Consider the following 71,443-nt stretch of genomic DNA (forward strand, 5'->3'; position numbering starts at 1 on the left):
GAAAATTTCTGAGAAAAAGTTTGCCACCGTGCAAGGCAAAAATTCAATGAAGTGATGATTTGTGAGTATTTCCTCCTGCCAATCCACACGGGCTCCTCGTGCCATCCATAGGGACACGTTTGATAGGTTGGGCGGATTATTGCTCGGGCTTAGAGCATGTCTAACAGGCCCCGTATTTTTTCGCCCTGTATAACACGAGTAAAGGGCCCTGTATCCGGTTTTCGCCGGCCAAAAACTCGGACGAGCATTCTGTTTTACGGGGTGGGGATACGGGCTCTGCTAGCTCGTCCGAGTTTCCGGCCCCTCAAAACAGGGTTTTAGACAGCAATTTGCACAACAATTTCACATCAAACATAGCACATCCAAAATATATGATGCATAATTCATAGTTTCAACATCACAACACGATCATAGGCAATGTTCAAGCCACGGAATTCCCAAATGTGATCAACCATCAACGGATCCATCACCACCGGCGCCACCGCTCGCCGGAGACTCACCTTGATCACGAGCTTGACGCGCAGCCTTCTTCCTCGCAATGATGTCCGCCTTGGTCTCCTTCCACCACGCCGGCTGACCCTCGTCCATGCCGTCGGTGCGCATCATCATGATTTCCCTCTCCTCGGCCAAGAGCTCCTTCATGGCCTTGGCTTCTTTGGCTGCGATCATCTTCATGTCAAGCTCCTTCCTTGCTTGCACCTTGGCAAGCTTCACCACACTCTTCTTGTCGGTGATCATGCGCTTGGTCTCCAACGTCTTCATCGTCAATGCCTCCTTGGACTTCATGAGTTGATCCAACTTCTCCCGGAAGCTAGCTGCTTCAAGTTCTACCTTGACCCCCTCCTTGGCCTTCTTGTTGCCCTCGGATTTGCCGGTGTTTCTCCCACTCATGTCCTCCGCTTCATCATCCATGGTGAGAAGTGCCTCCTTCTTGCACTTTGGCTCGTTGTCCCGCAACTTCCACTTAGGAAGATGTTGAAGGATGGAAAAGCAATGTTGAAATTGAAATTCCTTGTTCTTAGAGCCGGCCATGTCCTTGTATCGTGCTTGAGCATACTTGGGCTGCACAACAATAGTATGAGGAGATGTTTCCACATCATCAACACATAATATGGATAGCACATCATCAACACAAGGAAAACTTACATAGTCCTCCGGCACGCATCCACTAGGGGGTTGTCGGCCACTTGATCCATGGCAGCACTCCAACGAGAACAAGCCGGCTTGATGATGTTCCATCGGCCTTCAAGGGAGCGGTAGGATCTGTCCGCCATGCTCTTCGTGCGAGGCTTCAGCTGGTGGTACAGATCCTCAATGCGCTGCCAATATCGCTTGCCGCCTTGGTCCACTCCGGTGCACGCATCCATCCCCACCTTGCTCCAAGCACGGACCAAGATGGCGTCTTCGATCTCGCTGTAGTTCACCGTGCGTGGCTTCGGCGTCGACGAAGAACCGGCAGCAGCCGGATCAACCTCAACCACCTCCTCCTCGTCCCCCTCATCCTCCTCCTCCTCATCAATCTCTTCAACGTTGCACTCGGCATCGAATGCATCAATACCAGCGTCCAAATTCACCGCGGAACCATTGAGCATGTCCAAGTAGGATGTTGTGGACTCAACATCGAACACCTTGTCTACGTCCATGGTGGATGGCAGCGGCGCGGGCGGCGCATCGGACGGAACGGAGGGAGGAGAGGGCGTGGCCTTGGAGGGCGGTGGAGGCGCGAGGCCGATGCGGCTGATTGCCTTTGTCCGCACCTTGGCCGGCGCGACGCCCCTCGGCCCGGCCGCCTTCGTCTTCACCCTGCCCCCCTTCTTGGCATTCGGCGGGGCTATGGCCGGCGAAGCTGCGGCCGGCGCTGCTGCGGACGCCGCCGGTGCAGGTGCTTCGAAGAATTGCTTCCGGATCCTCTTCCTCTTCGACGGGATAGTGGCGGAGATCATGGCCGACACCGCGCCGGCGTTCGGCGCAGCTCCGACGGCGATATCGACCACCGCGGCCGGAGGAGATGCATCGCCGGCGGTAGGCGGCTCTTGCGGACGGTCCATGGCAGCGGGATCCGGCCGGGAAGGGCGCGAGGGAGGAGATCGGTCGGCGGCAGCGGCAGTTGGCTTCAGCGAAATGCTTCGCGCGCAGTGGAGTGGGCGATGCTGTTTTCGCCCACTATCCCCGCTCCCACCCCGCACAAGTAGGGGGCGACGACCCGCCCCGTAGTCGGAAACAGCAAAAAACGATGCGGGGGCCGTTTTTACGGGGCGTGCTAGACGGCCGGGTAGACGCGAAACCCTCAAATTGGCGGTTATTATACGGGTTTGCCCCTTTTACGGGGTCTGTTAGACCTGCTCTTACATGCTTCGTGGATGTTGGGACCATTCGAAACAATTCAGGATTATAAGGTAGAATTTTTTTTGGTAACTTGGAAGCTTTTTTTGTCCTAATAAATACGCAAGGCACGGTCTGGTTAATTGCATTAGAGGCTAGTTTTAGCCACAATACTCACATGTTGACCTATTATAATGAGCCTCACAGAATCGTACCATAGCTAGGCACCATGTCGGCGCGGGGAAAGACCACCATGATGTTGTCGCTCGCGGTTGCCAAGACGGTTACATGCAAGACTAGACTGAATATGGTAAGTTGAATATGGTAAGTTGAAGCTTTCAGCATAGCACAACAAGATCTGCAACGACAGTGGCTGGATCAACACAGTTACCACCATGCTGCGTCCTCAGTGGCCATGATGGTTATCGCCTTTCCCCCGCCGAAGATGGTGGCCACAACAGTTACCGCCATGGATTACAACCTCTCCCCTACTAGAACCATCACCACCCCGTCATCCACGAAGATTGGCACAAGGCCTACCGCGACGGCACACAGAACTACCACCATGATGTCGCCATCGATGTGGCTAGCTATCACCATGGATTACCACATCTCAGCTCTCACTTACCATCACCAAGCCGCCGTTCACGAAGCTAGGAACAATAATCAACCATGACGCACACGCGATGGTAGATGGTAGTGAGTTTATAGTTAGTGTAGCAAGGGAAATTTTGTTGGCTCATTATTTTTGTTGGTTTAGGCGAAATTATGCCATTGGTTTCTCCTTCATTATTTTGCATGAACTAATTCAGGCAAAATTCATGCAATTGGTTGCTCCTTGATGGTTCTGTACTAAAAAACAATTCATGAGATTGTGCAGACGATTTATTTTTAGAAAGAAATATTCCAGTTGTTGCCTCTAATACAGGCCTAGGCTAATTTATTTCTGAATATGCTCTCGATTTAGTGACTGCATCACCTTTTCTGGAACTGCTAAACTCTACTTCATTCTCGACTGAAACATCGCCCCTATGTTACTTTGATATTCCATCCTTGGTTGCACTGCTAGCGGAACTGACAACTTTGGAATAATCTAAACGCCCTCGAGCGGGCTCGCGTGGGCTGCTTCAGCGCCACCACCAACCCTAACAAAAGTGGGCCCCGATCTACTCCCTCCGGCCGCTGCTATCGCCGGCGCGGAGGTGGCGGCCGCTGAAAGTGCATAGACCCCCCATGTGTGGTTTTGGTAATTAATGGCAATCCCTATGAACTAATGGTTGCATTGAGTTATATGTCTAGGAGTTGTCCATAAGGCAATGCTTGAGCGATTAGTTGACGTCAAGATTGCAATACGAAGAAATGAGGTGCAAGTTCAAGATAAGTCAACTCGAAAAGCTCACATGCTTGAAGCTTTCCATTCATATGTGCTCATGGATATGTGAAGATGCACCGAAGAAGAAGCTCTCCTATAGTGGATTATGGGGGATCAATCCGCAAGACATCAAGCAAGCACAATCGGCGTTCCATCCTTGTTGCGGTCAAGATCTTCATCATCGAGCTCAAGTGGAATGCGCAAGGTGAAGGTTTGATCTTGATAGGGTTTCTTTCTTACCGGTCTCGTGATTTAGTTGGGAGACAGGTTTATAGGATAATGATCGTACTATCAAGGGACTCTCGAGTGAGTAACTCGGTCGTATCGCTCGAAGTAAGTTCAAACCTTTGCATCCTTGCATCATCTTTCTTGGTTGTTATTTGGATCTTATCCATGTGGTGTTTTGAGCTTGTGGTTATTTCCATGACAAGCTCGAGTGCATCGAAAATGGATTTTGCATAGATCACTTGTTGCGTTTTCGAGTTCGGTGATTTTCTCAATTTCTCGTATTGAGGTGTTGCACCTCTAAATTTAATAGAAATCAACCCCCGCTAGTTTCCATATTTTCCAACAAAATTGGTTTCGTCTCATTTGGATTTTCCAAACTCAAGTTATTTGCATTTCAATATTTGTGTTTAAAAAAAAGAAAAGTAAATGGAGCGGAGGAACCAGTGGCCGGAGCCTCCGGGCGTGGTACCGCCCGCGGTACCGCCCAGGTGGCTTTGCTCTCAGTAAGTATCCAGGGGATTGGCGCGTCCCGGCAGTACCCAGGCCGGTACCGCGGCCGGAGCCTCTGGCCTCCACCCTCGCGTGGCCTGCTTCTCCTGGTCGCACAGCAAAGCCCACCCGCGCTGGCCCGCTCGCCCAGCTTTCGCTCGCCCGATCTCCTCGCATGCTCGCGTCCCCGCTCGAGTCCCTGCTCGCCACGCGTCCCCGCATGTCGTCTGCCGCTCGCTCGCGCGCGTGAGACGCCTGCTCTGCGCGTGAGACGCAACACTTGCTTTGTCCACTACACGCTCGCTCGCCGCGGCCCAGGCTCTTGCTCGCTCGACCACGCGCCCCCAGCTAGTCCAGCTTCCAGTATCCTTCCTCTTGTTGCTGTTTTTAGACGTATTTTATCAGGCCAATGGGCAGATTTTTGGTAACCATATAAAAAACCTTTTTCTCTCTCTTTGGTAGCACTTCTTCTTCAACATCTTGCTCTCCACCATTGTTTCATCTTGAGAGCTCTTCCTCTCCCCCAGTCCCTCTATGATTCTTGCTCAAATTTGAGGAAAAGAGAGAGGAGGTCTAGATCTATATTTGCGCCAATCAAATCCCCCTCTCTGTGAGGGAATCTCTAGATCTAAATCTTGGAGAGAAATTTTGTGTTTCTCTTCTTATTTTGTTCTTCCTCTCTTATTCCCCCAATAGGTTCAGTAGCTTTGTTGGAATTTGAGAATGAAGGATTTGGGCATCTTTGTGGTGTTCTTGCCATTGTATTTGGTGCATCGGTTTGATACGTGGAGGTGAAAGTTCGGGAGATATTCACTTCGGGAGCTTGTTCCTCTTGGGTCTTTGGACCCTAGACGACTTAGTGGTCTTTGTGGTGTTCTTGGGGACTCCAATTAAGTTGTGGAGATTCATCAAGGTCAAGGCCTTCGTGGCAATTTATTGGAAGCCTCCAATTAAGTTGTGGAGATAGCTCAAGCTTTATGCGGGTTTGGTGACCACCCTAAGGTTCCATAGTGGATCGAGGACATCCCTTTTGGTGGGAATTCTCGAGGAGAATACGGTGGCCTTCGAGCATTTGGAGTGACTTATCCTCCACACCGCTCCAACGGAGAGTAGCACTCGCAAGAGTGTGAACTTCGGAATACATCGTTGTCTCCGCATCACTTCGGTTATTCCTATACCCGAGCTCTTTACTTATGCACTTTACTTTGTGATAGCCTTCGTGCTTGATGTTATATATCTTGCTACCACATAGTTGCTTGAATTTCTTAGCATAAGTTGTTGGTGCACATAGCTGAACTCTAGTTATATAGGCTTTGTGCTTGATAAATTAAACGCTAGTTTTATTCCGCATTTGTTAAGCCATATTCGTAAAAGTTTTAAACCGCCTATTCACCCTCCCCTCTAGGCGGCATCCGTGTCCTTTCAGTCGCGCTCCGCCGACTAAGGCGGCGGGCAGGGTCGGCGCGCCCTCGACGGGTTCCTCTTGCGCGGGAGGAGACGTCTACTGGGCGGCGCGAGTGGCTTGGGTGTGTGGAGTGGAGGAGCTCGCCGGAGCTTGGCGGGGAGGTGCGGAGGAGAGGCGTGCTTGATAGTGGAGGCAGCGGAGCGGGAGCGCGGTGGTCTCGTGGTCTCGTCAGCGCGGGTTGGAGCGACGGCGCGGGCCTGCGTTGGAGGTGGCAGCCCCGAAGTGAGGAGTTCCCAGGTGCAGCAGCCAGCTGAAGTGCGACACGGCCGGGCGGCGGAGCTTCTCTCCGGCGTTGGCAACGGAGTGGGTACTGGAGGTGTGGGCCTAATCTGGGTCCTTCTGGGCTCGATCTTGGTACTTCTGGGCCCGATCTAGGTTCCAGGGGTTGGGTGCCTCGCTCGGCCTTTGGCCAGGAGCGGCCTGACGTAGTGCGGGTCGGCCTAGTCCCTGCAGTTGGTGGTTCGGAGGCTACGATCTGTCGGGGATGCAGGTAGGAGATGAGGGCGTCCTTTCGGCCATGCTCGGCGTTGGTGGACCGCGAGGTTGCAGCTCCGGTGGCGGCGGTGAGTTCGACAAGTTTGGTTGCCCCAATCTAGTGGGTAGTGTGGGTACGGTGTTGTGCGGCTACACAGATGAAAGTCTAGCCTGCCTTGTCGGTGCCAGCGGCGGCGCCTGTGGGCGTCGTTCCCCTCCCTGGAGGCATCGTTGAGGTGTGTCGGCACCCCACGCTCCCGCGGTGGTTTGGTGGTGTCTCTGGGCGAAAGCCTAGGTTCGGTTGAATCGGCGCAATGGCAGCATCTCGATGTCGTTCCTCTGTTCGGAGCCTTGCGTTTGGAGGCACGACAGTTTGTGACCTATCGCGATCCTCCAGTGCTTGTTGCTTTCCAAGATGATCGGTCCGAGGCACTATGCACGACACCGTCGGAGAGTCCAAGGCGATGCCTTTGTCGGAACCGACCAAATCCCGATGTCTTCTCCTTTGATGGTGCGTTGACAAGGAGAGTTCTAATTTGAGGTTTCATCTTCTGAGGTGACCGGCGTAGATCGAGACGTGGCTCGGTGTTCTTCTTAGGATAGGCTCTCTTGTGTTGGAGTTGAAGTTTCAGTGGTGGCTGTCTTCGGACTAGCATGGAGTGGAATATGAACTGCGCTCGTTGTTTGCAGCGAGTTGTAGTTGTCTTGTATTCAAATTCTGCATTCTATGAAGATAAGTTATACCCGGGTACTCTAAGAAGAAAAAAAATTCATCCTCAAAGTGTACTGCTATTCGTGTAGTACCAGATACAAGGACACGGTTGGCATATAAAACCGTACCACATCTTTCATCATAGTTACTCCAATCCAATTATAATTTGGGCATCATTACTGTTTTGCGCCATGCCTTGTGTTCCCACAGCTTGCTACATTTTCTGTCAGTAAATGTGGTTTTCGTGCACGAGCCTGGTTTATTTAATCACCGTAAGATTGATGCAAGGCATAAGATTTCCACGATTACAGTTTCCAAGTTTAGAATAAAAAAAAGTAGAGCTTTTAATTCAAAAAACAAATCTATAGAGATTGTTAAAAAAAAGCAAATCTATAGAGATTGTTCAATTTGAAATATTACGAGCCTTTGGAAATTTAAAGGGTTTGTATTTTTACGTATTTTATTTTTAAACACGCATGCCATGTGGATAAAATAAAATATTGGTCAATTTTATTTTGGAGATTGTTATGTCACATGCACAAAATATTGGTCAATTTTTATTTTGGAGATTGTTAGGTCACTTATGCGCAACAAGTCAAGTATTTTTGAACCGCGCAATAACGTTGCATATCGGAAAATATTGACTAAATAGTGGGAGAAGATCGAACGCAGATTTCGTGCTCCCGGGCTCCAGTGCTCCTGTTTAGTTCAAAAAATTCAAAACCATATCTGTGAGTCTTAAAAAAATTGAAAAAAAAATATTCGGATGTAGTTCATGAATTATCCCACAAACGTGTAAAATATCAATTCCAAATACTTTGTATTCTAAGCTGTAAAAAAATAACAAAAATGTAGATCTGTAGAAGTATGTTTCAAATCCCCAAATTTTATCAGATTTGTCATTTTTGTGTAGCCCACAATACAAAGAATTTCAAGTCACGATTTTACATGCTTGTGGGATACAACACTAACTATGTGCAGAATTATTTTCAGATTTTTTTAAAACTTGTAAACCATGATTTTAAATTTATTTGAACGACGAGAGCACTGGTGCTCAGGAGCAAATGATACTTTCCGGAGAAGATCTGTAAACTAAAATTATTTCACATTCAACTTCCACAATAAAGAGGATGCGAAGGCCACTGTGCTGGTTATCATCAAAATGTGATTCGCTAGAGAAGAAAAAGGAAACTTCCAACATGGATAGAGAACAAATGTGGCGGTGAAGTGCGCATTACCTTCGGGCTCATACTGAATTTACATGGACGCCATGATTATTGTAGATTCGTGGACCGACTGCCTTATCGAACGGGACCTAGGCACCCAGCAGCACCATGAGCCAGGATTTCCTCCGGAACGGGGGCAGAAGCAGCGTTTCTTCCGGAATCCGAGGCATACAGGGGAGTAGTACTGTCAGAGTCTCCCGTGTCTCCTTGCTGTTGAGTTGCTCCGGCGGCTAGACCATGATGATTTAGCTCCATAGCTCCGCTGTCATTGTTCCCAGGCTCTCCTCGCCGCCCTCCTGAAGTTTTGAAGAGCCTGAGCCATGCGCGCAGCCAATGCAGCGCTCCCACCGCAACTTCCGAGTCGGCTCTGGGCTTGCCGGAGACGAAACTGGCGAGGTGAACCAGGAGCACGAGGCATGAAACGACGGCGTTGGTGAGAAACAGCCCACCGAGTCGCCACAGCCCGAGCCGGCCATCTACACCCTTGCTCCTGCGCAGGCACGCCCCCAAGGGGCTGAACCACTTATTCTCGATGGATATAAGCCCGTCCCTCATCTTGAGCTCCGTAATGGCGCGCGACACGTCTGCCACAAGTGGAGATCCTATCGGGAAGACCTGAAATCAACCGAACTGATCATCGATCCTTGTTTCGTGTTATATTTGATCCGGAGGATCGGAGTGTCAAACTCTGTAGAAAATAATTTGGGATGGAAAAACAGACGTACAAATCCAAACCCGCCGCCCTTGTAGATCGGACCCACCATGGAATAGCCTTCGCAGTAACGCGAGAGGAAGAGCTTTAGGTAGGGTACCTCGTCGAAGATCGCGTTGACGCCTCCGTTGTCCGACCCCTTGTTGAGGGCATCGGCGTATTGATCAATGGTGGTGTACCTCCTGACATTTGCCTCGGAGAAGCCTATCTCCTGGAGGATGTCCTCAACGAAGGAACCTTCCTGAACTCCGACGTAGTCGTTCTGTGTAAAGTCATTCATCGCCGGCTGGAGCTGCCGTACCGTCAACATGGAAGTCAGGTTCGCGGTGTAGCTTGTTGTGAGGATGAGCACGACAAAAACCCACATGATAACCACGATCTTTGAAAGGTTGCTCTCTAACTTTTCCTCTACAAATTAAGTAAGTCAAGTGTCAACCATTACTAGTTCGCATGATCTTTGTGTAGATTCTCATGTAGCTAGGGATGGGAGAAATTTCTTACTGTGGGAGAAAACCATGGTCGAGAATGCAAAGTAGAGGAGTGTGCCGAATTGCTTCCACGGCGTGCCGCGGAATCGCGGGTTGATCCTGTGCTCAATCTCCCACACAAGGAAACCGGTGAATAGGAAGAAGGCGAGGCTAGTGAGCCAGAGCTCGGGTGTCAGCGGCTTCACAAAGATCCACATGCTGTTGCTGATGTCCTCCTCAGCCACGAGCATTGCGTAACCGGTCTCGGCGAACGGCATCGTGAAGGAAACCAGCTTCATCCTGCTCGGGGTGATCGCAACGTCTCCAGCCACGGCGTCGACTTTCTGCATATACCACGATAAAATTAAGGCAACTTCAATCAAGGCTCAACCAGTTGATTTAACCGGACAAGTGAAAGAAAAATAGTATCATATGGGAGGATTTCTGTCTGGGCTGCGTACTGACCTTGTCGTGCACCAGGTTCACAAGTGTTTCTTCGTATGCCTTCATGGTAGCGTTGACTGGAACATAGCGATACGCAACTGAATAGTTCAGTCTCGCCATGACCGCATCGAAAACATCTATGTAGAAGCCTGACAGCATGTCCATGCCCCTGCTTGGATCGCCGGAAATCGCCCCCGATTGGCTGAATCCGCGATTGGCCGAGACGGCGACGCGAAGCGGCTGTCCAGTCGGTGTCAAGGTCCATCCGATCGGGACAACTGCCGTCTCGCCGGGCCAGAGAATCTGCTTCAGTTCTTTCCCTGCACTCTTGGGGTATAAGCTCGTCGAGATCCCAGACTCCGGTGTCCAGAAACCTACTGTCCTTACGCCTTTGCCGATGATATTCATGATCTCGTATGCCGAGACCTGCAAATGCCCACCAACGAGTCTGAATCTTCCGGTCAGGCCGTCGAACTTGGTGACAAGCAGAGCATCGAGGAATGTCGTTGGTGGTGCCGTTCGGAAGGAGACCTCAGCTGCTACTGCGGATGCCCATGCCGTGTCATACAACCAGAGCAGCCACATCGGCACATCGGGGTCTTCGTTCTCGAGAGCTGAGTTCTCCAGCCGAAACCTCACCCGAAACCGTCTCCTGAAGCTCAGCAGTTCTTCAGTTGCGTGCACGTATGGCAGCAGGCTTACAACCCCCTGCATGTTATTTATGTCACCGTGGTCGGGGAAGCTTCCAGCCGCGTTGCCAACGCCGGCGGTGGCAATCCAAACATACCCCTCCGATATCATGCCGGCGACCATGGCCCGACGGAAGAGACGCGCGGCCAGAGCGGGAAGCATGTGCACGATGTACACCCTTGTCGGCATGGTCTTGACCGCAAGGAGCGCCGCGTCAAGCCGGCTGTCTGTCGCATCGCCGGGCACAGCCACGCTATCCGTTAGGCTGCGTGATCCCTTGAACGCGTGCGTGGACCAACGACGATAGGATGCCGATGCCATAGGGCGAGTCCTCGTGCAGCAGGACGGCGGCGCGCCAAGCGAACGCGTCGAGAATGGCTGCAATCGGTGGCGCCTGGGAGTCGATACTGGGTGCGGTGCGCACGAAGAAACGTGATTGCGCCCAGCTGGATGCCGGCGAGGCGGCGGCGGAAGAAATGATCGGGATGTTGCTGCGTTCCGCGGTGCCTGCAAACCAAGGTTTTAAATAGCGCGCTATTTCTCCGCTAATACCACGCAATAGCATATTTGGAGGATCTACGCTAAATTTTAGTAATTTTGCTCGCTATGGCGCTATTTGTGAAATAACATGATATATGTGCTAAAACTTCATAGCGTTAGCGCGCTATTTTTTCAACCTAAGTTGCTTTCACTTTTTCGTGATGATGAACTACAATATGTTGGTTCCTTTTCTAGACTAGAACTTAATATTGCTAATGCTGATGATTCTTAAAAAAGAATTTATATTATGTTGTTGCCTTGTGGAATACTGATGTTAGCCTTCTGAAAAATTAGAGATCTATTTGTTGTATGTGGTTATGTATGTATGATTCAGTCATTTTTTGGACTAAATATCCAACCTTTTTAGCGAAATCCTTTATTTTAAGACTATATTTAATATTTTTTTCAAAACGCTATTTAAAATATAGCACGAAATTAGCACGATATAGCGTCCATAGCGTTTGAAGGAGACCGACGCTATTTCATTTAGCACGCTATTTTAAACCTTGCTGCAAACAGCTCGGTTTCAGGTGATGTCTGAGGCGAGATGATGGCATGCACCTGGGCATTCCTGTCCATGAGCTCCTCGGCTGCAGAAACATTCATGAGACGAAGGTAAAAACCATCAAATCAACATCAAATTCATAATCAAACGCAGCATGATAGAAATCGTGCCGCACTTAGGCCTCGTTCGGTTGCTCCCCACCCGGCCGGTTTTGGGCCCATATCCACGTGGTTATACTGGGGTTGGGCCCCCGGGTGTTAAATACCGGCCCGCGTCGGAAACGCGTTCGGTTAAACCGCCCCGGTTTTCTACCCCGCCCGGTTTAGCGCAAAACCCCCTGTTTTGGCCGGTTTTTAGAAACACTAGGGTAGACTCGTGTATTGCATCCCGAGCGACGCGAGAAACACTCCCTTTCGCTCTCTCTCGCGACAGCGGCGGCGACTGGCCGGAGGGGGCGGCGGCGGCGGCTTGACCGGAGGGGACGGTGGCCGGCTGGACGAGAGCAACTCCACCACAGTTGACGCTTCCCTTCCTCGACGCTGAAGCCGAGGCCGACCGAAGACCTAGCGGATCTCCGGCATCTCCTTCTTCCCCGCCTCCGGCATCTCCATCTTCCCTGCCTCCGGCGCCGGCCTGCAGAAGGTAATATTATCTCCTCCTCGTCCTCCCCTTCCCCTCTCTGTGTAACGTTAGGGATTGCTCGTGTTGGAAGGTGATAGGTTGTGGTAGGATCAGATCTTGTAGTATTGTTTCGATTACTTGAGTAGAGGTTGTGCCGCGCGTTAGCCAAGAAGCGATCTGCTGATACTCGTCGGGATGCCAAATTATGGTAGTTGATGCTCAACGCATCGTTTTATCATCCATGGTGTATTTAATCGATCTGGTGCCTTGAAGGCATTATCGGTACTGGTTTTGATGTCAGTCACCTGCATGCTTCGGTGTTGTGTTTGGTGAACCAGACCCTGTTCGGAAGAACGGTAGCATGGAGTATCTTTCTCATTTTTCTGCTGCATTCTATGAGAATGTTAGGGCATTTTCTTCTGTCCATAAATAGACGATTTTTGTCTAAAATCTGTAACTTTTCTGTTAGTTTTCTTGACAAACTGTTAAAACATTTAAAATAATAACATTGCAAAAAATGTTTCTAAAGAAAATAAGACTACGGTAGTAGTAATAAGACTACTCTGTGAATCTAACAAGATATGGAGTTAACAATCACTGTGGACTGATTCTTGTGCCTGAGAAAATATGAAAGTTTTTAAAACTTGTAGTACCAAAATTGAGGAATGGGGATTTTTATTAGTACAACTTGTGGTATTTAAACCTGCACTTTGTTCCTACTTAGTATCTCGAATTTGTTGTGGTATTTAAAACTGCAATCAAACTACTGCAACTATCCTAGATAGAGCAAGCAAACTATTGCAACCTGCTCTATATAGGATAGTATGTATAACATCAGTACTTATAAGTTTTTAATTAAAAGCAAATTCTGTTCATTAAATAACTAGTGCCCTTTTTATCTTTAGTTTTTGAATGGCTTTGAGAATTACGGATCGGATTAGGAAGAGAGAGGAGGAGGAAGAGGAGGAAGAGGAGGAGGATGATGATATGATTCTATTTCTTTTACCAATGCTGCATCTGCTGGGTGAACCAAGGGAAAAAAAGCCCCGCCATACATCGACGATAAGAGGCGAGGAGGTTGTAAGGGACTTGCTGGAAGGGCACGTACAAAATTGTCGGGTAGCATTTAGGATGGAGGCCCACATCTTCAGGGCTTTGGCTAGTTTCCTTCGACGCGAGAGATTGGTACGTGATACCAGACTTAGCGTCGAAGAGAAACTTGCAGCCTTTCTGTGGATGCTGTCCCATAATTCCTCATACCAGGATCTCCAAGTACAGTTCAAGCATAGTAATGACACTTTCCATAACATCATGAATAACTTCTTCAACATCGTTCCTGCACTATCCAAGCACTTTCTGAAGCCTCCCAATCCAGCTCAAGTACACCCAAAGATCCGGAACAACCCAAGATTCTTTCCTTATTTTCAGGTTTTTGCTCAACTACTTCGATCTAAATCATATAACCATGGAAATATATTCTTTTTCACATAGCAAATGATACCTTGTTGGTGTTCTTTGCGGAATTGTCTTGGAGCTATTGATGGGACTCATGTTCCCATGAACATTAATGGTGACATAGCCACACCATTTAGAAATAGGAAGGGAACACTCAGCCAGAACGTGATGGTGGTGTGTGACTTTGACCTGAACTTCACATTCATTTCTTGTGGTTGGGAGGGCTCGCGACCGATGCTAGGGTTCTTAGGTCAGCAATTCGCAAAGGGTTTAGAGTACTCGAGGGCAAGTTCTATCTTGTGGACGGTGGGTACGCGAATACTAAATTCTTTCTTGCTCCGTATCGTGGTGTTCGATACCATTTGAAGGAGTTTGGCCGTGGTCACCGAGCACCCCAAAACTACCAAGAACTGTTCAATCATCGACATGCCGTGATACGGAATCATATTGAACGGGATTTGGGAATCTTAAAGAAGCGCTTCCCCATTCTCAAGGTTGGAACACATCACACAATACAAAACCAAGTCAAGCTACCGGCTCGTCGCTGCAGATGTTGCATAACATCATCCGTATGCACAAGGGGGATGAGAGTTGGTTAGATAACCAAAGAGAACTCATACCTGCAGCAAACTATGTTGACCTACCCGATGGTGACCCCCACAAAATCATCAAGTCAACCATGAAGGCGACCACCTTAGAGATACCATTGCGCAACAAATGTGGGCAGATTACCGACGTTAAGTAGTGATGTAATAAAGTAGTGACATCTGAACTTATTTGATGTAATAGGGTACCAGACTTTAACTTCTTCGGTTTTGCATCTTGTTTGATGTAATAAAGTACCAGACTTGAACTTCTTTTGTTTTGCATCTTGTTTGATGTAATAAAGTACCAGACTTGTTTGATGTGAGATTTTTAAATTCTTATATGGTGAATAAATGTCTGGCTGCTTGTATCAATAATATTTGCAGGGATCGCCATGTCTACCATGATGAATGTAAGACGATCTCCAAGGACGGGAACGCAAGGCAGTGGTGGGGTAACAAAAAAGAGGGGAACATCATCTAAAGGTGAGTGCATGTGTTCCTTTAATGTGATTGATGCTACTTGACTTCTTTATAATGTGTAGCTTACTGTGAACTTGACTTTTTCCTCAAACAGCTAGGGCGTCTTGGAATGCAGACCTAGAGAAGGCTCTTGTGGATTTGCTCCATGAGCACAATACTCCACAATATCGTGGGCAGAATGGATGGTCCACCGATGTTTGGAACAGGATTACTAAGAAATTCCATGATAACCATCCATACAAGAATTACACAAAGGGTCAGATCCAAGACAAGGAGAAGGAGTTGAAGAGAGAGTACAAGATGCTCAAGGAGGCTAGACAGCAGAGTGGGGTTTCGTGGAATGAGAAACGGTGTATGATTGAAGCTGATCCAGAGTTGTGGGACAACCTCATCATTGTAAGATAGTTTGTATTGCTCCTTTCATGCTTATATTCATTCCTTCTAACAATATGCATCACTCATGTGTTCCTTTATATTGTGCAGTCATTTCCTAAGATCGGGAAGTTCCGTAGCAACAAGGCTTTTCCCCTCTTTGATGCCTTGGGAGAGCTATATGATGGACATCTTGCCGAGGGAAACTACAACTTCACTTCCACCGAACCAACACAGCACACACAAGTGGAGGTCAATCCCGAGGTCGGTTCCGTAGAGGCGACACATTCCCATCATGATATTGCGAGAGACCGTGGTGGATGATACACAAGGAGGGATGCAAGAGGCTAGTATGATGGAGAACTTTGTTGGGAACGGGGAGGCTCAGCCCACGGTGCCCGCTGCACCATCAACAAGTACCGAAAATGAACCCAAGAAGCGCCGGTCAAATGGAGATATTGCTGCTATGATGGAGAAGTACATTGAGATGAAGATGAAGCAGGTCGAGAGCAAGCAAATCGCGAACATGGATGAGTACTCAATCAAGAACTGTGTGGCTCGGCTAAACACAATGGGATTATCACAAGAGGATAAGGTCAAAGCCCTAAAAGTCTTTACGAATGCTGACAATCGCGAGCTCTTCCTTTGCGTTGATATGGATACAGCTCTCATGTGGCTGCAAGGCGAAATGGCTTAGGAAAGGTAAACTCTCTTCTTGTCTGCATTCTTAAAGATATATCTAGGTATATCTAGTAACTTATGATCACAATGGCATGATGAATGATATTGTCCAGTTGCTAATTTTATATAATGGTTTTCCAGTAGCTAATTTTATGTAATAGCATGATGAATTGTTGTCCAGTAGCTAATATCAAATATCATTTGTCAAGAACCAGACATTGATCTGGTAGATGTTGTCTGATCCCGCAGTTCTTTCCCGCAGTTCTGCCTGTCCGCTTCTGCAAATAGATGTTGCATTTGATCAGAACAATATGTTTAATAGCTGCCGACACAGACAATACATTCACATTGGACCAGTAGATATTATAGCTGAAACTTGACATATGTAAGTTCATACAGGTGTCTATCAGCTGATCAACATACATAGATTTATCCATCAGTAGGATCTAAGGACATTCATGAAGCAATGATGAACCCCATTCTTAAAATATGACTTGGACAGAGATGATAAATTAGCTAAGGTGATTATGTTGTGGAAGCTTTACTTTTCCAACCTTGTTACCCTGTATTTTTTGGTACTGTAGTCCTGTAGTTCTTCGGTAGAAAAGCCATGTTCTGTTTTTGGGTCACTACTGATTTAGTTTGATACAGTACTGCACGATGTATGTGTGGGTTTTAGATCAAAGAATTGCTCTTGAATTAGCATATTTTACAGCTTTAAGGCTAACACCAGCTTATTCATATGGTTGATATGTTAAAACACTTGATTGGTTTAAACACTCTGTAGTTGCCTGTTATTTTATACCTAGTTCCGTCTGTCGCCTCAGATTTTTAGAGAAATCTGTCGCCTCAGTTCTTCGAGCGCGTGAGTTAAATTATTTGCCCCTATTCTCATCTTATGTTTTTCGCTTCCACGAAATGATATACTTGCATATTACTGATCTACTTAAACTGAGTTGGCCTTTAAGGTCTAAGTCACATAAGCAACTAAACTGAGTTGCTCTTACCTTGGACTTTAGCTCATATTAAAGCTTTTCTACACTGATATGCTAGCTTATATTTGTTACTGTGATAACAATACCTAATCTGAGCCAGATAGAGGACCTTCGCCTAGTGATGCATTGAGGCTGTACATGTACGCTGGTGCACAACATGCCATGATCATCTTATGCATCCTCCAGGGCAACTGTGATTGCTTGTATTTTTATAGGGTATTGTGCATTTTGCTTATACTTCTCTCTGAAATTGTAGGTACATGATAGAGGGAGAAGAGCTAGAGTTCTGCATGGCCAGGTGCTCGATGAACTGAAACTGTAGAAGCAAAGTCTAATTCAGTTTTTTAACAGCCTAATTCAGTTTAAAAGTCTCATCCGGATGCTTTCTCATTGCTATACATGGCCAGGTGCAAAGGTTGAAGAAGCTCCAGAAGAAGAAAGGCACCAATTCATGTGTGCTTTACAGCAGAAAGACTGAATATATTAATTAGCTGAGTCTTATTGTGTCAGTATGTTTATGGAAATGAATCACCTGTAGCTTGAAATATAATTATTCAGATAATTATTTTCCATCTAGCTTTCTGAGTATGTTTGATTTCATCTTTCCGCCATGTTCAAAATGATGTTTAAAATACAAATTATGCTGAGTCAAAGTTGATGTTTTTATTTTGGTTGATGCTTTGTGAGATTGTTGTTTGTGCGCATGCTTACCCCCGTGCGCTGCATGTTGCTGCTGCTGCTGCTTATCGTTTGTGTTGCTTGCTGCTGCTTCCCGTCAGGGGATTAACCGAACAGCAATTAGCAGTAGGGGTACGGGGAGAGGAATTACTGGGGGTTGGGGTGGCGATTCGGGATCACCCAAATCCCGCCCGGGTCAGTCCCACGTGGGTTTTGAGGGAGTCAGAACCGAACGAGGCCTTACTAGCATGTGCCGCCGTGACGAGGTCTCCACGCGAATCCCTCACGCGCACCTCCACACGCGTGGCGTAGCTCGGGTGCTTCAGGTAGAAGTCGTCAAGGGCCATGGAAATGCAGGTGAGGCTCTTCGTCCCCAATTCACTCGTCAGGTCCAGCACCACGCCCACTCGCACTGGCGCCGGTGACGACTCAACGGCGGTGCAAAGCACGAGAAGACACAAGAGACGACCTGCAGGAGCTGCAGCGGTGAGTAAGCGCCTCGTTGACAGCTCCATACAGTTCAATATTTTTGACTTGGGTGTATTTCTACTTGCTAAGTTGGTGTACCCGGCTGATGGTATATGTAATCTAACTCAACTGGCCACTTGCACACTAAATTGGTAGAGAAATGGCAAACGAAGACTTCGACGCTCCTCGCACCTTCTTTGAAGAAGAGCGTGAAAAAGTTGTTACTTCCACGCACCTTCGTCCCCTGCATTTCCAATTTCTCATGGCCCTTACGACTGCCACCAAGGCTCACTATGTCTTCAAACCATCGAACGGATCCTATGTAATCAGTGGCGGATCTAGAACAATTTCTTAGGGTGGGACAACCATGCTAATCTCATGTATATATGAGCTAGATTTTTTTATTTTTCTTTTTCTCACTGAAATATGTGGTGGGGCGTGCACCCTAACACCTGCTGGCTCGGCCATTATATGTAGCAGTCTTATTCCTAAGGATGACGTAAGCAGTGTTAAGTATAGGACAATTTCTTTGATGCACTGCACTCCTAAGATTATCACCAAGCTCTTGGCAACCATACTGCAACTAATCATCATGGATTTGATTCATATCAGTCAGGCTGGCTTTATTAAATCAAGGAATATTCAAAGATTGCCTAGGCCGGTCATTTGACTAACTCTTTCAACGCCATAAATCAAAAAATCCAATTGTCATCCTTAAATTGGACTTTAAAAAACTTTTGAGAAGGCTGAGCATGCACGTATTTTAGAGATCCACAGAACAAAAAAAGTTTTAGCGAAAAATGGTGTCAATCGATCTCACAGTTGTTTAGTACTCAGTACCGGAAAAAAGGCTTATCAATGACCAGTGTGTTTTCTGCACTGCTAACGGTAAAGGTCGACGTCATCGATATACAACCACTGGTAATGTGCAACACTGATGTCGATGTCAACACGTATTGGAAAGAAGCATCATCGGTAGGCGTCCAAGTGACAAGGCGGGGATTCATAGTAAAGTACTAGTGGCAGCTACATGATAAAATGATAGTCAGCAAAAGCCATATCTGGCAAGGATTGGAAGAATATTACCGTCAATTCGAGATATTCGGTGATGTACTCGTTGTTCTGATAATCAGATGTGAAGGCATTAGTGACACACCAGTGACACAATCATCCGCCATTAGTAATGGTCGTCCTATCATCATGGCAATCACCAAGATCGCAAGCACCCTATGTTTGGTGGCTCTCATGGTCATGGCCGTCCTATCCTCATCTGCCGCAGAAGGTTATCATTTGCTCTACAACATTGCAATAATTTCACTTTCATTTTGAGAATGCTATTTTCCTTAAAAATAAATAGTATGATACGGGAATGCGAGGGCTAGAATTGATCTATTGCATCGGGTTTTTGCGCAAGTGCAGATAAACGAGGATGTGTGCCGCTGGAGCGATACTGCCCCGAAGACGGCTGCACAAAGTTCTGCGGTGAAGCTTTAAGAGCTCATTGCAGCATGAAGGCTCGATGCCCTATTGTTGCTGTGAGGAGCATCCTGCCCCTGCATGGACGACGGCTGCTACACCTTCTTTATAGGCTTTTGAAATAAAGTAGGGACAAAAGTCATGCAACTGATGTATGCATATACTATACTCACCGTGCCCACCGTCCCATTATAAAAGTTGCATAAAACATGAAGTTGGTAATGAAGTGATTTGGAACTTTATTCACATGCTCCCGCAAATAATATTTGTACGAGTGGCCAGGGCTAAATCACTAAGACCAAGAAATTTTCTAACTTGTCTTATTGACTACTGCATGCAGCAATAGTTTCACATATATGAGAGAAAAATGAGAAAAATAAAAACACACATTTGAAAAGAGAGGGTACTAGGGAACTCTATTGACATTTAATACTCCACACATGTAATTAGGCTTCCTCCAAATCACAATATAGTTATATCATCGAAACATAAACTTCAAATTATGAAGTTAGAAATATGAATAATAGAAATGTATTATTGGCTCTCAGGCATAATTTTATCAGTCTCTTGGAGTGCCCCTTGGCAAGATGGTAATTAGATTTACTCGCGGTAGCATGCATTGAAAATGTTGCCAGTTGAATTCATGTCATATGTAATTCTAATAGTTTTGGAGCTTCAATCAAAGGATTAGTTTACCAAAGAGGATGAAGTGGATTATTTATTCTAGAATTTTATTTAACATCCCGAGATGGATAGCTCCCACGTCCTAGCCATCCAAAATGGCGACAAAAGGGTCACTGTTGCTTTTACTTATACTCAGGTAATGGAGGTCACATACACCATAGTGTTGATTCATTGGGGGGGGGGGGGGGGCTGTTGCCCCTAATTTTGTTACAACGGTGAAGATATTAAGAGAAAGGAGTGCTCACGAACGTAGGTTCCACTATATAATTTCGTATTTGACGTTGCAGCTCGCGAGTACTCCTTTTTCTGGGGGTTTGGACACACCTCGGACTGCAGATGCTTTAGTTCTAAGACTGACATTTGATGTTGCAGCTCGCGAATAGAAAGAATCCAATGACCAAGAGTCTCCCCGGAATCATCTCCATCGGCACCTACGCCACACCGATGACCGACGACTCCTACAAGAGCCTCAGTAGTCGGTACGAGAGCTCACACAAACCGCCCACAGAACTTCCGACAACAATAATATCGAGCACATATCACTTCCAGGCTCTACTCCTCGGCGTCCTCCTACTGGTCGGCGCATCGAGCTCCATGCCCACCTCCGGCGACCGAGCCACCCTGCTATCAAGAATGACTGGGGAAATCCCAAGCAGCTTGCTTCGTGGGACCCCACCGTCAACGCCGACCACTACAACTGGATCGGAGTCACCTGCGAGGGCGTCAGCGGCCGGGCGTGGTGACGGAGATATCCTTGCCGAATCTTAATATTACCGGCGAGGTGCCAGAGTTCGTGTGCAACCTGACGAACCTAACCCGCCTCGACCTCTCCAACTCTGGCTCCTTCCCATCATCGGCAACCGGGTTGTACGTGTTCAAGACGGAGAACAACCTGCTCTCCGGCGAGCTACCAGCCGACATGACCAAGTTGGCCAACCTTGTGGAATTGTCATTGTCCGACAACTAGCTAACTAGTTCGGGGAGGCTGTTGCCCCCTAATTTTGTTACAACGGTGAAGATATTAAGAGAAAGGAGTGCTCACGAACCTAGGTTCCACTATGTAATTATTATTCCCGGGAAAGATAGAAATGTTGCTTATAACTTTGTCGTAGATAAAATCAAATCCAAACTTTCAACCTATAAAGCAGACCAGCTCTCTCATGCAGCTAGATTGGAACTAGATTGGAATTAATTAAATCTGTTTTCTCCTCCATCCATGTCTACTACATGTCAAATATTCTCTTTTCAAAACAAAGCTCACCTCTATTATTAGGAACTTTTGGTGGACAGGTATCAGGAAAGATTCAAATTCCAGGAGTTTATGCCTAAGGGATTGGAAAGACATCTGTATGCCAAAAAAAGGAGGATTAGGAATTAGGAATTTGCAGACTATCAACCAGGGACTTATTGTTATGGTTGCGTGGAGACTAGCAAATCAACCTCATACTTTTCTTCACCAAGTTCTGAAATCAAAATACTTCCCCGACTCCTCTCTTTGGCATCCAAATTCAAATGCTCCCAAGTCGGCCTTCTGGGCCTCCATCCTTAAAGTTTTACCTATCCTTAAAGCCCATTCTTTCTACCAAATCACTTTGGGCCAGATTTCTATTTGGAGCACACCCTGGTGTGAAGGGTGGGCTCAGATTTACGACTCTTTAATAATACAGCCTGGAAACTACTCCTATCCCAGCCAAGTAAAATACCTATGGATCCCTGGACAAAAAATATGGAATCAACATCCCATTGACAGGAACAGATGGCGGAAGCAATCAAGAACACTCCAATTATTAATGCTCAAGATGAAGATTGCCTTTGTTGGAAACTTACACCGGCAAGTGCAATTCCAGAAGCGCCTACAAAGTGTGCCTTGAAAAGCTGTTTAAACAAGGGGAGCCAAGACCAAGACAGGTTAATACAAATACTAAACATCTCCTTCAAACAATATGGAAAAACAGCAATATCAATTCGAGGATAAAAACTTTTGGTTGGAGAATTATAAGGAAAGTTATTTTTTCAGGATCAAGAGCTGGTAAGTACAGTAAACATATTAGTAAACTGTGTTGTAGATGCAATTTGGAAGAAACAGATCAACATCTTCTTTTCCTTTGTGCTTTTGTTAGAGCAGCTTGGTTCATGCATCCCTGGAATCTGAGAATTGATTAAATTGCTTCTCCCTCTGATTCTATGGCTCAAATTCTTAACAGGTTTCTTAGTATGAATCATCCCAATGGTTCTATTGAGAACATTCTTACATTTATGTGGTGCTTATGGAAAGCCAGAAATGGCTGTCTGCTCAATAAAAAGTTAATACTCCCTTACAGGTTTACCACATGACTAATGATATTAAACAAAATCTAGAACTGTTGGATGTCTTGCAGGATACAGTACGTGCGCCACAACCAAGAACAGGCATACATGAGGAGTTGGCTTATCCAGGGAACACAATCAGCACAGACTTTGAGATTCAAGGCAGCAAGATCTTCTCGGATGCGACATGGAAGAAAAGGAAATTACCAGGTGCTCAAGAAAATGAGAGAACATGCATGGGTCTTTACTGTCAGCTTTTTAGGCAAAATCGGGAAGAAACCATCATGATACAGGCCTTGACAGCACAACCTCCTTCGCCACTTCTTGCTGAAGCTGCTGCTCTTCTCCTTGCTTCAAAGGTTGCTGCCCAGATCCAAGCACAAGGAGAAGAGCAGCAGCTGCATACAAGCAGGTGCCCTGGGAACTTAGGCAGCAAATGGCAAACTACAAAAGGGCATCAGAACATCTTCTTCCACAGATATATCACATCAAAAGAAATCTGAATGGAGTAGCTCATGATTGTGCAAAACAGGCACTTCGACGAACAGAGTCGTTGCCTATCTTTTCTTGTCTAAATTCAGCTCACATAAGTGTAGGCATTTGTCCCTTTGCTCTTTCTCTCCAAAACCTTGATCTCCAGGGATTTGTACTACTCGATGTACTTTGCATATAAGCTGAATGAAATATAAGAGCCTCTGGCGCCTTCTTTGTTCAAAAAAAAAAAACTATGTAATTATCACAATAAATGGATTAAAATTTGCTACTCCAAAGTTCTGCGGTAAAGCTTTGAGAGCCCACTGCATCATGAAAGGTTCGATGTCTTATTGTTGCTGTGAGGAGCATCCTGCCCCTGCAGGGACGAAGGTTGCTACACCTTCTTTATAGGCTTTTGAGAACAGACCGTCGGTCTGGTGGCTAGGCGTGCGGGAGCGCACGCTGCCCACCCGGGTTCGAACCTTGGGTTCGGCGGGTGCTCAGGAGTTTTTTTCTATAAAAATGCCAACGGGTGCTACTGCCTGGGTTGGTCGCATTTTCTTTCAAATGATAGGGACAAATGCATGCATCTGATGTATGCAGATAGTATATCCACCGTGTCCACTGTCCCATTATAAAAGTTGCATCAAACATAAATTTGCTAATGAAGTGATTTGGAACTATCTTCACATGCTCCTGCCAATAATATTTGTACAATGGATTGGTGGAAACTAGTAGAAATTTAGATAGCTCGCTGTCTTAGTTTTTTTTTTTTTTTGAAATGCAATATCTCGGTGTTTCAATAATTGGCAACTGCAGATATGTGAGTACTTGTACATTATTGTGGCATGTACCAAAAGCATATCTGAAGTGAGCAGTTCTGGAGCGTGAGCCTGGACCCAGAACCAACGACAGATTCGTCAAATGGATCACAGCTGAAACGGTTGGCACGGGTCATTATATTGAGTGCAAAATAGGCCTGGTGCTAAATCAACAGATTGAACATCGGTAACTCCTTCTAACAAGTGTTCCATTAAAGTATATAAACTGCTGCTTATAAATTTACAGTGCCAGCCTTCATCATGGCGGCTCAAGGTACCATATCAATTACTTACATCGAGAACATCAATTCACCAAACTGACGGCGAAGTGGCTACTGATCGAGTCCATGCACTCGGCTCATGCTTCGGAGGCAAAACTGTCTGCCTTGGCAGACGACTCCTCCGCATCAGATGGCTTCGATTCGTGCTTCGCCGCTGCTTGGAGAACCCGGTCCTGGACCGCTGTGGTGGAGGGGGACGTTGCCAGGCCAATCTTGCTCGGTTCTAGCTTCTTAGCAGCCCAAGATAACGCTTCAGCGCCTACTCTGACTGGGGAGAACAAAAGCCTGCACAAAGAGAGGGAGAGGGGGGATAATATTTTTGAGACGGCACCTGACCTACAAGCTGAATGGATTGGATGCCCACCCACAAAACACAGATGTGTTACCAGCCAGGGGAACTTACTTTAGGTCTTGCTGGAAATCCTCGGAACCCTCGTATGAAGAGAACCGCACGTAGATAGTCTGCGTCAGTATGAAAAGTATCAGGTAACAGGGCATATACATTGTCGCTACCACTTAGCAATGGCCACATTTGACAGCTGTACAAAATTGCCAAAACTTGTATTGCTTTTATCCAATCACCATGCATATGTATATAGGTACCAGAAAAACAATATGCTATATGTGGAACAGTTCCAAATGGAAACTACTTACCAGCCCAAGACTTAATACACCGACATACTGCAAAGTCGTCTCCCATTCTACAATCACGTAGATCAACAATCAATTAATCAAAAAGTAATCTGAAAGTTGTTTACGCTATACATGTTTCACCTAACTAGATATCATAATGCCAAAAACAAGTACCTATGTGGACATGAGGTAAAAAGGCCAATGGTGCACGGTTAGGTGGAATGGCAAATTAATCAGACAGCTAAAGGTTGTCCAGATTTCGATGCTTAACAAAAACAATATTATATACAAGGTAATATGGAGGATGCGGTTTTCAGAACAACTGAATTAAGTGCAAACGCACCACCAAGCAATGCCTCCTTAAGATTACTAAAATGTTATACTTGAATTGCGATCAGTTGTTGCGTATACAAAAGGATCATGTATATATCCTATTGACCATGCCCTTGTACATTAACTCTTTCTCCCCTGAGTCGAATGGCACAGCTCCTGTCCTTTGTGGACAAAGAAAAGACTATGAAACAATGCAATACCCCTCTATGTCAAGAGAACTCATTGTTCTGAAAGTCATGAGATGCATCTTATTCTATGCAAAGCAATGTACCAACCATTAATGATATTTTCATACTCTACTTACCTAGCAAAGCATAAGTCGCAGCTGAGAGGCCCTGTCACCAAAAACATTAAAATTAGCAAGAAAGAAGCATGCAGTCGGCTTCGAAGACTATCTCAAAGGAAGAAGTTTCATGTATGTACCAGAAGAGATCCAACAACAAATGTCGGGGTGGGCTTTATGCCTTCAAAGATTTCCTCAGCATCCTACACATATTGAGAACAATGATATGAGTATTTGACACTATTTATAGTGATCAAAACTGGCATGTGAGAGAGATGACAATAAAAAGTACTGTTATATAGTATCAGACAACCAGTAATATGCAAAATCCAAATCGACGAGAAATCACAAAAAAAAACCCAAAAATTATCCAAATGATAGGCTGGTAAATGGTCACAGCAACCAAAATGTGATACCAGAAACGGGAAACTGAACTGCACTGGGATAGCCAAAAACTGGCAAAAATATATACATACAGAGGAGTCTGTTGTTTGAATTATTACCTCATTTAGTGCTGTTAATACAGTCTCAGGCTTCAGTTCTTTCACACGAAGGTTCTTTGCCCAAGATTGGAAACCACCTTTAACCAGGTATGGTTGCTGCCATCAGAACATTCAATTAGATGGAAGAACAACTCATGCAGGGAAGTAGTACTGGAAAGAAGCATCCAAAACTTGCCTGCACACCAAGCTTCTTCAGTAACCTAGCAATGGACTTTGATCGGGTTCCGTTAGCATCCATAATTATGACCTTTGAATCACCCTACAATAGCAGGAGAAAAACACAATAGGAGCGCAGTATTACTTCTTGTGCCGAAATGGTACAGATATCAAAATAAGCCTCAGTCAAATAGAGTACCTTAACCAACTTTAAGTTGCGAATGACAACTGCAATCAAAGCATCATCAACATCACTTCCACCTTTAAGTAAATTTTTGGTTGGACGATTTATCTGATTAAAAAGATCAAATGAATTTATTATCAATGAAAAATATAATTTATCAGAAGATTGAACACAAATCCTAATACTATCATTACATGGAACAACTTTAATCTTTACGAATAGGCATACATATTTGCACATGAATTCAGGAAATCAATAAGCGTTCCAAACAATAGATGTTTAATAATTAGGAGAGAAACAAGTAGCCTTCCAAATCTTTAGCTGAAACGAGACATACCTCAGGTGAAGCAACGCTTGCATATTTAGATCTAGCTGCACGGCGTAGGTCAGGAATTCCATCTTTCACCCTCAAGTCCTACAGAACATAATTTCATGGTAAGCTGCTATAGTTTTTGTGATCAAATAAATGATATATCAAACAATGGAGTTAAGGTATGACTAATCATTCTGTTAGCCGTGCTCTACAGATAACAAGGCAAAGCCATACAAACCTTCAGTACATATGGATGCTTCATTAAAAACATGTTAAAATGCATGACATGAGCGAAGAACTTGACTATTGAGAGTAAACTGTTCTGAAAGAGCATTTAAGGGATTCCACATCCATTTGCTATAACATTCATAACTAATCTTATCTTTGGAAAATTCGTGGAAACATGATGAACCAGATTTGATAGATAGCTTAGACGAAAAAATGAAAATGAACGAACGAAAGAAAAAGGCTAGTGAGATTTACAATCTCTTGCCTCAGGCCGAACATCAATAAGTACGGCTTTGCCATCGTTTTTCAATAGCTCCAACGTCGATTCAGGTGTCAAGTCCCCAGAATAGCCCCCGTACGCAAAGAGCCAGTACGATATCCTACAATAGTGCAAAAATTGAGCAGTTTTCAAAACCAGATGAACGGAATGTCCCATGCTAAACCAAAGCAATGCCTCTTTTACCCTATTGTTGTTGAACCGCCGAGCAGAACCGCCAGCTGAACAATCGGGTCACTTGGGTCCAGACCAACATTCTTTTCAACGCCTTCGATGATTACGTACACCTGAACAAATTCATGCCAGAAAACGCCTTATTGACCATTGAGTTATGCAATTCACTCCTGGTAGAGAGTATAGTAAGGGAAACAAGTGGCACTAACATACCTGTTGAAGTGCACTTCCAATTGGTCTCAACACTAAACTGGCTTTCTCCTCGGACGAGTTCAACAAACCTTTAACATTCGGCGGCAACGACGATTTGGCCGACCCGTAGTAGTATACAAGGGACGCGGTTGCAGTTCCCACCGAATCCTCGGTTAGAACAATCGCCTTCCTAAGAACATCGGCCGCCACGGCACCAGCGCCGGCGAGCTTATCCTGAAACGCACCGGAGACATCCGTCGCCTGCTCCTTGGCGGCGCCCACGGAGGACGACGTGGGGGGGTCACCGGTGACGCCCCTGAGCGATGTTTTGAGGTCGACGGCGACGCCCCTGAGCGCCCTCCTGTAGGCCCCGAGCGCGTCGTAGGCGGAGAGCCGGAGCCGGTCGTAGCCCTCGGTGAGCCTGTCCTCCGCCTGGAATATCTGCCGGCTGAGGTTGTCGACGAACCGCGCGAAGGACTCCTCGGCCTCGCTGGCGTCGGCCGGGAACGCGGTCGGGATCGGCGCGTCCAGCAGGGCGCGCTGCACCGCGTCGTCGGCGGCGGCGGAGACGGGCGTGAGGTGCGGGTAGAGGATGGTGTCGGAGGAGGTGGGGAGGTCGGCGGCGGCGGAGAAGCCCCGCGCGATGTCGTCGGGCGTGGCGGCGTAGGGGGAGAGGATGGAGGAGTCGGCGCGGTCGGGCACGGCCTGCGCGAGGAGCGGGTCGGCGTGGGAACGGAGCGCGCTGGTCTCTACCCGCCGCAGCGCCCGCGCGCCGGGATGGGCGGAGGACGTCGGTGGGGAGAAGGGCGAGCATGGTGTGGGCGCGGCGGAGCAGAAGGGCAGCATGGCGGGAGGGGTCATGGCACCACCAGATGGCGCGCTAGGCGGGGGCGGGCGAGTTCAGGAGCAGTGAGGTGTGTGGAAAGGGGGCGGTTGATCCGGGGTGTGTGGAGGCGGTGCGTCGCCGGGATTTGGTGATCTGCGGGCGGGATTGCGCGGAATCCCGGCGTGTGGCTCGCCGGCGTCGGGGAGGTTGGAGGGTGGACCCGTCCCGGCGCGCCGCGTGCCACATGCTCGGCCTCCCTGTTGCGCCGGTCGTTTTCCGGTCTCCGCAGTCGCTGTCGTTTGGTACTCCAGCTCCATCGTTCCGGCCAGACGGTACCGTACGGGTACATATTTTGGCACAGTCCTGACCGAAGGGGCCATTTGTCAGTGCTGACATGGTTGCACATGTGAAGGTTTTGCTGAGGTGGACATGGAACCCACATGTCATCTCTCTCCGTTCCCCCTTATTCATAATTTACTCTTTTCCTGGAGTCCTCGCCTATGATCTCAAAGCGACCAAGCCGCGGCGTCGCTGCCAGCCGACGGCCTTCCCTCCCCCCCACCCCCTCCAGCGCTACCAAACAGCTAGCACCAAGACCTGAGTGAGGTTGCTTCAGTTTCTTACCTCAGATTGGACATGGGTGCTGAAGATTTCTCAATTCGTTCCTGAGAATTTTTTGAGGTTGCTGAAGAGCCGCTTTCCTGCTCCTCCTCCTCCTACTACCCAACTTGGACACCATCGGTCAGGTTTGACACGGAAGTCGCGAAAGCCGTGGAGGACCTGAAGGACGGCCACGTCGACCACCGGGTGATGACTAAAATTGAATTTTGTTACAACTGTTCTATTTTTTTTTGCTATAGTAGTAGTATAAAATTGTTGCTACGAGGTTTCGGTAAGAGTCTATGACGAAATTGTTTTTTCTACAATTGTTATGTGTACAATAGTAGTAGAAAACTATGCCACAAGGGTCTCCGATTTAGGTCGGTTTTGCTGCATTAGTTTTTTCTTCTACGTGGTCTACGGGATTCGGGTTTTATGTGCGCACTGAACCAAAACCAAAAAGCCGCGACGATTTGCTGTTGCCCTGGCACGCACCACCAGACCAGACTAGCGAACGTGTTGAACCCAGCCTACCACGACCGACCGGACCCAAACCAGACCACCTTCGCTTCGTCTCCCTCCCCAATCCCCACCCCACCCCGGTGAACTGCCCCGAGCTCCACCCGCAAACCCTCGCCCGCCGATGCAGCAGACCTTCACCGCCCCGCCGCCTCCCGCTCCCGCTCCTGCTCCCGCTCCCGCCTCGGACTCACCACCCCAGCCGCCGGCGGATCCCGCCCTGACCGCCGCGCAAAAGGGGCCTCCGCCTTCGCCGGCTACTGCTCCCGCCTCGGAGCCGCCTCCCAAGGATCCGCTGGCGGAGCCCGCGCCGACCGACGCGCAGAAGGCGCTCGGCCCCAAGCCGGCGCCCCCTGCCGAGGACTCCGATAAGAAGGTTCCGCCCTCACCCACTTCGTGTATTCATTCGCTCGATGTTATCTGCTAAACGGTTGGTCCTCCCCTGGTTTTTTTTTTTGATAAAATTTGGTCCTCCCCTGGTTGCTTTGCGTTGAGGGTTCGGGAACTAGGGTTTTCGGGGTGTAATGTGTGCCAGTGCTCTAAGCGTAGTACTGGGTCGAAATCATTTGGCAATCGGCAAAAGGTTGCGAAGTGAATGGTTCCAGAATGTTGATTGTTGCGGTTGGGGAACACATATAGTACAATTCGACGCAAGCCCTAGTTGACTGCTTCGCGGAGTTGCGCCATTGATTATGTGGCCCTGCCGTTTTGTGCAAATGGACCTGCGTTTAGAGAATGGATGTCAATGGACCAGCACACCTAGGCGTGGAACTTCATTGGGTAAATTTGTGTTTGGCAGAAAATGGATATTTTAAGTGAATTTCCTTTTCCAGGCACCTTATCATGTACACTACGAATTTTCAAGAGTGAAGCTAGATTTCTTGTTTCCTGATAATCCCTTCTATGAGGTTCTCTTAAAATCATATACTCGTAGAACAAAATGAAATCATGGCAATGACATTCCGTGAGTAAACGTTTTGGAAATGGGAGTTCCGTGTCTAGCTTCTTCTACCGGTAATGCAACTGCGTGGGTTGATCTCTTCCTGTGCTGGTAAGGAACCCTATGTCAGCTTGATTGAAATGGATTGTTCTATCAGTTCATGTCGCTATTGTGATTAATACTTTGCCGGGGCAGAGAGCAAGCAAAATCTAAATCATTCTACTCATTCTTGATTTCTGTGCTTCCCTGCTGACCTAATCCGTCCCATCCTTGGTTATTTTGATCTCCATCTTCAGCGCACAACACCCATTCTCGTAGGGTACTTAGGGTTTGGTGTGTGGGTGTGGCACAGCTTTCTTTTAGTTGGGGATCAACTGAAGCCCGCTCCTGATCATTGGTGTGCTTGTGAACTTCAGGTTGTGGAAAATTATCAGCAGGAAAATCCGAAGATGGTTCAACTCTTTCTGCAAGTGCCTACAGATGGTGGTAGTGTTGATACAGATGCTGTGAGAGCAAGGAGATCTCTTCTAAACGAGGCTGAGTCTGTGATCAGGTCAGTTGTAAGGTCTGGAGGCAGGTATGAAGCTCGGATGTGGCTATGCAGTACCATCTCGTCAGTTCATTTGCTTGATCCACGTGACCAGCGGGACCTGTTCATTGATCTCTTGGAGATGAAGGACTCGAGGCGGGATGTTGCTGCTCGCTTGCTGCGGATGATTTTCGACAAGAAGCCCAAAAAAGCTGGCTCTGTTTTAGCAAAGAAGCTTCATATGTTGGAGAAGTTCTTCCAAGGTAATTCCATTAAGAACTTTTTTTTAATCTGCTAGCACTCTGTAGCTTTCTTTACTTCAATTTTTGTTGCTGCAAATCAGCAGTTTCTGTATATTCAGTATCCACAACTTACTCTAGTTTAATGTTTGTTACATTATTCTGTTCAACATATATTTAGTCTATTTGTTATGGCTGATTAAAAGTGACCAAGCTATGTATTTGGTGTGTTTATATGATATGCTGGACTCGATTTCGCTTAGTGTTGTACTTAGACTAATGCCCTTTTATGTCGTCTGTGAACATTATATCCATAATTTAGCTGTATACTGTATAACTTGGATATCATGGTATTACAGTAATACACTGCTATAAACTAAATAGAAATGAAATTATTTTTTTGTTGCAGTAAGGTTTTACTTGTGTCTTGGCCTATTTCTATGCGCCTTTAGGTAGTGATCACTTTTCTTGATGTGCTGTGTTTCTGTAGTTTATAAACATCTTGGAACCACTAATAGAATTAATTTGCAGCATATACATATTCTCCTGTAGAAATGTAATTTTCTAACATATATAAAAGATATGTTTATTATGTTCTACATATGTTTTACACTTTTGCTCAACATCTATGTACCTTTTTGTGCTGGGTGGCTCTAATTAAATCAATATTGTTTCAATATTGTTTTCTCTTTCATTATGTGATACAACAAGCTTTAGTTCAGTTGACAGTTCTAACATGTGTGATCCATCATTGCTTATGTTACGTTATCTATTGCGATCGGCAGGTAACCCGGAGCGGACAGTGCAATGGTTTAGTCACTTTGCTGCTACTGGGGACTTAACACACAAAAAAGGTGCCAGGGCACTTGCTCACTTTGCATTTGTGAATCGCGATGTTTGCTGGGAGGAGCTTGAGTGGAAAGGCAAGCATGGGCAGTCTCCTGCTGTTGTTGCTACTAAGCCTCATTACTTTCGTGATCTTGATGTTCTCCAGACAGTGGAAAATTTCCTTGAATATGTCCCGGATTTCTGGTCTTCTGAAGAGCTTGCTGATTCTGTCAAAGATGGTGAAATACTGCAAATTGATACAGAATATTTTGTGGATCAATTTGTCTATTTGATGTATGAGGAGGACTTCAAAGATGTGTGGCAATTAGTTGAAGAGTTTTTGATGGAGGAGCAGTTTTCATATCTGTCTCAGTACCTTCTTATTCATCTAGACGAACAAAGGCTTCTTCGTTTCTTAAAAACACTGGGAAAGTTCATCAGACCAAACACACTGTGCAAGGAGTTAGCATTCCCATGCTGCTGGCTTGAGGTTCTTCTGTCTGCACATATTGATCAGATATCTCTTGATGAACTTATCCTGTTGAACTGTGTCATTGCCAAGGGTAGACAACTTTGGCACCTCATGAATGGTGAAGAACATGAGGAAGAACGAGGGAGGATGGACAATCTTGTGAAGGGCACAAATCACTTGACTGATGCAGATCATTTTGCTCTCATAAAGGATTTCATGACTACAAAGTTTCCTGATGCACTTAAGTGGATAGGCATCCAATCCTGGGTTATTTTCTGTGATTTGTCAAAAGAATGCAGATCAGCTGATTCTTGTGAATCTTTGTTCACTGGTAGCAATATAAAATTTCGCAAGGCTCATGATTACTCATTGGTTAAAAATGACGGGCACCCAGCTGTGCATACTTCAGATACTGATGACAAGGATCTCACTAGAAGTAGTCGTAAAAGAAGAAGAGATAAGAAGAAAAGACGGCATAGATATGATTCTGATGAAGATAATGTCGATCAGCTGCTTGAACTTGGAAATTTTAACGGAAAGGGGACTGTTGAATCACAACGCGGAAGCTGGCATCTGTCAACTGATGACTTCTCTGCTTCTTGGGACATTGTATGTTATCTTTTGACGTCCTCAGTACTGTTTCCAATATATGAATATAGTCACTATATAGCTCTTATCAAATCTTATTTAATTCATTAGTGGCTGTCATCTTACTCATGCAGGCAGATGTACCAGATCACCTCTCTAATCATTATCTCAGGGTATGGCTGAAGTGGGCTTGCTTTAAATGATCCTGCTCCCCATGACGCTTGTGTGGCAATCCTGCTACCTTTTCTGATGAAGTAATCTTTGAGCATGGAACTGCATACACGTGCATTTTTTCCCTATCACATTTGCAATCTTCTGGTCATGCATCCTGATGGTAAGTAATCAATTCTCATACATCCTACTTCTTGTGCTCCATGAGCCATGACATTGACTTCTGCAAAAATACGCAAGTTCAGTAACTATATAAACTTCACAGCTCACAATTTATGATTTTTTGCACGATTGAATTTGTGTTTCCCGCATTCATCTTATACATTCTTTGTCACTTTAAAATGATGTAACCACACACACTTTTGGCATTGTTTTACTTCAATTTGAAGCTGCCCTGTCTTTTTCTTTCAGATTTGTGATTACTTGACTGTGCGTGTCTGCAGGAGACCCAGGGCCGGAGTCTCAAACTTAAGTTCATCCTGCTGCTGACGGCACTCACCCAATGGAAAACTTCACCTGCATGGACATTGAAATAGCTCAAACTTTCGAAAAAAAAGTTTAATTGCTGTTTTTTGTATGTTCAATCAGCTGCCTGGAAGAAAGTTTAATTGCAGTTTTTTTGTTAGTGTTGACTGCCGGATAGAACATGAAAGTCTGACGTTCTTGTGGGGATATGCCCCTGCGTTGCAACTTGCAACACGCAGCACAGTTCATGAATTTGCTCACGGGTTCTTAGTCTCATTTGCTTGCTTTTGCCAGCAGGTGCGTATGAACCTGTTATAAGTGTCATTCGATTTCTCCCTTATGTTTCATGTAAATGAACGACAAAAGAAAAGAAGCTCTCTTGTCTAATCCACTCCATTCCATAGTGAACAAATGTACACGCCACGAATATTCCTGGCTGTGATATTTCAAACAAAAGCAGACATCCCTTGAACTGAAGCATTTGACTTGGAAAAAACAACCGTAGTTTGCAAGCACACAAAACTGGGCGGCGACCCTCAATTCTTTGTTCTATGTAAGCTGCTCTCTTGTGCTGCGATGTCCTATGTAAGTAACTAAACAAGCCAAATGCAGAAAGAGAGATCACAGATCAGAGACGACACCCATGACCATCTCCCCGTCCCTTGTGGGATGCTCTGGCAGAGACGACCTAGGACAGTCTGAATTGAACATGAACGTATGCAGTGTAATTTGAACCAGAATGAACTGAAGTTCTGTTTCCCTTTTGATCACTCGCACGTAAAATAATACAGAAACATGCTGACCGACGAGGGAAACTTCCAGGAGAAAAACTGTACTGTACAACAATATTTATGTGCCCTGAACAAAGGACGTTCAGCGCTGTAACAGCAGGCAGCAGCATACAGACATGCATGCCACCGGTTTGTTCCAGGACGAAGGAGAACTGACCTTCAAACCAATTTCGTCTGAAATATTTCTCGATGAACTTGTTCTGTTGAACTGATAGAAATTGGCAAGCCTTCTAACTAATCATGGTTCAATATCACATGATATGCTTGCTACCTTTTCTTGTGTTCTCAATACTGCTTTCAATCAACTCAATGGACGCTAAAGTAGAAACAGATGATCCTATTGGCAATGGTATACTATCAAGAACAAGACTCATCAAAACCACAATTTATTATTCTGTAGCAAATATCCATAGTAATATTAACCTTTAATTGAACTTTAAAGCAAAGGATCAAACAGCAGATAAGTCTGTAACTACATCACGAGAATTTCACAACGAAAGCGAACTTTCCTACTATCACACGATCTAATTAGGAAACACGAACTAAAACAGGAGGCGGATGAATCAACTAGATTGCGGCGCGTCGTTGATCTCGGACCATGCATGCTAGGGGCTTGTTTAATTAGGCGCGCTCGCCGCGGATGCGGCGGGCGAGCTGGATGTCCTTGGGCATGATGGTGACGCGCTTGGCGTGGATGGCGCAGAGGTTGGTGTCCTCGAAGAGTCCGACGAGATATGCCTCGGCCGCTTCCTGGAGCGCCAGCACGGCGTGGCTCTGGAAGCGGAGGTCCGTCTTGAAGTCCTGCGCGATCTCCCGCACCAGGCGCTGGAAGGGAAGCTTGCGGATGAGCAGGTCCGTGCTCTTCTGGTACTTGCGGATCTCCCGGAGCGCGACGGTGCCGGGCCTGTAGCGGTGCGGCTTCTTCACGCCGCCGGTCGTCGGGGCCGACTTCCTCGCCTGAGATCAAAACACGCGAAATTAACCGTCAGCGAAACCGCAATGGCATGCAGCAAAGGATCGACGAAACCGCTGGAGCATGCATAACAAAGAGAGTCGAAACCGCCATAGCATAGCGATCGTCGTGGATGCGAGAAATCGGGAGAGGGGTGGAGACGAACAATGGAGGTGGCGAGCTGCTTCCGGGGCGCCTTGCCGCCGGTGGACTTGCGGGCGGTTTGCTTCGTGCGCGCCATCTCGACTCGTCGACTTGGAACTGCTGCGGATTTGGATGGTGGAAGTGGAACTCGAAACCGAAGGCGAGGGATTGAATCGTGGATTCGTGGGTATTTATAGGAGCCTGGTGCGCGCGAGAGGCGGTTCGCAATTGACGTCTAGGAGAAGGTTTCGGATCTGATGGCTGGGTGTGCGTGGATCAAAGCACACGATCCTCGTGCTCGGCTTTCATTGGTCGGAATCGACGAGGCACGGATCGAGGAGAAGAACACACGAGAAGGACGGCCAGGCGATCGAAGCAGCGATCGATCACGCAACAGGAGCGATTTCTCTGGCCGAAGACAGTCGCGCCGCGGGCAGCATCGATCGACGCCGGCGGCAGCGGATCGCCGACCTCGAGCTTGCACGGCGAAGGGAGCGGTTCCTCCCGCTCGTCCATCTCCTGGAGCAGCTACGGCGACATGGCGGCCGCGCCCTCCGATCTGCATCCGCCATGACAGTTTTAGAGCGAAGAAAAGGGATACGTTAGCTAGAGCCTAGAAGGAGGCATGCAGCAACGTCCTGATCCTGTTTACACGGGGAGGTTACCTCCGCGCGCAGTTAACGAATGGGGTTTAGAGCATCTCCAACAGGCGCTGTAAAAGACGCGCGCGGCAAAATACCTGCCAGTTTGGCAAGCGCGAGCGCTCGCGCGAAGCTCCAGCAGATGCGGGAAAAGGGCGCGCGCGGGAAAATTTTTGCCGCGCCCGCGCGTTTGCGCTATCCCACGCGGGAAAATTGCCGCGTCCGCTACCGCGCGCGCTATAAAGACGACACGCGCGGACGGGCCAACTGCCTCCCGCGTCTGAAACTTCCGCGTGTCGCTCCGCCTCTCCCCCACCGCTCTGCCTCCGCGCCGACAGTCCGCCTCCGCCTCCAACGCCATGCCTCCGCGCCGCCGCTCCGCCTCCGGCTACCGTGGCGTCCGCGCGCGGCCGAGCGGCCGCTTCGACGCCGAGATTCGCTCCGGCGAGGAGCGGATCCGGCTCGGCACCTACGACACCGCGCATGAGGCGGCGTGAGCCTACGACGCCGTCGCGTGGCGCCTCGGCCGCCCCCGCCGGCAGATGAATTTCGATGATGTTTGGACGCGCGAGCAGGCGGAGATGCTCGCGCCGCCATCGCCGCTCATCACGGCCGAGCAGCGGCGCCGCGCCCGCGACCTCGAGCAGCGCCTGCGCGTGGCGGAGCAGGACGAGCGCAACCGCCTTGAGTGGGCGCGCGCGTTCCCGGAGGACGTCGCCGCCACGGAGGCCTTCTACGCGCAGAAGGAGGGGGACAAGGCGGCGATGGCGGCGATGAAGAAGGCGAGTCGCGAGAAGCGCCGAGTCCGCGGCGAGGAAGAAGGCGAGGGCCGACGCGGCGGCGAGGAGGAAGGAGGAAAGGCAGAACGCCGCAGGGCCATCGACCGTCGTCCTCTCGTCCTCCTCCGAGTTCCAGTACACGACGACGTCGACGTCGGTGTCGGACACGACACTGAGCAGCTCCGACTTCGACTGGGAGTCCGACGACGGCGAGGAGTAGTTTATTTTAGTATTTTCGTTAAAATGTCGCATTGTATCGTCCACTTTTAAAATATATTCGTATTTTTGATCATATTTACATAGTTTGTTTGATGAATTTTCAAAAATAAACGGTCGGATTAGCAGTTTGTGACGCGCGCACGCTGCAAAATAGCGCCTCTGGCGGAGGTGCGTTTTTCGCACACCAAAGCGCGCTGCAAAATACAGCCTCCGCCGGGGGCAAATTCGCTATGCCGCGCGCGAGCGGTATACAGCGCGCCCAATAGCCGGTATAGCGCGCGAGATTTTACAGCGCCTGTTGGAGATGCGCTTAGCGGGGATGGAAACGGTGCGGGGAGACGGTGATCGATGGAGAATTAAGAGCATCTCCAGCAGGCGCGCTATATCGCGGCGCGCTAAACCTCAGATTATGCGCGCTGTAAACCGTTGCCGCGCGCCGGAGAGATTTCTCCCCCGCCGGGTGCGCCATTTTGCAGCGCGCGTTGGCGCGGTAAAATAGCACCTCCGCCGGACGCGCCATTTTGCAGCGCGCGGGCGCGGCGCAAACAACAAACACGCACAAGTATGCATCCAACAAGATCAAACAATATATAAAAATTCACAAATAAATTGCACCATCCAAATACAATACATTGTTCACAACAATACTTCACACCAAATACAACACGTCCAACATACAACAATACAACATGGTTTTCAGACAATACAACACATAGTTTTCAAACAAATACAACAAATATGCAACTATTGTTGTCCATTCCAATTCCACCATTCTTCCATGAGATCTTTTTGAAGCTCATCATGTGTGTCGTTGCACCGAATGGCATGGTATGAGGCAATGAATCGGGCAATCCTATGTGCGGATCTCCTCACTTGCACGGGAACCCCCATCAAGTCGTAGTGGGTATGATCCACATCTTTTCCGCGATCATCCTCTATAATCATGTTGTGCATGATTACACACGCGGTCATGATATACCAAAGGCAATCTTGGTCCCAAAATCTAGCCGGTCCTCTAACAATGGCAAATTGGGCTTGCAAAATCCCAAATGCTCTCTCTACATCTTTCCTAGCCGCCGCTTGTGCATTGTGGAATTGGGTTTGCTTCTTACCTTTTGGTTGAATAATTGGCTTCACAAAAGTTTGCCACCTTGGATATATGCCGTCGGCGAGGAAGTAGCCATAGTTGTACTTGTGGCCATTTGCTTCAAACTCCACCAATGGACCTTCCCGCATTGCAAGTTGTAATATCCCAGGTTTAGAGGCAACAAAATGAGAGAACACCAAAGTGTGCATTGCATTCATGCATAGAAAATCCGGGGAATTTTCGCGCTTTCAAATAAAACTTACCACGATGAATCGAAGTTTCACTTGACTTGCTGGAATTGAAGTAGATCATCAAGTCAAGCGCTATAAACTTCACTCGTGATCTTTGCTAAACCTTGTTTTGGGTAGAGATGATTTGATCTATGGATTAGATCAAATGGAATTAGATTTACAACAACACATTCTTTAAGAATCAAACTCTAACTTATTAACACTTAAAAGTTAGCAACTACCTTTGTGTGTAATTTAATTCACTTATAAATAAGGTAAACCACAGGGTCTAAAGTGCATAAAAGCCACACATTCTTATTTAAATCATAACTTATTAAGTATATGGAATATCATAAAACTAAATCCATTTACATTACAAATTATAGTTCAAACTATTTGAATAAAACTAACTATGAGTATTTTGAAACTCATATGATCATGCCTTGGTGAAATCAAACAAAAACTATCCAAATTTGAGGCATAACCTTCAACTTCCACCTTTTCACAATACTATAATATAAATCCAATCAAATATAATATAGTAACTCATCAACAATAATAAAACCATCCACAAGATATTTAGTAGCAAATGCCACTTGGCTATCCAAAAATAAATCATATGAGAGGATAATGATCTTGCCACATAGGATGAAAATATCTACATGACTTGCTTTCCAAGCTTTGCCACCTCATGCTCAAAGGATTGCTATGGATGAGGGCATGACAACCAAGCACCTTACTCATCAAACCAAATCAAGAGTCACCACCTATGTGTCATGATACTAGAGCTTGCCCAAGCCTATAAATAGAGCCACACCCTTCATCCATTTCATCACCTTGTAGCATGACACAAGGAAGAGAACACATAGAGCCACTCCATATGAACTCTCTAGGATCAAGATGAAGAAGCTAGGAGGTGGAGGCATACCACAAGATGCAGAGTTTATCAGATTTCTCGAAGAACAAGCTACGGAAAATACCAAGGTAGAATTCCTAGGCAAACCATATATTTAGAGGATCATATCATCATATCTTGAGTAGGACCTTAGGCTATTACAAGACATTTAGAAGTGAGAGAGATTATAGATGCTAACCATAGCCATGTCTACCCTAGAGAATATTAGAGTAGTATTAAATTCTACTTGTTCAAACCAACCTTTAATCTTGGAGGTGAGAGCCATGTCCCATTAGTAAAACATAACCAAAGCTTATGCCATATCCTAATTCTAGTTGTGTATCATATTGGTGGTCACAACTTAAACCCTAAACTACATGTGAATTCCAACCCATGGATTACTTTGGATTATAATTATAACCCTGCCATGCCTCATACCTATTTAATACTTCAATTAGTGAAGCATCACCAAAACCCTAAACCTTTCACATAGGAATCACTTCACATAAAATATTAAACCCTACCTTTCCATCCTAGTAGACCAAATGAAGTAGTGTTCTATAAATTAAACCATCATTAGCAAATGCATTGCTAATTATAAACATAGGATCCATCTTAATTAGTTCAAGCTAAAGTAATAATTATAGAGTTTAGTTAATCATCTTCTTAAACCCTTAGGAATAATTCTTCACATAAAATCATGATCCAATCCATCCTCATTTACCATTTGTTAAACCCTAGCCATAATTAAATAGATGTGAACCCTTAATATTGCTAAGTACTAGCAAAATCAAATGTTATGTTTACCATGCATCTGTTATAAATTTTCAGATCATTTAAACAGAAATGGTTCCTAAATTATAAAAGAATGGAGATCAATATATTAACCATTTCCATTTTAATTAAACCTCACAAAGTGTCACTCTAATCAAAATACAATATTTGATTAAACAACAAAACCATGTAGTAAGCATGATTATCAAGTTATCTTGATACTCAAATAATTTAGGACCTGCAAAAACAAACAGAAATCAATTTGAATTCAAATATCAAATTCAAACCAGAATATAAAAACAGAAAATAGAAAAAATAAAAATAAAAAGGAGAATAGAGAGAGAAAACTCACCTGGCTTATCTGGCAGGCCAACACAGCCCGTGTCACCGGTCCAGCCCACGAACAATACACCCACCACCACGGCCCAACTTCATCCCAGCCCGAAGTCGCGTACCGCTTCACGATTAAAACGGAGACAATCGTCGTCGTCTTCTTCTCCGGAGACGACAGCGCAGAGGAGAAGCAGCGCCACGTCCTCGACGACGATAAGGACGCCTCGGACGCCGCAGAAGGTTCTAGAGCTCCACCCTATCATCCTCGCGTCCGAGCCTATCCGAAGACATCAAGATTCGTGCCCAGATGCACCTCACTGTCACCGTTGCATCTCCACCTCTGCCGCCGGCGTGGCGACGTTGCTAATCACCTCGAGCTCTATAAATAGGTCTGGAGCACCGCAATGAAACCCTAATACATCTTCATCCATCCATTTTTCCCCAGCACCTCTCTGCATCTCATAACCATCCACGACTGGCCGTCGGTGTCGATCAAGAATCCGGCGATGGAGACCACCCCAGGCTTCGTAGTATAGCCGAGCAGATGCGCCAAGCCTCGTTGATCGTCTGGGTAAAAGGAATCGTGCGGGGGCGTGCTCAGCTGGAAGAATTTGAGAGTTCCCTTTCTCAGGTGTTCTTCGGATTTCTCGTCGGAGAGCTCATCCCCGGCTACCACCGTCTCCATCGACCTCACCAGAACCACCAGGGTATGTTTGCGCATCGATTGAGCCCTCTATTTCTTCCCCGGCACCATCTAAAACCCTAGTTCATATGTTGGCCGGAGCTCACCGCCGCAAAGCACCTCTCGCCGGAGCTAGTTCCGATGACCCCGGAGCAATACACCACCACGAGTCGATTCGTCATGTCGTTGTGATTCGGAATCAACCACTAGGCCGTGCTGGGAGTCACAAAATCAGCGGCGCCGTCTTCGACTGGTCGCCGGCGTCGAGCCGATGGCGAGGGGAGCGTGTCCACTGCCTCGTCAGCATTTGTTGACTGGTCTTTGCCCGCGTGGCAAATGACCCAGTCAACGGCCCCACTCGTCAGTCACAGTGGCTAGGTATGAACCGGTACATTTAGCATTTTGCTTTATTTCAAATTCCAGAAAATCACTGAAACTTTGCAAAATCATAGAAAATTCATTTGAACTCAGAAAATTTTAAATAATATACCAAAATGCTCACAACAATAAACTCTATCCAAATAAAATATAAAACAAAAATGTGTGTCAAAATAAAAATTCACTTATTTTACCTTTATTAATTATGCCATTTCATTTATTTGAAATACAATTTGAATTCAATAATTAGTGAAGTTTCAAAATTAAATTTTAACTATTCAGTAACTAATTAAAATGTTAAGATTAATTTTCTTTATCATAGTTGCATTAACTTAATTATTAGTAGTAATTCATAAACCCTAACTAGTAATTATTTTAATTCTTAAACCCTCTAAAAATTGCTAGCATGTTAAAATTATTAATAAATTTATTTCAAATACTTAATCACATTAATTCTAGTACAAAGTATTACTTTAGGAGTTGTACCATAATTTAGAAACCCTAGTTTCAATTTAAGTAAGACCTTGATCCCATTATTTTATGTGATCATGTCAAAATGTTAAACCCTAAAACCCTAGTTGCTTATCACATGTGATCATGTGAATTTCAACTTTACTTGTAGAACCTTGATAAGTAACCAATGAATGCATAATCATGATCCATCAACATAAAACCAATTCACATGAGCTTGTCATTTCATGTCCCTATTCTTAATTGAAACCTATATGATTCCCTCAATGTCACCTAGGTATAAACCCTAACTTGTTAATTGGATTAGTACCATTGATCATCACTCCTATATACCATACCATTAAGATCAACCTCAATCATTAAACCCTAGTAGAACCATAATGATAAACCCTAGTATCAACCTTGTGTAGCAAATCACATCACATGCTCCTATCCAACTAAACCCTACTTAGGAAATGATAAACCACTTAGCTGGGCAACCATTAAAGCTTACTTAGTTAAGTAGTTATGAAACCATAGTAAACCCTAATAGCTAATATATAGAACCATCTTAAACAACCATCCTTTGATATGATGTATATAGGAAACCATAGTAATAACCTTACCAATATTTGCTATATAGAAACCCAATCCAAATTAAGAACAAACTAGTTCCTATTAGTGAAACTAAAGGAATCCAATAGTAAACCCTAGAAAGCCATAGCACCTCTATATAGTAGTTCATATTCTTATTTTAACATGTTCTTCAAAAGTTATTCTTTTGAAGTACAAATGTCAATCAAACCTTAGAAGCCTAATCCTTCTTTGAAATACTAAATATTTCTTAATTAACATATTCTTCAAAAGTTATTCTTTTGAAGTATAGTAGAATTAATCATCAACAATGTTCAGTAGAACTTAAAATTTACAACTATTCTTTACATATTATTCCACCACTATTCTTTATGTGTAAGATTGTTATGATGTCTTATATCACTTGGTTAAGATGTTAATTCAACCAAACCCTAATAAGAATCTTGTGTGAGAACCATCCTAAAAGTGCAACCAACCCTGAAGAAATCTTTACAACTCATACATCCTAAATCATCGAGATTAGGTTACGCTCGGGACGATTGCATCTCATACTATGCATTATAGCATCTTTGCCAGCTTCTTTAAACATTGTCCTTACCGGACGATGATGGTATTTCAGCATTTGGAGTTATCACGTATCGAAGCTTTTGCCTGCATAATCTTGCGATCAAGAAAGGCAAGTTCATCGCTTGCTCATGTCATTTGATTATTTTTATCAAATTATATGCAAAGTACTATACTTATCACTCTTGCATTGAAAAGCAATTATTATTTTACAATTATGAATATGACTATGTGGTGGGCAATGGAACCATGGTATGTGTTGATATGGTGGAGGTTCCATTGCACGGGTACTACTCATCTAGGACTAAGTACCAATGCCGTCTAGTGATTCTAGCGCCGTACATATCGCGTTGACCATAAGATCTATAATGGCTCTGGGAAGTCAGCCGTATCTTTTCCCTCTCGCATGCCAACGGATCGGTAATAGGGGTTGCCCGGATCGGTCTATCTTTGGTAAAGGTGGGGACTTGTGGTCCTGCACGGTCTACCATTAGATACAGGAGAGGGTAGACTTATTATCGGTCTATGAAGGATTGTAAGGGTTGTCCGGATCGGTCTACCTATGGTGTATAGGACAGGGCATATTAATTGTTCGGAACGGTCTACCTTATTGGTAAAGGTGAGAACAAGGGCCTGTGTCGGTCTACCCATAGATATAGGAGAGGACGAGACTTACAAAAGGGTGGGTCCGCGAGGTCGCGGAGAAGGCGGTGTGGACTTGGATCTTACACCTGGCCTCACACCAAGGAAGTGTGGACGGGAAAGTATACGCCTGGTTGGCAACAAGGATAAGGTCTCTTATGGGAAAAGTAACGCACCTCCGCAGAGGTATCAAAATTGTGGTCGTCACTCCTCGTTCCGGAAGGGAACCGCGAACGCGGCAGGAAAGGAACTCCACGAAGTTCTAGTCAACTCCGTGAAGACCGACGGGCATAGTTTTCAGAATAAAATAAACCTTTTGAAGAAATGTTTACAAAAACTTGCATTGGCCTATGACTTTCCGGTCTATGGCTGTAGCTAGTGCATGATACACATATTTCCTAATATGAACTTGCCGAGTACGCTCGTACTCATTCTATCTCGTTTGAACCCCCTTCTTAGAGCAAGGCACCGCAGGAGAAACTACCGTGGAACTCAAAGACAAAGAAGTCAACTGCAACGAGATGAAGAATCCAATCAAAGAAGTCAATGGAATCAACTCCTGCATCAGCTATAATGGAAACCTAGACTAGTAATAGATGGGAATCTTTCCCTAATCCTAGCACCTAAGTAGCTAGATTTCTATAGCAAGCCAAGTAGCTCTTGAACTTGAGTTAGCAATAAGATAGATTACGAGTCGTTCTTCTGGAGTTTTATTTGAAGTTTTACCTCACCGTAAAGTAGGAGGTTGTGTTGATCTTATGTAAACAGCTCGTGTGTACTTCTATAGACATACCTTGGACTCGCATATGTTTCGTTGTACCACTCGAGAGATGTAATATGGGTGGAACGGTGTTTCACTTGTGTTATGTCAACGACTTGTGTACTACACCATGCAAGTGGTACGTCGGGTCATCACAGACTGGTATCGGAGCAAATGCTTTGACCCTAGGATTAAAACCCTTTAAAGGAGACCTATAGGTTTGGTAGTGTCTATAGGAAGTTGTCTTAGCCAAAACCAACTATTATTTTGACTTGAGATGGGTATTCACTTGAGAATAATCCTGACACACTTGAGTCAATCTTTCTTATCTATATTTCTTAAATAAGGTTAATTAGTTATCTTGCTTCATTCCAAATAACTAGAACACCATTGAAGCTTAAGATAATGGGTGGTAGTAGACCACAGTTGGTATACAATACATGGTAGTCCAAAGAGAGGATACAACCATAAGGAAGATATCCTATTGGAAGAAGTATACCAATGCAAGTTATAGTTAAGTAAGAGTCATTAAAAATGTCAAATGGCTGATGTTAAGTAAGGGAGATAAGTTATACAAGATAGTATATAGCTATGATGAGTCAATCATGGGAGGTAAGGAAGAGTGATAGGAGTTGCATGAGTCTACTTTCAATAATAAACTAGGTTATCATGTATGATTCACTTGAGAGTCATGATGTGATGGAGTAGAACATCATAAGTGAGTTAACTGAAGTAGGATGAGGAGTAGGATTTAAGGAATAGTTCGAAAGCTTAGGCCTTAAAATCCTAATAACTGTACCAAGTATGTTGGAACCATAGTCCTTAGTTTAAAGAAGGCTTATTGAGAGCATGTCACATAGAGAAATCATAGAGTTATAGGTGGTATATTCTAAACAACCATGTGTTTAGAGTAGACATGTTAGAACTAATTGTACTATAGGAAGTAGTCCTCAATAGCACATATATATGGTATACTATTCTGTTAGTACTTCCAAAGAAAACTAGGTTAACTTCAATTATCCCATGCCATTTTGTTTCAAGTTTGTCTCATTGCAAATGTGCAATTAAGATAAATGTTGAGACAAATAGTAGAAATTCACGTATTGTGCTAAGTATCACAACCTAAACCTATCTTATGTGGTGTTATATACTACACATCTGATCCTGATGTTTAGGGATGTCTTACCCAACTATTATATTCAGGCATATAAGGATGTGTATTATAAGCACAAAGCTGGATTTTCTTGGATTTTATTGGATTTTCATTGATTGACTAGATCCATACATGAAGTTTGACTTTGATATGCAAATGCATGTTGCAATATCAAGCTCTCACTTGATGTTATAGATCTAGAGGGTAAAGGTATTCGTGTGAGGAAGTGACGAATTCTGAAGATTTTGAAGTCATGATGAAGGCTCAGCAGAAAAAGGAAGTAAAGTTGTGAGAAGCAACCACAACAATCTGAAGGAAGGACCAATTAAAACTCATTTCTATCCTTAATCAAGGAGTACTTCAACATGAAGTACCATGAAAGTGAGAAAAATAGTGAATATGGAGCAGTAGAAGTAGAGCCATATTCATTATGGAAGAAGGGAATGCAAGTGAAGTCACTTAAAATACTATTTTCATAGTGTCAACAAGTGGTTATCTTGCAAAACCAACCCTAGAAGAAGGAAAATAGACAAGTGAAGTCGTAGCTGGTATCATCAGACCGCAGCTGATATAGGATAATCATGAAGAGAAAGTATGTGAAGTGAGGTATATCTTAACTAAAACTATGTAAGTAGCCACAGCTGGTAAGTAGATATTTACTAGAACCATAACATAGCCACATCTGGTATCCAATAAGCCACATCTGGTACTAGGTAGTCTGCAGCTGGTACCAGATAGCCACAGCCTGAACATTTCTTTACCCTAAAGGAAAGGGGGATTCCGCAGCTAGTACTTCACAGCTGATATCTCGTGGTTGGTAAATATTTAGTCGGAGGATTCATAATGGATACCCACAATCTGTGTGGATACACCACAAAGAATTCTTCGTGAGACTTTAGAAAAGTACAAAATATAAACCAGACTTAAACCAACTACCTAACCTTGGAGTTTAATGATTAGAAGAAAGGAAGTTTGAAGATCATTAGTAAACTCCAAGGGGGAGAGGAAGGCTGAATAAGAAGTATTAAGATATTATTTGGAGTATGAAAGACGAAGAAAAAGGTCTGAACTGAGAGGAAGTCCAATCTTATTTTTATAAGGTTGTTGGGATGTATCCATACCAAAGTACTCTCAGGAGGATGTCAGACCAGAAGCCGAGGTTCATATCTCGAAGAAGTAAGGGTTAGACCCTAACTTGAGTGGGTAATTGTAATTACTCAAAATCAAGAGAACTTAAGTAAGTATTAGATAATGAAGTTGGAGGAAGAAGATATCGGAGGACAATCAAAGCCTAAGAAAAACAAAAGACCAAAAGAGTTTGACCAAACCAAGACTCATGTTTATTAGAAAGATTCCTTTCATGGAACCTAAAGAACCCAAAGGGAAGATAACTAGCTTAAAACTAGAAGCCATGGTTGGATGGACTAAGTGAGTCTAATCCATTCGTAGGACTAAACAACCAGGACCATGCATATTGTAAACACCATACGAAGTACCATTACTTTCGTTATGGTAGTAAGGGAAAACAATACCCTACCTTAAATAAATCTTTTAAAATTAAGGTTTGAGTATCGCAGCTGGTAAATCGTAGTGCCATATTATACCGCAGCTGGATTACCGCATTTGGTAGAACCAAGCTTTGAGTACCCAAATAGGAAGATGTCATCACAACCTTTAGTGAAGTCCATTAACACAATAAGATGTCTTAATCTAAGAATTTTTGGATAGTAAGACTATAAGCTTAGAGTGTTGGAAGAAATCATAGAATTGAAAAAAGTATCGCGTGCGTATATCAGAGGAATCCGGAAGGGTCGGGACAAGGGATATATTTCACTATATCTAGTGTGATCACCATGGAGTTGAAGTATGGTGATCTGTTCAAGACATTTCAACGTTCCGAAACATGAGAGCGTTCGAACTTCGGGACGAAGTTCAGTTTAAGGGGAGAGGTCTGTAATATCCCAGGTTTAGAGGCAACAAAATGAGAGAACACCAAAGTGTGCATTGCATTCATGCATAGAAAATCCGGGAATTTTCGCGCTTTCAAATAAAACTTACCACGATGAATCGAAGTTTCACTTGACTTGTCGGAATTGAAGTAGATCATCAAGTCAAGCGCTATAAACTTCACCGTGATCTTTGCTAAACCTTGTTTTGGGTAGAGATGATTTGATCTATGGATTAGATCAAATGGAATTAGATTTACAACAACACATTCTTTAAGAATCAAACTCTAACTTATTAACACTTAAAAGTTAGCAACTACCTTTGTGTGTAATTTAATTCACTTATAAATAAGGTAAACCACAGGGTCTAAAGTGCATAAAAGCCACACATTCTTATTTAAATCATAACTTATTAAGTATATGGAATATCATAAAACTAAATCCATTTACATTACAAATTATAGTTCAAACTATTTGAATAAAACTAACTATGAGTATTTTGAAACTCATATGATCATGCCTTGGTGAAATCAAACAAAAACTATCCAAATTTGAGGCATAACCTTCAACTTCCACCTTTTCACAATACTATAATATAAATCCAATCAAATATAATATAGTAACTCATCAACAATAATAAAACCATCCACAAGATATTTAGTAGCAAATGCCACTTGGCTATCCAAAAATAAATCATATGAGAGGATAATGATCTTGCCACATAGGATGAAAATATCTACATGACTTGCTTTCCAAGCTTTGCCACCTCATGCTCAAAGGATTGCTATGGATGAGGGCATGACAACCAAGCACCTTACTCATCAAACCAAATCAAGAGTCACCACCTATGTGTCATGATACTAGAGCTTGCCCAAGCCTATAAATAGAGCCACACCCTTCATCCATTTCATCACCTTGTAGCATGACACAAGGAAGAGAACACATAGAGCCACTCCATATGAACTCTCTAGGATCAAGATGAAGAAGCTAGGAGGTGGAGGCATACCACAAGATGCAGGTTTATCAGATTTCCTGAAGAACAAGCTACAGAAGATACCAAGGTAGAATTCCTAGGCAAACCATATATTTAGAGGATCATATCATCATATCTTGAGTAGGACCTTAGGCTATTACAAGACATTTAGAAGTGAGAGAGATTATAGATGCTAACCATAGCCATGTCTACCCTAGAGAATATTAGAGTAGTATTAAATTCTACTTGTTCAAACCAACCTTTAATCTTGGAGGTGAGAGCCATGTCCCATTAGTAAAACATAACCAAAGCTTATGCCATATCCTAATTCTAGTTGTGTATCATATTGGTGGTCACAACTTAAACCCTAAACTACATGTGAATTCCAACCCATGGATTACTTTGGATTATAATTATAACCCTGCCATGCCTCATACCTATTTAATACTTCAATTAGTGAAGCATCACCAAAACCCTAAACCTTTCACATAGGAATCACTTCACATAAAATATTAAACCCTACCTTTCCATCCTAGTAGACCAAATGAAGTAGTGTTCTATAAATTAAACCATCATTAGCAAATGCATTGCTAATTATAAACATAGGATCCATCTTAATTAGTTCAAGCTAAAGTAATAATTATAGAGTTTAGTTAATCATCTTCTTAAACCCTTAGGAATAATTCTTCACATAAAATCATGATCCAATCCATCCTCATTTACCATTTGTTAAACCCTAGCCATAATTAAATAGATGTGAACCCTTAATATTGCTAAGTACTAGCAAAATCAAATGTTATGTTTACCATGCATCTGTTATAAATTTTCGGATCATTTAAACGAAATGGTTCCTAAATTATAAAAGAATGGAGATCAATATATTAACCATTTCCATTTTAATTAAACCTCACAAAGTGTCACTCTAATCAAAATACAATATTTGATTAAACAACAAAACCATGTAGTAAGCATGATTATCAAGTTATCTTGATACTCAAATAATTTAGGACCTGCAAAAACAAACAGAAATCAATTTGAATTCAAATATCAAATTCAAACCAGAATATAAAAACAGAAAATAGAAAAAATAAAAATAAAAAGGAGAATAGAGAGAGAAAACTCACCTGGCTTATCTGTGAGCCAACACAGCCCGTGTCACCGGTCCAGCCCACGAACAATACACCCACCACCACGGCCCAACTTCATCCCAGCCCGAAGTCGCGTACCGCTTCACGATTAAAACGGAGACAATCGTCGTCGTCTTCTTCTCCGGAGACGACAGCGCAGAGGAGAAGCAGCGCCACGTCCTCGACGACGATAAGGACGCCTCGGACGCCGCGAAGGTTCTAGAGCTCCACCCTATCATCCTCGCGTCCGAGCCTATCCGAAGACATCAAGATTCGTGCCCGCATGCACCTCACCGTCACCGTTGCATCTCCACCTCTGCCGCCGGCGTGGCGACGTTGCTAATCACCTCGAGCTCTATAAATAGGTCTGGAGCACCGCAATGAAACCCTAATACATCTTCATCCATCCATTTTTCCCCAGCACCTCTCTGCATCTCATAACCATCCACGACTGGCCGTCGGTGTCGATCAAGAATCCGGCGATGGAGACCACCCCAGGCTTCGTAGTATAGCCGAGCGGATGCGCCAAGCCTCGTTGATCGTCCGGGTAAAAGGAATCGTGCGGGGCGTGCTCAGCTGGAAGAATTTGAGAGTTCCCTTTCTCAGGTGTTCTTCGGATTTCTCGTCGGAGAGCTCATCCCCGGCTACCACCGTCTCCATCGACCACACCAGAACCACCAGGGTATGTTTGCGCATCGATTGAGCCCTCTATTTCTTCCTGGCACCATCTAAAACCCTAGTTCATATGTTGGCCGGAGCTCACCGCCGCAGCACCTCTCGCCGGAGCTAGTTCCGATGACCCCCGGAGCAATACACCACCACGAGTCGATTCGTCATGTCGTTGTGATTCGGAATCAACCACTAGGCCGTGCTGGGAGTCACAAAATCAGCGGCGCCGTCTTCGACTGGTCGCCGGCGTCGAGCCGACGGCGAGGGGAGCGTGTCCACTGCCTCGTCAGCATTTGTTGACTGGTCTTTGCCCGCGTGGCAAATGACCCAGTCAACGGCCCCACTCGTCAGTCACAGTGGCTAGGTATGAACCAGGTACATTTAGCATTTTGCTTTATTTCAAATTCCAGAAAATCACTGAAACTTTGCAAAATCATAGAAAATTCATTTGAACTCAGAAAATTTTAAATAATATACCAAAATGCTCACAACAATAAACTCTATCCAAATAAAATATAAAACAAAAATGTGTGTCAAAATAAAAATTCACTTATTTTACCTTTATTAATTATGCCATTTCATTTATTTGAAATACAATTTGAATTCAATAATTAGTGAAGTTTCAAAATTAAATTTTAACTATTCAGTAACTAATTAAAATGTTAAGATTAATTTTCTTTATCATAGTTGCATTAACTTAATTATTAGTAGTAATTCATAAACCCTAACTAGTAATTATTTTAATTCTTAAACCCTCTAAAAATTGCTAGCATGTTAAAATTATTAATAAATTTATTTCAAATACTTAATCACATTAATTCTAGTACAAAGTATTACTTTAGGAGTTGTACCATAATTTAGAAACCCTAGTTTCAATTTAAGTAAGACCTTGATCCCATTATTTTATGTGATCATGTCAAAATGTTAAACCCTAAAACCCTAGTTGCTTATCACATGTGATCATGTGAATTTCAACTTTACTTGTAGAACCTTGATAAGTAACCAATGAATGCATAATCATGATCCATCAACATAAAACCAATTCACATGAGCTTGTCATTTCATGTCCCTATTCTTAATTGAAACCTATATGATTCCCTCAATGTCACCTAGGTATAAACCCTAACTTGTTAATTGGATTAGTACCATTGATCATCACTCCTATATACCATACCATTAAGATCAACCTCAATCATTAAACCCTAGTAGAACCATAATGATAAACCCTAGTATCAACCTTGTGTAGCAAATCACATCACATGCTCCTATCCAACTAAACCCTACTTAGGAAATGATAAACCACTTAGTCGGGCAACCATTAAAGCTTACTTAGTTAAGTAGTTATGAAACCATAGTAAACCCTAATAGCTAATATATAGAACCATCTTAAACAACCATCCTTTGATATGATGTATATAGGAAACCATAGTAATAACCTTACCAATATTTGCTATATAGAAACCCAATCCAAATTAAGAACAAACTAGTTCCTATTAGTGAAACTAAAGGAATCCAATAGTAAACCCTAGAAAGCCATAGCACCTCTATATAGTAGTTCATATTCTTATTTTAACATGTTCTTCAAAAGTTATTCTTTTGAAGTACAAATGTCAATCAAACCTTAGAAGCCTAATCCTTCTTTGAAATACTAAATATTTCTTAATTAACATATTCTTCAAAAGTTATTCTTTTGAAGTATAGTAGAATTAATCATCAACAATGTTCAGTAGAACTTAAAATTTACAACTATTCTTTACATATTATTCCACCACTATTCTTTATGTGTAAGATTGTTATGATGTCTTATATCACTTGTTTAAGATGTTAATTCAACCAAACCCTAATAAGAATCTTGTGTGAGAACCATCCTAAAAGTGCAACCAACCCTGAAGAAATCTTTACAACTCATACATCCTAAATCATCGAGATTAGGTTACGCTCGGGACGATTGCATCTCATACTATGCATTATAGCATCTTTGCCAGTTCTTTAAACATTGTCCTTACCGGACGATGATGGTATTTCAGCATTTGGAGTTATCACGTATCGAAGCTTTTGCCTCGCATAATCTTGCAGATCAAGAAAGGCAAGTTCATCGCTTGCTCATGTCATTTGATTATTTTTATCAAATTATATGCAAAGTACTATACTTATCACTCTTGCATTGAAAAGCAATTATTATTTTACAATTATGAATATGACTATGTGGTGGGCAATGGAACCATGGTATGTGTTGATATGGTGGAGGTTCCATTGCATGGGTACTACTCATCTAGGACTAAGTACCAATGCCGTCTAGTGATTCTAGCGCCGTACATATCGCGTTGACCATAAGATCTATAATGGCTCTGGGGAAGTCAGCTGTATCTTTTCCCTCTCGCATGCCAACGGACTGGTAATAGGGGTTGCCCGGATCGGTCTATCTTTGGTAAAGGTGGGGACTTGTGGTCCTGCACGGTCTACCATTAGATACAGGAGAGGGTAGACTTATTATCGGTCTATGAAGGATTGTAAGGGTTGTCCGGATCGGTCTACCTATGGTGTATAGGACAGGGCATATTAATTGTTCGGAACGGTCTACCTTATTGGTAAAGGTGAGAACAAGGGCTCGTGTCGGTCTACCCATAGATATAGGAGAGGACAGACTTACAAAAGGGTGGGTCCGCGAGGTCGCGGAGAAGGCGGTGTGGACTTGGATCTTACACCTGGCCTCACACCAAGGAAGTGTGGACGGGAAAGTATACGCCTGGTTGGCAACAAGGATAAGGTCTCTTATGGGAAAAGTAACGCACCTCTGCAGAGGGTATCAAAATTGTGGCTGTCACTCCCTGTTCCGGGAGGGAACTGCGAACGCGGCAGGAAAGGAACTCCACGAAGTTCTAGTCAACTCCGTGAAGACCGACGGGCATAGTTTTCAGAATAAAATAAACCTTTTGAAGAAATGTTTACAAAAACTTGCATTGGCCTATGACTTTCCGGTCTATGGCTGTAGCTAGTGCATGATACACATATTTCCTAATATGAACTTGCTGAGTACGCTCGTACTCATTCTATCTCGTTTGAACCCCCTTCTTAGAGCAAGGCACCGCAGGAGAAACTACCGTGGAACTCAAAGACAAAGAAGTCAAGCGCAACGAGATGAAGAATCCAATCAAAGAAGTCAATGGAATCAACTCCTGCATCAGCTATAATGGAAACCTAGACTAGTAATAGATGGGAATCTTTCCCTAATCCTAGCACCTAAGTAGCTAGATTTCTATAGCAAGCCAAGTAGCTCTTGAACTTGAGTTAGCAATAAGATAGATTACGAGTCGTTCTTCTGGAGTTTTATTTGAAGTTTTACCTCACTGTAAAGTAGGAGGTTGTGTTGATCTTATGTAAACAGCTCGTGTGTACTTCTATAGACATACCTTGGACTCACATATGTTTCTGTTGTACCACTCTGAGAGATGTAATATGGGTGGAACGGTGTTTCACTTGTGTTATGTCAACGACTTGTGTACTACACCATGCAGTGGTACGCTGGGTCATCACACAAGTCTTGTCATTAGTGGTGACCGTTGAAGAACATTGATGTCATTGCAAGATCCGGGCATTCCAAAGAAAGCATGCCATATCCAAGTCTCTTGGTCGGCCACCGCTTCAAGTACTATGGTGGCATCCTTCTTGTAGCCTTTGAATTGTCCATGCCATGCCGCTGGACAATTCTTCCAACTCCAATGCATACAATCAATGGAACCAAGCATACCGGGAAACCCCCGGTTGGCGTTGATCTCCAAAAGTCTTGCCGTGTCTTGAGCATTGGGGGCTCTCAAGTATGTGGAGCCAAAGACATTGACAATTGCAACGACAAAGCGCTTCACACACAAGATAGAAGTGCTCTCTCCCATGGCCAAATGATCATCAATAAGATCCGCCGGTATACCATATGCCAACATACGCAAGGCGGCGGTCACCTTTTGATATGTGCTATGACCAAGTTCTCCGGCGGCATTCCTCCTTTGCTCAAAGAAGCGATCATATTTGGTGACCTCCGTTGCAATGTGCTTGAACAAGTTGAGACTCATCCGGAAACGCCGCCGAAAATAGCTTTTGGGGAAAATCGGATTCTCATTGAAATACGACCGCATCAACTTCTCTTGCCCTTCAATCCTTTCTCTCCACAACTTCTGTCTACCGAACACCGATCCACCAAATTTTGGCCTCTTAACGGCGCGGTATGCTAATAGTATCGATATGTTCTCCTCTTCTTCTTGGTCGAGCTCGTCATCCGATGAATCATATGATGAACTCTACAAACATATGTATAAAATTACTTCACTATGAACTATTGTAGATAATTGGCGACTAATAGAGGCCGGCCAGCGGAGGTTCATACCTTGCGAGCAAATGGGCGAGCACCATGGGCGCGCCATGTTGCTAGCAAGCTCGAGGACGACGAGGACGACATGGCGACGCCTGCGCGGAGGAGAACGCGACGGTGGCGCGAAGGGGGCCGCGGAGAAGGAGCGCCGAGTACAGCTCGTCGCTGGCGACGGCGCGAGCGACACAGTGCGGCGGAGCGTCCGCTGCTGCCAGGAGGAAGTGCGGGCGACGCGGATCTACGGCGCGGCGGCACGCAGAAGCGGGGGCGGCCGCGGAGTCGACCGGCGGCGGCTGGATTTCGCGCCGGCGGTAGGTGGGGAAATGAGGGCGCGGGGGAGGAAATTTCCAGCCGTTGGCTTTTTCGCGCTTGGACGAGCGTTGCCGCGCGCTGTAGCCGACGCGCCAGATATGCCGCTCCGGTTTGTGCAAAACGCCGCGCGCCCTAAAAATTTTACAGCGCCGCGCCGTTTACCGCGCCTGCTGGAGCGCCACATTCCCTCCCGCGCGCGCTATATCGGGCGTTTTTATGCCGCGCGGCCTATATAGCGCGTCTGTTGGAGATGCTCTAAATCCATTTATTCATATCGAGCCGAATTGCCTCCCAGAAAACCTGGAAACAAATGACTCAACTTTTTCTAATCTAACAAACAACTATAATTTGGGAAATCATCTTTGACTCGTAGGTGCAGATGCACCCGTGTCCAAAAAATATATTTTAAAATATCCAAAAAAATTGATTTTTTTTTCTGGGCGTACATCTTGAAATTCTATGTTCACAAAGAAATGACATTATTTATGTGATGTGTAAAAACGACAATTTTCAATGATCCAAAATAGCTTTTCACGTAACATGTTTTTATCATTTTTACGTATGCCACATAAAATGTTCTTTTTCCACAAACTTTTGTGAGTAATATGTTCAGATGTACATCCAGAATTTTTTTTCAAAACTTTTTAAAATTTTAGAATAAACTTAAAATGCATTTTTCTTAATAGGTGCATTTAGACCCATGAGCCAAAACGCCCTGTCACTATAATTTCTCTATATATAACAAGTCCCTAAGGGCATCTCCAGCAGGTCGACCCAAAAAGAACGCCAAAAGTGGTTGCGCGCTAACGGACACGAAAATGATTATTTTGACTGTGCGTCCGTTTGCGTCTGAGGATGCCCCCAGTGGTCGATGCATTTTGTTCGTCCAAGCCATTTTTTTCACATCTCAAAAAAAAGCACAAACAAGTAAATTCCAGCTAAATATGACTTCCAAACAACGGCTAGAATGGCTCAAATTAGGTCCAAAATAAGTTCATCAGATTATGCATATGGTACGACACAAAATGTAGTCCAAAAGGGGCACACCATGGCCATTATTAGGAAAAATAGTCCACAAGGAGACCATGGTGCTTGACATTGGAGCGGTAGATCAGGCGTCACGCGCACGAATTTCGGTGCGCTTCTTTCCCGGTGTCGTCGTCCATGGTGGCCAAGTCGGCCAACATGATCCTTGTGCCATCTGCCTAAATCTTCGCCTCGACGTCCATACTTTTGGCCTCGGCGTCTGCACTTTTAGCCTCGACGTCCATCCTTTGGACATCAATGGCCTCTTTGGTTAGGTTGAGGTAGATGACAGTAGATGCCTCTTTTTTCATGCGCCTCTTCTCGTCTCTTCTCGCCCCGGAGAGTTGAGAATCAGCCACGATCTTTTGCAAAGTCTTGTTCAACGCAAGGAGTGATGCCTCCTAGGAAAGATCGACCTTTCTAGACTCTTGACCCCGAGGACGAGGCGGAAGGGCATTCTGCCCATGTGCGTCGTCTTCGTCGTCGATGACCACCGTGGCTGTACCATTCTTGACTGCTTCTTTGTAGGCCGCATAGCCCACCCTCCACTTCATCGCCTCCTTCAGCTTCTCCCAACAATGGACCAAGTAGAAGCCCGTATGTGTTTCCTTGAATCTCTCCAAGGCCCATCTCCAAGGCCTTAGGTACCTAAAAGTGCTAAAAGTTAGGTTTATGGTATGCTAATGCCAAGTACATAGATGAAATGATGATGCTCGTTTCTTACCACTACCACAACGCTTGTGTCGCTAATGCATGTAAAATGCATACATGAACTTTCTACTTTATTAACACATATTCCCACATATTTGCAAAATATATGATGTTATTACCATTTTTATATGATTTATGGGGATTTACCAATGATCCCATTTATTTGGGTTATAACTCTTCAGAATAGGAAACCCTATTTGTGTATTTTTCACTTTCAGAGACCTTTAAGCAGTTAATTGAGCTAAAATTTTGGGGACGTCAATATTTCACCACGAAAAGCATCTGGGGGCACTTGGACCTCACGGGAGGGGCCCTAAGGCCCAAAAGAGGTGTGGTGGCGCGCCCACCCTGCTAGGGCGCGCCACCCATGCTCTTTTGCTCCTCAGCCGTTCGTTTCGCCTGATTCTTTCGCCCACGGTCTTTGTTTGATCTAGAAACCCCTATATCTACGACCCCCTGGGCTTCCTCAAGGAGAGCGCCGCAGAAACACAGAAATAAGAAAATAGAGGCTGCAACAACGAAAATTGGAGAGGAAAACTCCGCCGGAGCCGCCGCCGAAGGGATCTCCACCGTCTCCAACATATTCCTCATCAACACCATGATCAAGAGGATTAGTCCACCTCTAGACTACAGGTTTGTGACAGTAGCTTGATCTATTTCTCTGTTGTTCTTCATAGATCTTAGTACCATATGAGCTGCCCAACATGATTATGGTCATATATCTAATTCCTATGTGGAGAGATCGCCGGAGAGTTTTTTTTGCTACCGTAGCACAACAGATTTTGCCGGAGACATGGCGACAACTAACTTTTTCTATTGTAGCAAAAACACATAGCAATTGTAGCAGACCTGGTTTTGCCAGAGACTCTTTCTACTAACCTCGTAGCAATAATTTTATGTTGTAGTAGCAAAAATGCACATAGTTTATAACAAAGAATATTAAATCATGCTATTGTAGCATTTGAGGAAGGATTCACACCGAAGGCAAATGATTATTAGCAAATCACATACAAATTAGTAGCATTCAAAAACACTAATATAGCATGAAAAAAAATCCTCTAATTGCAGCAACGCCACTCCCTAGCAACGACGAAGGAAGAACCCATCACCCCTCGAGATTTGATTTGATTCAAGCAATGTCGCCGTGGTTGAAAAAGTGAGTCTTGTGGGGGGGGGGAGGAAGGGAACACCAACTTACATGGGGAGCTTCGTCTAGGGAGAGAAGCAACCCGGTGGGGAAGGGATGGGGAAGAGATATAGGTGGCCCCACCTAGGACACGCATCATGCGCCGGAGGGGGAGGATGCGAGACGGGGCGATCGCCAACGTTTTCCATTCTTAAAATACCACGGTCTCTAAAAAAATCATGGTTTGCAATACTTTGAGGTGTTTGGCTCTAGGTGAAACTGTAGTTTTATAAACTGTGTACCTAGTATCTGATATGATGTAGTATTTCTGTGGTTTCTAAGAAAGAGGTCCAGACCTCTTTTTTGAAAAATGAAACGCTACAAAGCTACAGCATTTAGTGCCCGTGATATAGAAAACCGTGGTATTGCAACTGAAGTTTGTAGAAAACTTTGCTTCTAAACAGAGCCTTGTTTAAATACTGTGATTTTGAAAAAAAAAACTTTGCGTCCAAATGATCAATGGCAGTTTGACGATTTTCCGTTCCTTTCAATACATGGTTGATGTTTTAGGAAGATGAGATGAGAGATGAGAGATGAGAGATGAGAAGATGGCACTGCCGATCATGTGCTTGCTATCTTCTGGAGTACCTGTTTCAGTCAATAGTCATCACTACAAAAAAAGATGATGTCTTGGCAATCGTACTATCAACAACAAGACCCAACAAATCCACAATTACTCTGAAGAAAATGTCAATAAATTCGGTGGCAAATATCGATAATGTTCTATATATAATCTTAGTTTGCATTTAGGGCAAACCAAGCGATCGAACAGCAAATAAGACCATGAAGTTGCTGCGCGTTGTCAACCGGGATGGTGCGCCTGCCTGTGTCCCGTAAATTGCCGTGTGCTTGCTTCGGAGGCGATAGGAGGCGACCGCGAGGCGACTGCGAGGCGATGTGCCTGAAGCCCCGCCAAGGGTGGCCGGAGGAGGCGGGCGGGTCCCAACGGCGGGCGGTTCGGGCCGCCGCCGAGGGGCGGGGCGGTGCCGCAGGGGCCGCTGCAAACCACCGCGGTGGCTTCGCGCCGTCGGCGGCTGGGGGCCGTCCGGTGGCGTCGGGCAACCGGTTCTCGCCGCTCCTCTGGGACGGAGCTTCGGAGAGCGAGTCGGAGGGTTCGGTCTGCTCGGACGAGGAGTGCTCGCCGGACCGGCAGGGGCCGGCGGCCGTCGTGTTGGGTTCCTTTCTTCCTCCGAGCTTCTCTGCGGTTGGGTCCGCGGGGACGGCTGGTGCTGTGGCGGCGGAGTCCCGTCCGCTGGTGTCGCCGTGTGTGGTGCCTGGTCTGGCGAGTGAGGATTTTCCGCCGTTGCCGTTACGGCCGGCGGCGGCGGACGTGCTGTTGGTTGGGTCCATTGCCGTGGAGTTTCCGGCGGGGCGGCGCCGCCCTCCCGAGGGGCGGACGGTGGCGCCAGAGTTAGGGTTTCCGCTTGTCCCACCGCGCGTGGTGGCGGCCCACCTGGGGGTTGGGCCTGCTGGGCCGAATGGGCCGGTTTTGCGACCTGTGGTCGTATCGGGCCCGGAAGGTGGGGTTCCCAGTGGCGCGGATGCGGTACACGTGGCGCTAGGGTTGGATCCTACGGCGGGGGTACGTCTGTGCCGCTCGGAGAGTCGTATTGACGTTTCTACCCCGCCAGCTTTGGACTCCCCGCCGCCAGTACTTAAGCGGTGGTTGTGGCTCCACCCGCAAACCCTAGATCCAGTGTTTGGTCTTCCGGCCTCCAAGAGTGAAGTGAGACGCCATCGTTTCAAAGCAAAGCGTCTGGTCCAGGATCTCGACGGAGGCGAAGGGGAGCGGAGGTGGAGGCTCGTGCGCATGGAGAGGAACTGGCGAAGGGGGAAGAGGCCGTTCGAGGGCGGGTCAGGAGGCGACGGGCGCCACCGGGACCAGGATCTGAGGCAACGCCTTGACAGGGAGCAGGAGGATCATCGTCGCCAACAGAGGGCTTGGGATGAAGCTGAGCAGAGGCACAGGGAGGAGTTCCGGCAGGACAGGGAGCTGCCGCCGCCGCCCCCGATCTCGCGTGGGCGCGAGGCGGGCCGAGGGGCGGCACCGCGCCTGCCACGTCCTTCTAGGGCTCCGCGTGGGGCGGAGGCGCCTGAGGGGACGGTGGCCCGGAGCTCCGACGGGGTGACGGCGGCGGTGCCCGGCGGGCAAGTGACCGCTCAGATCATCTGCTACAAGTGCGGCCAACCGGGCCACTTTCAAGCGGATTGCACTGGAACCCCTTTCTGTGTCAATTGCAACAAGGAAGGCCATTTGTCAGCTATGTGTTCCATCTTTTCCAAGATGCAAGAGCCGTTTTGGGCCGGTTTCGGTGGGGACGGCAGGGGCTTCTTCTGCCTGGAGGTGCCAGCAGAGGAGCTTGCGCAGCCCGCCTCTAATGCGGCGCTGGTCTGCCTGAATGCTGGTGGCCTCTCGGCTGTTCAGGTGGAGGAGGAGTTCAAGGATTTGGTGGACGAAGACTGGGAGTGGCAGGTCCGAAAGCTATCTGACACGGACTTTGCTCTGGTGTTCCCCTCGAAGGAAAGTCTGCGCATGGCCATACGTGGGGGTGGCCTGACTCTGCCAACGAGCGGCCGCCGTGCGCTGGTGGTGCTGAGCGCTGGCGACCCGGCGGCGGCGGAGCAGCTGGTGCCAGTGCGCATCAAACTCCACGGGGTGCCGCCCCCTTACCGATTCTCGGACCGGCTGCTAGTGGGTGCTCGTGAGCTGGGTCGGCCCCTGGATGTGGATGAGGGTTCGCTGGCAATCCCTGAGGACCCGGTGCGGATGAGGGTGGGATGTAGGACCCCTGTTCAGCTACCTAGCCACATCATGTTGTTCGTCAACCTGCAGGGCTACAGGGTGCGTGTGGAGCGGGAGGACGCCCCAGAGGGTGGCCTGGATCCGCGGCCACCACCACCTCAGCACAAACCTTGTGAAGATGAGGAGGAGGATGCAGGGGAATCTGAGGACGACCGCTGGGACGGAAGACGTGGGAATCACGCCGCGAAGGACAAACAGGGCCATCTTCCCAACGCCAAGGGGGCTGGGGGGAACCAAGGTCGTAAATCGGTGGCGCTGGAGGGCCCCGCTGAGACTGCCTCTGGCCTGGGTGCGGGAGCTACCGCGGTGCTACCTTCAACTATGTTCTCTCAGTATGGTTCCAACCTTACTACCGATGGCGATGTGTTCCCAATCATGGCACAAGTCCTGGGTGGGCTTGTCGCTCCGGTGGCTGGGCCCAAGGAGGTCATCTCGGTCAGCGACAAGCCGGTCATGTCGCTGCCGACCCTCTCCCTGTCTTCCATGGACGTCTCAACCCCGGGGGGCACGGAGACTTTGGGCCAGAGCTCGGTGAATGAGCTGCGCGAAGAGGAAGGGCTGGTGGAGGACTGTGACACGTGGGAATCAAACCCTGATGCTATGAGAGCCAAGGAGAGGAGGAGCAAGAGCAACGCCGATCGACCCTCCCTGTCACGCAACCCTGTGTGCTTCCCCCTGGCCAACCAGCTTGATTTCACTGATGAGTCTGTTGAAAAGGCGCCGAGTATGGTGGACGCTCAACTCAAGGAGGGCAGGGTGGTGCCGGAGCTAGCGGCGGTCGTGACCAGGGCGCCCAGGAGCAGGGCGTCTCCGGTGGACTCGGCGAGGAAGAGCGCGCGTGGATGGGGACTTACGGAGGGACCAGTGCTCGAGCGGGCAATGAAGGCGGCGGCAAGCAAGGATCCAGGTACGTCTAAAACCATCTCTGACTTCTCTGTTTTGCATACGGTTTCGGATGCTCACCTGCTTGCGGTGGCGACTGAGAGTAGCATTGTCTTCCCCTCTGCCGCGGGTCCGGTGGAGGAGATTCTCTCGACTATCCGCGCCAAAGAGTTAGCCCAGGCCGAGCTAGCGCTAGCCCGGGCGAGGATTGAAGAAGAGCTTATCAGGGAGCAGGAGAAAGCTGCGAAAGCTAAAGAGGACGAGTGCGCTTCGGCCGGGGTGGCTGAAGAGACACTGGCTCCGGAGGCGCCAGAAGGGTCGGGCGCCAAAAGGGCGCTGTCTAAGGCACAACCTAAGCGCAAGTTAGGCACCAAGAAGCAGGTCCCGGTGGGACACCGGCCAGTAACCCGCCAAGCACGGGCTAAAGGCGGGGTTGCCTAATGCGGTGCCTCTTTTGGAACATCCGAGGGTTTGGCCGACGGGGGAGGCGAACCCTCTTGAAAGAATTCCTTCGAAAGCACAGAATAGATGTTGTCTGTTGATACGTCCAAAACGTATCTACTTTCCCGAACACTTTTGCTATTGTTTTGCCTCTAATTTGTGTATTTTGGATGCAACTAACACGGACTAACGCTGTTTTCAGCAGAACTGCTCCGGTGTCTCGTTTTTGTGCAGAAATCCAACTTTCAGGAAAATCCTCGGAATTTATGCGAAGGGTCCTATTTTCCCAGAATATCGACGGAGCCAGAAGGGCAAGCCAGGTGGGGGCCCGAGGGCCCCACACGCTAGGCCGGCGCGGCCTAGGAGGGGGGCGCGCGGCCCTAGTGTGTGGTGGCCTCGGCTGGCCCCCGACGCCCTCCTTCGGACTACTTATTGCCTTCGACCTAAAAACGCACGGGGAGAAGTCGAAATCGCCAGAAACCATCCAGTATGCCGCCACCGTCGCGAAACTCCGTCTCGGGACCAGAAACTCCGTTCTGGCACTCCGCCGGGACGGGGAATTGGAGGAGATCATCGCCATCATCACCACCGACGCCTCTCCATCGACCAGCCATGTTTCCCCTATCCATGTGTGAGTAATTCCCCCGTTGTAGGCTGAAGGGGATGGTAGGGATTGGATGAGATTGGTCATGTAATAGCATAAGATTGTTAGGGCATAGTGCCTAGTGTCCGTAATTGGTACTTTTATGATATTGTTGCAACTTGTTATGCTTAATGCTTGTCACTAGGGCCCGAGTGCCATGATCTCAGATCTGAACATGTTATCAATTCATTATGATATTCATTGCTTTATTATCTTACCTGCAAGTTGTATACACGTATTGCTGTCCGGAACCGGAGGCCCCAAAGTGACAGAAATTGGGACAACCAAAGGGGATGGCGGTGATATGAGGATCACATGTGTTCATGGAGTGTTAATGCTTTGCTCCGGTGCTCTATTAAAAGGAGTGCCTTAATTTCCGAGAGATTCCCTAGAGGCCCGGCCGCCACCGGCTCGGTAGGACAAAAGATGTTGTGCAAGTTTCTCATTGCGAGCACGTACGACTATATATGGAACACATGCCTATTGATTGATTAGTACTTGGATACCGTTTTATTATTATCTGCAAATGCCCTGCTTTGATTGTTACATGAGTTTCTCTCATCCATGCAACGCCCGTTCATCCATCCTCGTGCCTACAGTATTTTAATCCTGCTGTTTACTATAATCACTACTGCTGTCTTTATTACTCTGCTGCTGTTATTTCACTACTGCTATCGCTATAAAACTGTTACTACTGATAAACTCTTGCGAGCAAGTCTGTTTCCAGGTGCAGCTGAATTGACAACTCCGCTGTTAAGGCTTTCAAGTATTCTTTGTCTCCCCTTGTGTCGAATCAATAAATTGGGTTTTTACTTCCCTCGAAGACTGTTGCGATCCCCTATACTTGTGGGTCATCAAGACTATTTTCTGGCGCCGTTGCCGGGGAGCATAGCTTTATTTGGAAGTTCACTTGGATTGATATTGTTCGCTGCAAATTCTCCATCATGGGTAAACCTCGCGATCCTAAAGTCGCCATATTACCATCCACTACAAGAAAAGGTACAACTCGAGTACCTCTCGTGCTCTTGATTCACCATCTGTGATTGATAAACTTGTTTCACCACCACATGCTTCACATGCTCGGTACTTCGCTAGATCTGAAAATTCTTATAATATTGATGATGCTTCAGCTGTGCTTGATGATAGTGGTTCATTGGGATCTTTTCTAGAAGCTACAATTGATAGGTCTAGACAAATTGAAAATGCTGAAACTCCTAATGAAATTGCTGCTACACGTGTTAATTCACCTGAGTCTGTTGAATACTCTAGTGATGATCTTGATGAGGATTATGTAGAACTTGATGATGATTTTATTGATAAATGCAATGCTACTACTGATGCAAGAAAAATTAAAAAGTTGCTTGCACAACATACCGTTAGATATAAACTGTCTCCTAATCCTAAATTTGCCACATCTCCTATAAACATTAAGGATAAGGATTATGATTTTTCTCTTGATTTGTCTCATATATCTATTGTGGAGAAAACACATTTTTGTGGTACTGAAAAAGAAAGTGCTGTAGAACACATGATTGAGCTATCTACTCTTAGTAGCTTGTTTTCTGATGATGTTAAGAAGCGTACTTATTTAGTTGCTAAAATTTTCCCTTTCTCATTAAAGGATGATGCTAAAACTTGGTATAATAGTTTGCCACCTGATTCTATTAATAGTCCAAAAGAATTGCTTGATGTTTTCTTCCGGAAATACTTTCCTGCTAGTGCTCAACATATTGCTTTGCAGAGAATTTATAATTTTGATCAGGAAGATGGAGAGAAATTGCCTGAAGCTTGGGCTAGATTTTGCTCTCTTGTTAGAGCTCGGCCTGACCATGATTTGGAAAAGCATGATTTACTTGATATATTTTATAGTGGACTAACCATTGAGTCTAGGGCATACCTGGATAGTTGTGCTGGTTGTGTTTTCAGGAAAAGAACTCCAGACGACGCTGAAGAATTATTGGCGAGAATAGGCCGGAATCATGATGATTGGTCTACACCTGAACCAACCCCGACACCAATATTGAAGAAGAGGGGTATGATTAAATTAAATGATGAATATATGAGGGAAGCCAAGAAATCTCTTAAAGAGAAGGGTATTAAATCCGAAGACGTGAAGAATTTACCTCCCATAGAAGATTCATGTAAGATCACTCCCCCTTCATCCATGATTGAGGTACACTCTCTTGAACGCTTTACTAGAGAAGATATTCCATATTCAAAACCTCCTGCTCAATGCGTAGATGAGTTTGATAATTATATTGTTAAGCAAAGTAATTTCAATATGAGAGTAGAGAATCATTTAATGGAAAATTCTCGAGCTATTAGTGAATTGCATGGTATTGTGGAGAGAACCTCCAATGATGTTAAGATGCTTGTTAAACATTTTCAAATGGTTCAAACTCAAATTGATCAACTCACTAAAGTGCAAAATGATTTGTTAAAAGATAATTTTAAAGAAAAACATGCTTATGAAGTAACAACTAGAGGCGGTGTTTCTACCCAGGATCCTCTATATCCTGAAGGGCATCCCAAAAGAGTTGAACAAGATTCTCAACGAACTGAAACTAGTGCTCCATCTAAGAAAAAGAAAAAGAAACATAAAATTGTTGTAGAATCCTCTGAGCATGTTAATGATCCTAATAGTATTTCTATTTCTGATGCTAAAACTGAAAGTAGTAATGAACATGATAAAGATAATGATAAGAATGATGCTTCTGATAAAGAAGAGGTTGAAGAAGAACCTGAAAAGCATGCTAAAAATAAAAAGTATACTAAAGAAGATTTTATTGCTAAGAAACATGGTAGTGAAAGGGAACCTTGGGTTCAAAAGCAAATGCCTTTTCCTGCTAAGAAACTAAAATCAAAGGAAGAAGAACATTATAATAAATTTTGTGATTGGATGAAACCTTTATTCCTGCAAATACCTTTGACTGATGCTATTAAATTGCCTCCTTATTCAAAGTATATGAAAGATATTGTGTCTAACAAAAGGAAAATTCCTAATGAGGAGATTTCCACTCTGCTTGCTAATTACTCTTTTAATGGTAAGGTTCCAAAGAAGCTTGGCGACCCAGTATTCCGACTATTCCTTGTTCTATTAAGAATAATTATGTTAGAACCGCTCTATGTGATTTGGGAGCGGGTGTTAGTGTTATGCCTTTCTCTCTTTATAAGAGACTCTATTTAGATAAGTTGATACCGATCGATATATCTTTGCAAATGGTTGATAAATCTACTCGCTATTCCCGTTGGTATATGTGAGGATGTTCATGTTCAAGTTACTAATAATCGCTTGATATTAACTGATTTTGTTGTGTTGGAAATGCCTGAAGATGATAATATGTCTATTATTCTTGGGAGACCTTTTCTTAACACCGCATGGGCTGTTATTGATTGCAATAAAGGAAAAGTTACTTTCAATGTCGATGACAAGGAGCATACCGTTTATTTTCCCAAGAGGATTGAGAAAGCATGTGGAGTTAACACAATTTCTAATGTGAGAACTATCAAAGTGGGAACTATTGATTGTCCAATATATGAGCCTAAAGAAGAATATCAAACTCTTGTGATTGGATCCATATCAATACAATACAAGGTAACATGATTGATTTGAGGTTTATTTCTTCATATGCTATGTAAAATTTATTTGGTGGCAAGACTTGATCAACCTTGTTAACAAATTCATTTTATATGCATAGGGGAACTAAACAACATCTCTTTCTCCCTCCACTTGTTCTACTTGCTGTAGCACTTTTGTTTTGCAAAGTTCTTTATTTAATTAGAGATTTCAAAAAAATTCCTGCCCAGTAATAATAATTTTGACACCCAGAAATGTGCATTTTTCAAAGTTTTCAAAAATTCACAAAAATTATACCATTGGTCCTATTTTTCGACGAGACACCTGGGAACACCTGGGGATGACCAGTGGGGCACCCCAGGGTGGCACCCCACAGGCCGGCGCGGCCAGCAAGGGGGGTGCGCCACCCTGGTGTGTGGGCCCCTCCTTGCCCCACTTCATCATCTCTTCCTCCCACTCTCTTCTCTCTCCCGAAAAACTCGCACCAGGTTCCTCTCACTCGCGTTTTTGCCCAAGAGCTCCAGCATTTCTCGATCTCTTTGCTCAGCCCGGATTTCGTCTCGAAATTTGGCACATTTGCTCTTCGGTATGTGACTCCTTCGATTATCCAAGTAGAATTTTGTTTGGTGGAGTATATCTTGAATATTTTACTGCTGTAGGTAACATGATTAGTGAGCTTGCATGCTTGTTCTAAGTTGTAGAAACTAGTTTTGATGCATGATTAGTACTCTAGCAAGTTCCTATGGTAGTTTCCCTCAATTATATGTCACCAAATCAAATTTTATATTGCTTGTTGAAAAATTTCAGAAAATGGAAGGGAGTAAGCACCAACTCAACCAACAAGAATTGGAGGTGCAACAGGTCATGAGAGTTCACCGCGAAGAAGGAGTATACCCCGCTTACTACCCGTGCGTGGATTTTATGAGAAGTGCAGGAATCTTGCAAGATGTTCAAAGTCTAATCTCTCGTGCATGGTTGGATGATTTTGTTGTTGGTGAACCATGCCAATATGCAAAATTGACTATGTCTGTAGTGCAGGATTTTGAATTCAATTGGTCGCGATCTAATCCCATGGTTCGGTACAAAATTTATAATAAAACCGTCAACTCTGCCATTTAATGATTTTTGTGCAGCAATTAGAGTGCCGCAATGGGGATCATGCGAGAAGATAAGGGGATCGCCGCAAGAGTTCTTGGACCTCTTCAAGATGATTTGTCATGGAAGAAGCTTCTCAGAGGATGGTGGTAAAATTAGTAGCATTCAACTCCCAGCTATTCATTACTTTGCTTATTTCATCACCAAGTGCGTTCTTGCTAGAAAGAATGGAAGTAAGTTATCTATCCAGGATCTAGCCTTTCTAGCTGCTGCATTACAAGGTGATAGGACTTACAACTTGGGTGCTTTGATAGCCAATAGACTTGCTACTAACCGTGAGAAGGGAGGAACTTGTGGAGGTCTCATCGCCTCTCGTTTATTAGCTATGCATGGTGTAGAACCTCACCATCTTGATATTCAACTTCCCATAGAGAAACTTGACATAGTATCCATGATTAAGCATGAATTTGTTTCAGATTCGTCTAATTTGAGCAACCTGTCTTACAGAATAACATTTTACAAGAAAGCTTGGAGAATAACTAAGAAAACTGAAAAATTAGTAGGATTGCCTGCACCTGTTCTATTTAACTTTGATTCCACAGGAAGGATTGGTCAGTCACGGAAGGTGAACTGAATGCATACATAGAGGGAGATGGCCATCATGAAGGGACGGAACGGAGGAGGCCGAGGAACACCTCGACTCGTCATCCGATGCAGCAAGTTCTTCGCATCAACAAGTTGGGCATGAGGAGCCTCCACGCTTTTCCTCTGCGTCGGGACCTTATTATGACTACGCCATGTATAATCCACCGGCGTGGAACCCAGACCCTCGCTGGGGTTGATCTCCACTTAGGCCAAAAGCCTAAGCTTGGGGGAGGTATACCGTCATCACTCATTCTTTGCATATTATGGTTTCTGTATACTTGTACATACTTGTTTAGTTTCTTTGAGTGGTTTTCTAATGAGAGGAAGATGATATTTGGGGAATTGCTGCCTGAAAACAGATTCTGGACTGTTACTAAAAAAATTCGTGCGCACAGCCAGAACGTTATTTTGAGCTGCCAATTTTTGTGCATGTTTCCCAGGTTTTTATCTAACTTTCATTAGTTGAACACTTTTCGAGCTGAGTAGCGTAAGAATTTCTTTAAAATCGATTACTGTACTGCTGTCAAGTTTTGGCAGATTTCTGCCATCTTGCTTTTCTGTGTTTCTTTTAGTTTTTATTTTCTTGTTCTTGCTTTTTTTCTTTCCTAAAACACAAAAAGACCAAAAATATTTATGTTGTTTCTCTTCACCACTTGTTTATTTTAGTTTCTTGCTTTTATCTTGCTTTATTTGCTATCGTTAGTTTGCTATAAGAAAATCCAAAAAGATTTTGCTTTGTTTGCTTGTTTCCTTTTGTTCTTGTTTCCAAATTCGAAAACACCAAAAATATTTGATGTTCTTCTTTGGTTTTGTAAAGTTCTTTATGAGTTCAATGGTGTTCGGTGGCTGGAGCGTGGTTTTCATTCCATATTATTCAAGCTACACAAGTGAAAAGGCAATAATGACGATATACGACGATCTGATTGTGGTGAGAGGCTGGTATGAACTCTATTTGTTTTCATTTTTGTACATATACTCATCCATGTGAGCATGCTTAGTGGGTTCATGTGAGGTATATGTCTTTTAAGAAAGTCTAGTAGTTCATGATCTCTCATGATTAGCTCCAATTTATTAATGTGAGTAGCATGTCATAAATATTTGCTTGCATTGCTTTATTCATAGATAGGTATGACATTGTGGTATCATCCTCTGAATAATTTTCTTGAATCAACTTGGCACATGCTCACGCATGCATATGACTGAACAAAATGTCAATTAAGCCTCGATGATTTACTTTACCTCAGAGTTCTTTTATCACTTTTATGCCTCCATTAATTTATTTTTGTCGCAAGCATGATTATGACGATTCATTGCTCTCTTGATTGTCGCTTCCCAGTCTATTGCTAGCCTTCACTTGTACCGAGCGGGAACGCTGCTCGTGCTTCCAAACACATGAAAACCAAGTTATTCCAGAGTGTCCACCATAAATACCTATGCATGGCATTTCAAACCATTCCAAGTAAATTCTCATGTGCTACCTTTAAACCTTCAAAATGCTTCTTAATTTGTGTTAATGTTTCATAGCTCATGAGGAAATATGTGGTGTTTATCTTTCAATCTTGTCATTTACTCCTGACAGTCTTTCATAATGGACTAGTGGCACATCCGCTTATCCAATAATTTTGCAAAAAGAGCTGGCAACGGGGTTCCCAGCCCCAATTAATCAACTTTCATTAATAATTCTCTTCACATGTTTTGCCCTGATTTATTAGTAAGCAACTTAATTTGCAAATAGACACTCCTCCATGGTATGTGATTGATGGAAGGCACCCGAGGATTCGGTTAGCCATGGCTTGTGTAAGCAAAGGTTGGAGGGAGTGTCATCCATAATGAAACTAAAATACGTGTGTAAACAAAAGAGAAGAGGGATGATTTACCTTGCTGGTAGAGATAACGTCCTTCATGGGAGCAGCTCTTGAAAGTTTGGTTGACGAGGTAGTTAGAGTACCCATTATCATTCGTTGACAACAACAAACACCTCTCAAAATAATTTTACTCCTGTTTTACAAATGAAAAGCTCTAGCACATGTTAATCCCTGCTTCCCTCTGCGGAGGGTCAATCTTTTACTTTTACGTTGAATCTCTATCCTTTCTTTGAGCACTTTCTTGAGAGCACAACTGTCATTCTTAGTATAATATGCTTGTCCCAAAATGTGATTAACTGTGGTATAACTTTGATGCTTTTATCTTTGATAATCTCTATTTCCAGTCTTCTCATGAACCTCGAAGGTGCCCAAGCATTTATGTTTTGCTGTACAATTATGGGCAAGCGAGATACCACTTTATCATATCATTCTATGAACATTGCAATCCTGCTGATAGACATCATTCATGATGCTCATTATTAATTTGTTGGTACCTTTTCCATGATTGACATAGCTATTAGATGATTTTATTTGCATGTATCTTATTATGAACTGCTTAAGTACTTGCCATATCATGAGAATATTTACATCATATGAAAAAATGTGTTCGTGAAAGTTCTTTTATCGCACTCAGTTGTCAACTGAATTGCTTGAGGACAAGCAATAAGCTAAGCTTGGGGGAGTTGATACGTCCAAAACGTATCTACTTTCCCGAACACTTTTGCTATTGTTTTGCCTCTAATTTGTGTATTTTGGATGCAACTAACACGGACTAACGCTGTTTTCAGCGAGAATTGCTCCGGTGTCTCGTTTTTGTGCGTAAATCCAACTTTCGGGAAAATCCTCGGAATTTATGCGAAAGGTCCTATTTTCCCGGAATATCGACGGAGCCGGAAGGGCAAGCCGTGTGGGGCCCGAGGGCCCCACACGCTAGGCCGGCGCGGCCCAGGAGGGGGGCGCGCGGCCCTAGTGTGTGGTGGCCTCGGCTGGCCCCCGACGCCCTCCTTCGGACTACTTATTGCCTTCGACTTAAAAACGCACGGGGAGAAGTCGAAATCGCCAGAAACCATCCAGTACGCCGCCACCGTCGCGAAACTCCGTCTCGAGACCAGAAACTCCGTTCTGGCACTCCGCCGGGACGGGGAATTGGAGGAGATCATCGCCATCATCACCACCGACGCCTCTCCATCGACCAGCCATGTTTCCCCCATCCATGTGTGAGTAATTCCCCCGCTGTAGGCTGAAGGGGATGGTAGGGATTGGATGAGATTGGTCATGTTATAGCATAAGATTGTTAGGGCATAGTGCCTAGTGTCCGTAATTGGTACTTTTATGATATTGTTGCAACTTGTTATGCTTAATGCTTGTCACTAGGGCCCGAGTGCCATGATCTCAGATCTGAACATGTTATCAATTCATTATGATATTCATTGCTTTATGATCTTACCTGCAAGTTATATACACGTATTGCTGTCCGGAACCGGAGGCCCCAAAGTGACAGAAATTGGGACAACCAAAGGGGATGGCGGTGATATGAGGATCACATGTGTTCACGGAGTGTTAATGCTTTGCTTCGGTGCTCTATTAAAAGGAGTGCCTTAATTTCCAGTAGATTCCCTAGAGGCCCGGCTG

The 71,443-nt window shown here is 45.1% G+C and overlaps 4 protein-coding genes and 1 pseudogene across 5 annotated transcripts; 2 read left to right on the forward strand and 3 right to left on the reverse strand.

Annotated features, from left to right (window-relative positions):
• Positions 1-8,363: 8,363 nt before the first annotated feature.
• Positions 8,364-13,515, reverse strand: LOC124662711 (annotated as a pseudogene).
• Positions 13,516-14,701: 1,186 nt separating this feature from the next.
• On the forward strand, positions 14,702-15,485 carry LOC124662712. The gene is made up of 3 exons (XM_047200518.1): positions 14,702-14,792; positions 14,884-15,185; positions 15,273-15,485. The coding sequence occupies exons 1-3, from the start codon at positions 14,702-14,704 to the stop codon at positions 15,483-15,485; spliced, it is 606 nt and encodes a 201-aa protein (XP_047056474.1).
• Positions 15,486-23,849: 8,364 nt separating this feature from the next.
• LOC124659490 lies at positions 23,850-28,178 on the reverse strand. Its single transcript, XM_047197356.1, has 12 exons — positions 27,324-28,178; positions 27,123-27,223; positions 26,925-27,039; positions 26,456-26,533; positions 26,134-26,226; positions 25,954-26,037; positions 25,779-25,874; positions 25,416-25,478; positions 25,297-25,327; positions 24,681-24,727; positions 24,430-24,488; positions 23,850-24,311 (listed from the first exon to the last, which is right to left on the reverse strand). The coding sequence occupies exons 1-12, from the start codon at positions 28,161-28,163 to the stop codon at positions 24,104-24,106; spliced, it is 1,815 nt and encodes a 604-aa protein (XP_047053312.1). The 5' UTR covers positions 28,164-28,178; the 3' UTR covers positions 23,850-24,103.
• Positions 28,179-29,547: 1,369 nt separating this feature from the next.
• Positions 29,548-33,559, forward strand: LOC124660528. Of its 2 annotated transcripts, none has more exons than XM_047198350.1 (5): positions 29,548-29,623; positions 30,604-30,979; positions 31,741-32,864; positions 32,978-33,177; positions 33,426-33,559. In XM_047198350.1, exons 2-4 carry the CDS (start codon positions 30,637-30,639, stop codon positions 33,044-33,046), a joined length of 1,536 nt encoding a protein of 511 aa, XP_047054306.1. In that variant the 5' UTR covers positions 29,548-29,623; positions 30,604-30,636; the 3' UTR covers positions 33,047-33,177; positions 33,426-33,559. The 2 variants fall into 2 exon arrangements, with proteins under 2 accessions (XP_047054306.1, XP_047054305.1); XM_047198349.1 differs by having other exon boundaries at positions 33,458-33,559.
• Positions 33,560-34,891: 1,332 nt separating this feature from the next.
• On the reverse strand, positions 34,892-35,469 carry LOC124660530 (histone H3.3-like). The gene is made up of 2 exons (XM_047198352.1): positions 35,389-35,469; positions 34,892-35,227 (listed from the first exon to the last, which is right to left on the reverse strand). Exons 1-2 carry the CDS (start codon positions 35,461-35,463, stop codon positions 34,892-34,894), a joined length of 411 nt encoding a protein of 136 aa, XP_047054308.1. The 5' UTR covers positions 35,464-35,469.
• Between the last annotated feature and the right edge of the window lie 35,974 nt (positions 35,470-71,443).

The sequence above is a fragment of the Lolium rigidum genome, chromosome 6 (assembly GCF_022539505.1).
Source record: "Lolium rigidum isolate FL_2022 chromosome 6, APGP_CSIRO_Lrig_0.1, whole genome shotgun sequence".
NCBI classification, from domain to species: domain Eukaryota; kingdom Viridiplantae; phylum Streptophyta; class Magnoliopsida; order Poales; family Poaceae; genus Lolium; species Lolium rigidum.

Bases quoted from the DNA above. Each gene is read 5' to 3' on its own strand.
- LOC124662712 (XM_047200518.1), top strand. From the start codon at position 14,702: ATGTCTACCATGATGAATGTAAGACGATCTCCAAGGACGGGAACGCAA. The intron at 14,793-14,883 runs GTGAGTGCATGT...TTCCTCAAACAG, and splicing joins GAGGGGAACATCATCTAAAG to CTAGGGCGTCTTGGAATGCA. The intron at 15,186-15,272 runs GTAAGATAGTTT...TATATTGTGCAG, and splicing joins TGTGGGACAACCTCATCATT to TCATTTCCTAAGATCGGGAA.
- LOC124659490 (XM_047197356.1), bottom strand. From the start codon at position 28,163: ATGACCCCTCCCGCCATGCTGCCCTTCTGCTCCGCCGCGCCCACACCA. The intron at 26,227-26,455 runs GTATGTCTCGTT...CTTTTTAATCAG, and splicing joins CAAGCGTTGCTTCACCTGAG to ATAAATCGTCCAACCAAAAA. The intron at 26,038-26,133 runs GTACTCTATTTG...CTGCTATTGTAG, and splicing joins GCAACTTAAAGTTGGTTAAG to GGTGATTCAAAGGTCATAAT.
- LOC124660528 (XM_047198350.1), top strand. From the start codon at position 30,637: ATGGTTCAACTCTTTCTGCAAGTGCCTACAGATGGTGGTAGTGTTGAT. The intron at 30,980-31,740 runs GTAATTCCATTA...TGCGATCGGCAG, and splicing joins GTTGGAGAAGTTCTTCCAAG to GTAACCCGGAGCGGACAGTG. The intron at 32,865-32,977 runs GTATGTTATCTT...TTACTCATGCAG, and splicing joins TCTCTGCTTCTTGGGACATT to GCAGATGTACCAGATCACCT.
- LOC124660530 (XM_047198352.1), bottom strand. From the start codon at position 35,463: ATGGCGCGCACGAAGCAAACCGCCCGCAAGTCCACCGGCGGCAAGGCG. The intron at 35,228-35,388 runs GTTCGTCTCCAC...TTTTGATCTCAG, and splicing joins AGCAGCTCGCCACCTCCATT to GCGAGGAAGTCGGCCCCGAC.